The 72,089-nt window shown below is 39.5% G+C and overlaps 2 protein-coding genes across 4 annotated transcripts; one reads left to right on the forward strand and one right to left on the reverse strand.

Moving 5' to 3' along the window:
- The first annotated feature begins 31,817 nt into the window (after positions 1-31,817).
- LOC104226339 (zinc finger CCCH domain-containing protein 32-like) lies at positions 31,818-36,983 on the forward strand. Of its 2 annotated transcripts, XM_009778311.2 has the most exons (7): positions 31,818-32,169; positions 32,299-32,441; positions 33,535-33,597; positions 33,749-33,868; positions 33,949-34,236; positions 34,319-34,636; positions 36,531-36,983. In XM_009778311.2, exons 1-7 carry the CDS (start codon positions 32,076-32,078, stop codon positions 36,807-36,809), a joined length of 1,305 nt encoding a protein of 434 aa, XP_009776613.1. In that variant the 5' UTR covers positions 31,818-32,075; the 3' UTR covers positions 36,810-36,983. The 2 variants fall into 2 exon arrangements, with proteins under 2 accessions (XP_009776613.1, XP_009776617.1); XM_009778315.2 differs by lacking the exon at positions 33,949-34,236 and having other exon boundaries at positions 31,819-32,169.
- A 638-nt stretch (positions 36,984-37,621) lies between these two features.
- Positions 37,622-42,463, reverse strand: LOC104226326 (BTB/POZ domain-containing protein At1g03010-like). Of its 2 annotated transcripts, none has more exons than XM_009778295.2 (4): positions 42,056-42,463; positions 40,408-40,474; positions 38,791-39,987; positions 37,622-38,341 (listed from the first exon to the last, which is right to left on the reverse strand). In XM_009778295.2, exons 1-4 carry the CDS (start codon positions 42,145-42,147, stop codon positions 37,808-37,810), a joined length of 1,890 nt encoding a protein of 629 aa, XP_009776597.1. In that variant the 5' UTR covers positions 42,148-42,463; the 3' UTR covers positions 37,622-37,807. The 2 variants fall into 2 exon arrangements, with proteins under 2 accessions (XP_009776597.1, XP_009776604.1); XM_009778302.2 differs by lacking the exon at positions 42,056-42,463 and adding an exon at positions 40,601-40,937.
- Positions 42,464-72,089: the final 29,626 nt, after the last annotated feature.

The raw sequence follows: 72,089 nt of genomic DNA on the forward strand, positions 1-72,089 counted from the left end.
ATCATTTGTCCATGAGTCTCAGAAAATACGTAAGTTGATAAAGTTTATTTCATGATATTAATCAAAGGCATAATGGTCTTATGACACTCCGGAAGATTTTATTGACGTATTTCTCATGCATTGCATTCATTGACCCATGACCAAATGGCATTGTATACACGTATATATGCATATATATGTATATGGGATATGAGAAACGATTATGGCATTATATATGCACCACCACCTGATCAGCTAGTATATGTTGATGATTTTGCCCACAGTGGCCGAGATGATATGATGGGATGCCCTCAGAGGCTTGATGATGTTATAAACACATGTAACTATGCACGACATGAAATTCATACGCATATGCATGACACTATGAGTATTTCATGATTTACAGAGTTATTCAAACTTACATGTAGAGTCTTTCACTCCATGTTTCTCTCATGTCTATTATTTACTGATTTTCATTCCTTACATACTCGGTACATTATTTGTACTGATGTCCCTTTTGCCTGGGGACGCTGTGTTTCATGCCCGCAGGTCCCGATAGACAGGTTGAGAGTCCTTCGAGTAGGCTATCAGCTCAACGGAAGATGTTGGTGCGCTTCATTTGCTCTGGAGTTGCTTATTTGGTTAGTATGATTTAGACATGTATTGATTGGTAAGTCGAGGACCTATCCCAGCCTTATGACGTTTATGTACACTTAGAGGCTTGTAGACATATGTCATGTATATGAAAGATTTTATGGCCTTGACGGTCTATATTCAGTGTACGAGTGATCATTTTGGTCTTATAGGTCAGTATGTCATATGTAAAAGTTTATTGCCTCATACTTTACTCCAGCTCATTTACCTATGATAGAATGATACAAAAGATACATTACGTTGGTACTCGGTTGAGTAAGGTACCGAGTGCCCGTCGTGGCCTATCGGTTTGGGTCGTGACACATATCATTGACCCTTTTGATAAAGTCTCTAAAAAATTTCAATAGAACGGATTTGATCTCAACGTCTTCTAAGTCATTCCCCTTTATTGTGCATGTGTAACAAGTAACGTGCTCATTAGGGTCAGTGGTCCCATTATATTTGGGTATTTCTAGCATACAGAATTTTTTCAGGTTAGGCTTCGGAGCCGCACTTTGAGGGAAAGGCTTCTGCACAAACTTCTTCGAATCCAAATCCTTTAGAATCGGGGGTGCCTCCGGTATTTAGTCAATCCGTGAGTTGTACGTTTCTACCTTTTTGTCATTAGCCTAAATTTTCTTTTCTCCTAATTCAATACATCTAGTGAGCTCCTCGATCATCATCACAATGGCGGGGCCAGTTCCTGATCCATTGTTGTTCGATTTCTCCGATACAGGTTCGACCCTATTAATAACTTCTTGTGATGTATCGAGCTCAATTCTGCTTGGTGCTCGATTCTAATTTTGGAGTTGTGCTATCGCAGCTTGCTGAGTTTGCAACATTTCAAATAACATTCGAAGGATAATCCCGCCTTCTTCACCGCTCTATGCGTTCTGATCGGATGCTCGGGCATCTCTGCGGATGCTATTTTTAGCGTCGATGCTCAAATTCCCATTAATGGAAATATGAGAACTAACATTGACTGGGTCTACGGTCGGTGGTCCATCGGGGTTGACTGGAGGTACTATGTTTCCCGCGGCGACTATGTTCTAGTTCTCGTTCTGGTGTCTATGTGAGTAGGTGTGTCACGACCCTAAACCAGACACAGTCGTGATGGCGCCTATCGTGAAACTAGGCCATCCGACACAAACCCCCAAACCAGCTAAATAGTTATAATAAATCATTTAAAGTCATTAATAAGCTAAAAATCCCAAAATATAGAGTAGGATAGAACAGTGCGGAAACAAACACAGCCCGACATAGGGGTATCACCAGTCATGAGCATCTAAAATTTGTCTAAGATTATGAAAAGACAATATAGTCTGATACAAAGCTAGTACAAAGTGAAATAAAGATAGGAAGGAAAAGCACTGGGCTGCGAACGCCGAGCAGCTACCTAGTCAACTCCTAACAAGCCTGTTGGAAGGCAAATCAACACTTGCTAGCGTGACCCGAGACTCTCGGATCTACACACAGGGTGCAGAGAGTAATGTAAGTATGCCAACTCAGTAAGTAATAAAAGTAAAGGCAACTGAGCGATAAGAAAACACGTAAAATACAGCATAATGCTACAACAAAATAGTATGAGACCAGAACAATGCAGTAAAATAGTAGAACTCGTGAAACCATCTCAGTTCAGTAAAAACCTTTTTAAAACATCTTTCAGTAGTTCAAACGAGTGATGAAAATGGTGAGAAACGGATAGAAACATAAATCAGCCCCTCGGGCAAAAATACCAACAGAACCAGCCCCTCGGGCTACCTTACAATCACTCGTATCAGCCCCTCGGGCAATAACATGAAACAACAACGGCCCTTCGGGCAATATCATATCTCACACTGGGTACCCACACTCACTGGGGGTGTGCAAACTCCGGAGGGGCTCCTACAGCCCAAGCGCTATAAGAAGCCATCTCATGGCATAATCAAACTGGCCCTCAGCCTCATAACAAGCCACCTCGTGGAGTAACAAATCAGGCCTTCAGCCTCATAATCATGAATCAGTACAACACTGTTACGACGCGCAATCCGATCCCATAATATCCTCACAACACAAGCCCTCAGCCTCACTCAGTCAGAAATCTCTCAAGCCACTCGGGCAACAGTAAAACATGATGCTCAACCCAAAATATCATTTAAAATATCAAAACAGAGTAAATATGGTTGAGTTATGAAACCAGTAGAATACAGCATGACTGAGTACAAATATGAAGTCAAAATAGTGAGGAATAGTAGAAAAAATCCCCAAAGGGTCCAAAACAGTTGGCACGAGGCCCAAACATGGCATTCAACCCAAAACATGGTGATACTTTAAAAAACACACAATGATAGCAAATAGTTTTCAATCAAATACACGGTTTAACAGTCATACGGGACGGACTAAGTCATAATCTCCAACGGTGCACGACCTCACGCTCGTCATTTAGCGTATGTGTCACCTCAAAGTAGCACAACGATATGAAATCTGGGCTTTCATACCCTCAGGACAGCATTTACAATCATTACTTACCTCTATCCGGTTCAAACTCTAGCCTGCGATGGCTTTGCCCCTCGAATCGGCCACCAAATACTCCAAATCTATCCAAAAAAAGATTTATACCATCAAAATATGCTAAGGGAACAAAGCCCACTCGAAAATAACCAATTTACATAAAAAATCCCGAAATTGGCCAAACCCGACCCTCGGGTCCAAGTCTCGGATTTCGATAAAAATAAAAAAACTAGAATCTTTACACTATCACGAGTTCATACATATCAAGTACATCAAAATCCGACAACAAATGACCCCTCAAATCCTCAAATCAAAGTCTTAAATTCCAAGCCTTAACTCCCCAATTTTAGGCTTTAGATTCCACAAATTTCATGTTAAATTAGGCAGAAATCACAATAGGATCGAGTATTAAGTCCATAAATCTTACCTCCAAGTGTTTCCCTTTGATTCCCTCTTCAATCCTTCTCAAAAAGCTCCAAAATCGCTCAATAATGGTGAAACTTAGACCCAAAATCGCGGAAGTGGTCTTTTAAACATTATGCCCGGCACTTGAAATCCCTTCTTCGCGAATGCGGTCAACGCCTCACGTTCGCGAAGCACAAAATTCCGTTGACCACTAAATCCTTCATCGCGAGCGCGACACCCTGTACGCGAACGCGAAGCCTCAGCTCCTCAACCCATCGCGAACGCGACACCTAGCTCGCGAACGCGAAGCACAATTGGACCTGGACCCAGCTGCTCACCTTTACTCTACGCGAATGCGGAAAACCATCGCGAACGCGATGAACACTGACCCCAACCCTTCGCGAATGCGGGACCCCCATCGCAAACACAAAAGCCATACTTCCTGCCTCACATCCTAACCCTTCGCAAATGCGAGGGCCCACTCGCAAACGCGAAGACCAAATGTCTGCAACACCAACAACAGATTTCTACAACTTTTTCCAACATGAATTTATCCGTTCAACCACCCAAAACTCACCCGAGGCCATCAGAATCTCAACCAAACATGCCAACATATCCCATAACATCATTCAAACTTGTTCCAACTGTCAGAATGCTCAACACAACATCAAACACCAAATCATCATCGGATTCAATCCTAAGAATTCCAAAAACTTCCAAATTCCTCCTTCGATCAAAAAGTCTATCAAACCTTGTCCGAATGACCTGCAATTTTGTACACACGTCACAAATGACACAATGAATCTATCCAACTTCTAGAATTCCATTCCGACCCTTATATCAAAATCTCACATATCAACCGGAAAATGCCAAAATTCCAATTTCCAATTCAAGCCTAAATCTACTCCGGACCTCCAAAACACATTTCGATCATGCTCCTAAGTCTCAAATCACCTTCTGAAGCTATCCGAACCATCGAAATTCACATCCGAGCCCTTTTTACACAAGTCAACAACCGGTTGACTTTTCCAACCTAAGCTTACTCAAAAGAGACTAAGTGTCTCATTCCTTTTCAAAACCTCTTCGAACCCGAAATCATATAATACAGCTGAACAAGACAATAAGAAGCAAAAATGGGGGAAATGGAGCGGTAACTCATAAAACGATCGGCCGGGTCGTTACATCCTCCCCCTCTTAAACAAATGTTCGTCCTCGAACGAGTCAAGAAACATACTTGAAGCTTCAAATTGGTGAGGATATCTACTCCGCATCTCCCGCTCGGTCTCTCAGGTCGCCTCCTCCATGGGCCAACCTATCCACTGCACTTTTACTGAAGCTATATCCTTTGACCTCAACTTTCAAACCTGATGCTCCAAAATAGCTACTGGCTCCACATCATAAGTCAAATCATCATCCAACTGGACCGTGCTGAAATACAAAACATGAGACGGATCGCCAATATACTTTCGGAGCATAGAAACATGAAATATCAGATGCACACTTGACAAGCTGGGTGGCAAAGCAAGCTCATAAGTCACCTCCCCAATCCTCCGAAGTACCTCAAAAGGCCCAATAAACCGAGGACTCAATTTACCTTTCTTCCTAAATCTCATAACACCCTTCATGGGCGAAACCTTCAATAGAACCTTCTCACCAACCATGTAGGACACATCCCGAACCTTCCTGTCAGCATAACTCTTTTGTCTCGACTGCGCTGTACGAAGCCTCTCCTAAATCATTTTCACCTTGTCTAAAGTATCCTGCACCAAGTCTGTACCCAATAGCCTAGCCTCACCCGGCTCAAACCAACCGACCGGAGATCAATACTATCTCCCATACAAAGCCTCATATGGAGCCATCTGAATACTCAACTGATAACTTTTGTTATAAGCAAACTCTGTGAGCGGTAGGAACTGATCCCATGACCCTCCAAAATCAATGACACAAGCGCGCAACATGTCCTCCAATATCTGAATAGTGCGCTCGGGCTGCCCGTCCATCTAAGGGTGAAAAGTTGTGCTCAACTCAACCTGAGTACCTAACTCTCACTGTACAGACCTCCAAAACGGTGAAGTAAACTAAGTACCTCTATCTGAAATGATGGAAACTGGGACACCATGCAAATGAACAATCTCCCGGATATATATCTCTGCCAAGCGCTCTGAAGAATAGGTAGTACACATAGGAATGAAGTGCGCGGACTTGGTTAGCCAATCCACAATCACCCAAATAGCATCGAACTTCTTCAATGTTCGTGGGAGCCCAACTACAAAATCTACGGTGATCCGCTCCCACTTCCACTCTGGAATATCCATCTGCTGAAGTAAGCCACCCAGTCTCTGATGCTCATATTTCACCTGCTGACAATTGAGACACCGTCCTACAAATCCTACAATGTCCTTCTTCATTCTCCTCCACCAATAATAATGTCTCAGATCCCGATACATCTTCGCGACACTCGAATGAATAGAATACCGTGAGCTATGAGCCTCCTCTAGAATCAACTCCCGAAGCCCATCTATATTAGGCACGCATATCCGGCCCTACATACTCAATAACCCATCATCACCAATAGTCACATCTCTAGCATCGTCATGCTGAACTCTGTCCTTAAGGACAAGCAAATGAGGATCATCATACTGGCGCTCTTTGATAGGATCAAATAAGGAAGACCGAGAAATCACACAAGCCAATACCCGACTAGGCTCCGAAATATCTAACCTCACGACCGATTGGCCAAGGCCTGAACATCAACTGTAAGAGGTCTCTCCCCAAAAGGAATATATGCCAAACTCCCCATACTCACCGCCTTCCTACTCAAGGCATCGACCACCTCATTGGCCTTCCCCGGATGGTACAAGATAGTGATATTATAGTCCTTTAGCAGCTCCAACCATCTTCGCTGCCTCAAATTGAGATCCTTCTGCTTGAACAAGTGCTGGAAGCTACGATGATCATTAAACACCTCACAAGACACACCATACAAATAATGCCTCCAAATCTTCAATGCGTGAACAATGGCAGCCAACTCCAAATCATGAACATGGCAGTTCTTCTCATGGGGCTTCAAATGACGAGAAGCATAGGCAATAACTCTACCCTCCTGCATCAACACACACCCAATACCAACTCTCGAAGCATCACAATACACAGTATATGAGCCTGAAGCTGATGGCAAAACTAACACTAGAGTTGTGGTCAAGGCAGTTTTGAGCTTCTGAAAGCTCTCCTCACACTCATCCGACCACATAAATGGAGCACCCTTTTTAGTCAACTTGGTCAAGGGTGATGCTATAGACGAAAATCCCTGAACAAACCGACGGTAATAACCCGCCAAACCAAGAAAGCTGCAAATCTTTATGGCTGAAGACAGTCTGGGCCAACTCTGAACTGCCTATATCTTCTTTGGATCAACCTAAATACCCTCACTAGACACCACGTGCCCCAAGAATACCACTGAACTGATCCAAAATTCACACTTAGTGAACTTTGCATAAAGCTTCTCCTCCCTCAATCTTTGCAGCACAACTCTCAAATGATCCGTGTGCTCCTCCTGACTACGCGAGTATACCAAAATATAATCAATGAAAACTATGACAAATGAGTCGAGATAAGGCCAAAACACGTTGTTCATCAAATTCATGAACGTTACTGGGGCATTGGTCAGCCTAAAAGACATCACCAGGAACTCATAATGACCATATCGGGTCCTGAAAGCTATCTTAAGAATATCCGAGTCCCTGATCTTTAGTTTGTGATACCCTGAATGAAGATCAATCTTGGAGAACACTCTCGCTCCCTGAAGCTAGTCAAACAAATCATCGATACGAGGCAAAGGATACTTGTTCTTGATTGTTACTTTGTTCAACCGCCTATAACCAATGCACATCCTCATCGTGCCATCCTTCCTCTTCACAAATAGAATATGTGCACCCCAAGATGACACACTAGGCCAAATAAACCCTTTATCAAGGAGTTCGTGAATGTTACATCTCGCATTTTTGTACGTTAAAATTTTATTTTTAGTTAACCGACGTAGACTCGGGGATGGGATCATCGTGACATTAACGTACTTACACTATTTATAACAAGCGATAAATAAGTGTTATGAAGGATAACGGGGTACATGGATTAAAGAAAACGAGTTTCGTTAAAAGTGGTAATTTGGAATAAAATACGGGTCGAGCGATAATACCTGATAATTATGAACTAGTACCATGCAAGGTACTGTATGACCACGGTAGTATAATATATAAAGTATATATGAGGTATTTTAAAAATAAATAGAGTTTTTAGTAATTTGTGATAATTTTAAATTATACGGGTAATTGATTAATTACCGGGTAACAGGACATTACCCAGTTAACTAATAAGTGGATAAAAAAATTAATTAATATCCATCCCCCACCCCATGTGGCAAGAAGCCACAAAGTTGGAAATGACTAAGTAGTCACTTGCCAAAATGGCTATTATGTAATAATGATGTCATAACTTAAGTCTTGATAAGATTTTTAAATCTTATCCATAACCTTTACTAAGAATGCCTTGTAAATGCTTCAAAAACCAAGATCTGCCTTTGGCATTAAAAGCTAAGGAAGTTGAAGCAGAAACATTCTATTTTCAAACCCAAAAGCTTAGAAGCAATTTTGTCCAAAACTTCAACAAATCAAAGCAGATTTCGTTCCTCAATTACAAAGCACAGAAGCTTAATCCGATTTTTAGGTTCTAAGTTCAATCCACAAAGGTTTCCAATGGAATATTATACAGAGTTTTTCCTACTCCAGGTATGTTAATGCCATCCCTTCTTTGTTTTGGCATGATCCAAATTATACAGAAGAAACGAGCAAGCGCACAGTTTCCATAAATTACTCTATTCATAGAAATAGTAGGGGTGTCTATATTTTTGATTCCCCATAAAAATTATTATTATCTTCTGTTCATGGGTCTCAGAATAATACGCAGTTGGAAAAGTTTATCCAGAAGAAATATTGAGATTATTACGTATTTTTTATGCATTTCACTCATGTGCATTGACCTATGACCAGATGGCGCTATATAGGCGTATATATGTAAATATATGTATATGGGATATGGGAAAAGGTTACGGCGTTATATACGCACCACCACCTGATCAGCTGGTATATGTTGATGATGTTGCTCACAGTGGTCGAGACGATATGATGAGATGCCCTCAGTGGCTTGATGATATTATGTACACCCATACATATGCATGGCACAACATTTATACGCACGTGCATGACATTATAAACGTTTCAGAATTTACAAAGTTATTCAGATTTAAAGATGTGTTTCTGTATTCGATGTTTCATCTATGTCTTTTACGTACTAATTTTCATGCCTTACATACTCAGTACATTTTTCGTACTGACGCCCTATTTTACGGGGCCTGCGTTTCATGCCCGCAGGTGCAGGTAGGCAAGTTGATGGTCCCCCTCCTTAGGATCCCTGATCAGCGAGAGTTGGCGTACTCCACTTGATCTGGTGCTACTTTATTTTTGGTACGATACGTTTGTATATATATATATATATATATATATATATATATATATGTATGTATAGGGGTATGACGTGGCTCAGTCCAAATATATATATATATATGTATAGGGGTATGACATGGCTCAGTCCCATCTTTGTACAGCTATGTTTCCATTAGAGGTCTATAGACAGTATGTCTAGTTAGGTTGTATGTGGCCTTGTCAGCTTTCAGTTATTGGATGTATAGTTGTCTATTGCAATCTTGCCGGCTCGCCCATTGTATTCTACATGTATACGTACATATGCCTTGTTGGCAGATTTCCTTCATGTACATTATTCTCGTAACTCAGCAGATGTTATACAAGTTCATATCCTAGACGCATGCTTAGGGGTGTTTGACAAGTAAGACTCAGGCACCCGTCGCGGCTGATCGCAGCAAACTCAACCTCACATAACGGTAGGAAGAGCGGGCGCTAAGACTTTTACCCGAATAGTGGTATCGGGGTCAATTTCCACAGGGAGCTTGGAATGGAGTTGCGTATTTGTTCAGACTAGGAATGCGTGCTTGCTCCTCATTGTACTTCTAAAAGTTTTTGGGGGTTTTGTTTAATAACTACTATTATCAACTACAAATTTAGGCTATTTTATGCTAAAGGGGTATGTTCTAAGTTGTGATTAATATAGAGGAAGGCACTAGGGTCGTGGCATCACCTAGGTGGTTAACTAACGGGTAGAGACTACTAACAATAGATTGACAGAGTTGGGATCAATGTTATAACCATTGCACAACTATACCCACTCTCACACCTCTCGGTAGAGAGAAGAATTTTACCCAATTGACTCTCTTGAGACCAATTGGGTAGGACAATTAGACCAAGCAACTAGGGATCAAGTAGGGTGATTACTCTCTCGAGGTTTAACCCGTTAATTGGGACTACCATTTCTCATGGGTCCACCCCAATTCCTTGTTGGGTCAACTTTGGGATCATAGACTCTCTTTCTCAAGAAGATTCAAGACCTACTAAGCTAGAATCAATGTTTGCAACCATCAATCCTTAATTAAACCATAAAATTAACTCAAATAACAAACACCCAATATCAATCTATCATTAAAAAGCAACACCCATTAATTATCCACACTAGGGTTGAGCCACAACCCTAGCTAATGGATTTAGCTAGACATAATTAAAGAAGAAACTGAAGAAATAGAAGATTAAATAACCATATTAATTAATTACTAATGTTAAACTACAATAATCTATGATGAAACTAAGCTAAAAATTCCCAAGATAGGCCAAAACATAAGTCTCATGAGTGCAACAACAATCAGATGTACCAAAACTTTCCCTAAAAATGGTAAAATGTTCTATTTATAGTGGGCTGGAAAAACTGGACAAAAATGCCCCTGCAGGGTTAGTGCGAACTGCACAAAGTTGGCACGCGGCCGCACTGGGTTGCATGACCTCTGAATCTTGCTCTCTGAAGATGGTGATGCGGACCGCACAAAGATGGAATGCGGCCGGATGAAGACTGACGCGGACCGCACAAAGTTGTTGTGCGGCCGCATGAATAGTTTGGCAGCTTCTCTGAACTTCTTGGACGCGGACCGCATGACCATAGAGTGCGGCCGAATGGAGAGGGATGCAGGCCGCATGAAGTGGGACGCGGCCGCGTGGTTTTCTTTTGGAATATGTCACTCTCTGAACGTTTTTTGATGCGACCGCATAACAAGATTGTGCGGCCGCATGAGTGAGACACGAGCCACATGAAGTGGGACGCGGCCGCATGAGCTTGACTTGTAGTTTCACAGTCTCTGAACTCCTATGGTGCGGCTGCATGACATGATGGTGCGGTCCGCATGAAGTTCTGAATGTCCTTACTTTAATGATCTTTGACACTTGAGCAGGTTTCACTCCGATTTGAGCCAATCTTTGACGATTTGTCACTTTATAGCTCAAACCTGCAATCAAGCGCAATTTGTAAGCATTTTGGGACTATTTTGTAGCAAATTACACTCAAATCGCAGGCAGGTATGGGTATAAAACATGTTAAAATCCTACTTATCAACTCCCCCAAACTTAAACCTTTGCTTGTCCTCAAGCAAACAAAACAAAATCCACCCCTCAAAGGCAACATCCAAGCAATTTCAGCTTATCCTAAAGTAACCTCAACAAGCATCAATTGGTACTAACAATTGCCCTCAATACGAATGCATCATTAACACATTTAAACTTTGAAAACTTATGGATCGAGTGTGACACAAGAGCATCAAGAGTTGACACATTTCATCAAAGAACTTTTCTCAATTACTTTGGCCATTGTGGAACCCAAACTCACACATCCTCAACTCTCCCTAAGTGAACCTCACCTTTTAAAGTATTGACACACAAACCGAGGTTGATGGATTTTCACTCATCTCTCTCAAGGAAGAGGCCACAAGTCCGGCTCTAAGTACCATATGCTTGCCCCTTATGTAAGTATCCACTAATGTAGGTTCCCTTCAACTCAAAATCATGTAGGGCTTTTGTGGAGTCATTGTGAAGGCTTTTGGGTAAGGGTAGGACATATTTTTGTTCAAGTGGGTTCAATCTTCCCTTAAGCACTTCTTTTGATTCATTTTGGCACACTTTCTTGACTCATTTGAGTATTCACTTCTTTTTCAAGGGGTTAGAGAGACACATTGTCACCCTTTCTTATGCAATTCAACACATTTCTCCTTTTTCTACTTTTTCCACACCCTTTTTCACTTTTGTTTTCTTTGAATCCCCTTTTTGACCTTATTCAATTAGGTCTTTCTCTTTGTCTTATCTTTTTTTTTTCTTACCTTATTACCTTTCTTTTCTTTTTGCTTTTCTACCTTTTACCGCATTGTTTCCTTTCATGTCTCCACCCAAACTTAGATATTTGCCATCTACTCAAGGGAAGATTTGGGTGCTAAGAGAGGGTATCATTAAGAACGGGTATAGGCTTGTAACTTTGGTTCTTGAAAGAAGAAGGTTCAAGGCTCAAAAGGGTTAACTAGGGATCATTTCATTGGTAGGTCATGGAATTGTTCAATCTTAGCATTTTGGATCAAGGAGAGCCTACAATCACTTCTCAAGTCAAATTTCACCTAATATTTCGCCTCAACAAACATTCGGGGCAAGTTCTAGACCATCGGATTGGGACTTGGACTCGCAAATCGAATCTTCACCACACACTCTCAAGGATTGCTAAAGATATCGAGTCGAGGGATTCAAGCGTACAATGGTCCAATACGACCACATGATGACTGTTTGGTCAATACAAGAGTCTCAAGTCCACGACTTTCACCATCCTAAGCACAACATTATGTCTTTGACCATGGGATCAAATGCAAATGTGTTAGGCCCAAGTGAAGCTTTGCCTGAGGTACCTTTGACTGCAAAACTTGAAAATCAAAAAAAACGGACTCAAACCCTTAAGAAGGTTGTCACGCTATCTCTCATTGGGAAGAGTCACCCGGTTCGCACAACACTCTACCCTTGGAAAGAATCATGGCATTAAGAAAACCAAGGGCTTATTGCAAACGCCAACACAAAACAAAAAGGTTACGAGCCTGCTATGAAACTAAAAACGAAAAATTTTAACGAAAATAGAAAAACCGAATGAATATGTACAATAGGGGAGTAGAATATACAACTGGGGGGGGAATGAATATGTACATAAAGTAGAAAAGTAACTAGAATGAAAAGTTATGTACAAGCCAACTATCAACTAGCAACATAATCTAAGAGTCAAATAAATATGTACAGTCATCTCAAATGTATCAACCATCAAAATACAAAATAGTAGGGCACACCCACACGAATAAAAGCTGCCATTGTCCCCAACGCCAACTACCAAAATAAGCATATAAACAGAGAAAGGATATAGAGTAGCTCCTCAATCCTGATCCGTCGTCATGGGCTGATCAGTGGTCCCCTGGTCCTCTGTACTGGCGGGAACCTTAGACTGGTCCCCGGCCTGCTGCTGCTCTGCTGCTAGGACAGAGGCCGGGTCATGGACTGGCTGAACATCTGGTGGGGCACTGAAAGTGTCCTCCTGAACCTGTGCTACCTCTATCACAACACCCTCAGTGCTAGGAAGCTTCCTCTTCTTCCTTGGGTGCCTATGCTCCTCCTCTTGCTGTGGCTCCGGTACAGCTACTGCTGGTGGAGGTGCTGACTCATCAAAGAACAAGTCTAAAGGCAGCTGGTCTGCCTTTAGCTTGTCAACCTCAGCTCGGAGCTCCTTCACCTCTTCCTTAGAAGCCCGGGATTTTCTCATCTTCTTGTGTTCTCTGGCAAGCTCCTTTAGAGCTTTGCCCTGTGCATCAACTGCCTTTGTCAAGGCAGCCTGAGCAGCCAAAATCTTCTCCTGGTTGGCCAGGAGTGTCTTTAATGTCTCCTCAATGGACTGAGGAATCTCAACGGTGGCTGGAACAGACTGGGCCGCAACTGTGGTAGCCAAAGTGGACAACTTGGATGTCGAGACTGACATCCAGTTGTTCAAACTGGCCAATGTCTTTGCTAACTGCTGGGCCGTGAGGGGGTTGGATTTGGATGTGGGAACCACTGGGCCACTTGAAGAACTGGGACTAGCAGAGGAGGATGGGATGTCCGGAACAGTAGTGGCAGTAGGAGTAGGTGGCTCAATAGAAGCCTCTACCGCAACTGGCTCCTCAGACTGGCCAGTCGGGGTAGAGGTGGATGTTTTTCCCTTCTTATCCCCCTTCGGGTTATCCGACCCCTGAATATTAAACCATGAGAACGGGGACACCGGCCGGACTCCAATATCGAAAGGGTATTGTTTCACCTTTGCATCTTCAAAGTACATTGTTAGGGTGTTCGGGTAGGGGTAGTTTCTATCCATATCAATGCCAATGGATGTGATCACACTGTACATAACATTCCCCACATTGATGGGGAAACCTACCATGATGGATGCAATGAGAACCGCTCGGGCGATTGGAATGGTCTGGTCATGGGACGAAGAGTCCAACCTGTTGTTTACAAAAGTTAACCATCATCTCGCCTCAAAATTGAGGTCCTTTCGCAGTATTTTCTTCCCCACCTGAATCCACTCCGAAACAGTACCCGGCTGAGCTAAGAACTGTGCCACCCAAGGACAAGCTTCCTCTTTCAACGCTAACTTATCTCTGTACAGAGAGTCATCCTCGTCATTGAAACCCAAATACTCGTTCAATGCCTTCCCCGAGAACACTATCTTCTTATCTCGCACTTTGGTTGCAATTGACCCTTCTTTTGTATGGGCCACATTGCTGTAGAATTCCTTCACCATATGTTCATTTGCATCGACCAGCTCATCTTTAAAGAAATCCCACCCCACTCTAGTAATGTTCATGGACTCGCGGAAGGTAGGGTAACAAATCCCGGGTGACTACTCTTCTTTCTGGAATCACCTTCTTCTTGGGCCACACTTCCTGGAATTTATGAAAGGCCACCTCGCTGACAAATCTGTCCTACCATACAACTGGGTTTCTAGTTTATTCAATTCCCCCAACTCTAAGTACCCCACTGTGCGGGACCTTCTCATCACTCTTGTTTTTATCTTCTGCACCCTCCCCGGATTCTGAAGCTGCGGGGGAGGTAGAGTATTTGGCACTGCCTGCTTCTGAGCCCTCAGACGACTCAGGTTGTATAACAGTTGGAGCTTTAGCCGGGCCTGCGGGGGCTTTCCCCGAATCAATTGAGACATCCTGGGAGGGGAGGTACTCACTCCCCGACTGCTCCTCATCACACACCACCTGCTTTCTTGTTTTTAGTTTTGATTGGGGAGTGAGTTTCTTCAATTTTGCTTTACCTCCCCGGGAGGGGTCACCTCCTCGTCCAGGTTGTTTAGCTCCACGCCCTCGTTGTTTAACCATTTTCTGCACACAAATAATTCTAACATTGTTAGTTCAGGCAATTGCAGAGTTTCAGTACAGAGCAGAAACACAGATAGGGAACAAATGATAGCAGTGCGGACCGCACAAACGAGGCATGCAGACCGCACTAACCAAGTTAGGAAATGAACCCTCTCTGATTAGGAACTATGCGGACCGCATGAACAGGGGGTGCGGCCGCGTAGGGGCCAACGCGGTCCGCACAAACTGGTCATGCGGCCGCATTGGCCATACTATTAAAAACGGGTGCCCTATGAACCTCACCCACGCAGACCGCGCAAACATGGGATGCGGCCGCGTGGGTCATGGCGCGGACCGCACAAACTGGGCATGCGGCCGCGCTGGGATAATCAACCTTTAGGTTCAAGGTTTACGTGGACCGCGTAGCAGAATGATGCGGTCGCATAAAAGGCATGCGGACCGCATAATTAAGGGGTGCGGCCGCACTGGGCTTTAATTACAGGGGCAATTAGGGTTTTACAAAAAACTCAAATCTTTCACGTTTTAGCATCCTACTTTGTCCATACTCATTTATAACATGCCCATCATTTCAAAGAACAACAAGAACAATATAAAACTATCCTAATTATGAAACGACGAAGAATAAAAAAGTAAAACGAAGAAGTTATGACTAGGAGAACATGTATAAAGTTTAAATTAATACTAAGTAAAGACTAATGTGAGAGATATGTTACCAGGAAAGTGAAGAAATGCTCTTGATATTAACACTAAGAGGGGTCTCTGAATGTGAACAGTAACTTTTAGGGCTCAGGGGTTAATTTTGGCGAAAAGTTCTAATGAAGATCCTAATGGTCTATTTATAGGAAACACAGTAGGGCCCATCACTTACCGTCTAGTGCGGCCGCATAATTAGGGGGTGCGGGCTGCACTGGGACTTTACCATTTACCTGTAGCTGCAGTGAAGGCGCGCGGACCGCATGAGACGGGCTGCGGCCGCATGAGAACCACGTGGGCCGCACAAAGTGGGACGCGGCCGCGTGAACACAATTCAGAGACTTGGCAATATTTTCTTTGGCCGGTGCGGACCGCACAAAATGGGATTGCGGTCGCATGGTCACTGTTCAGAGACTGTGCACTTTTTGCACAGTTGTTTTGCACTGGTTCAATCACAATTCCTGCAACATCTCACAAACCATTAGCTCAAAAATCCTAATCTACAACAGAAATCAAAAAAGAAAGAAAAAAGACATGGGTTGCCTCCCAAGAAGTGCCTGATTTAACGCCGCGGCATGACGCATGTTACCATCAAAGTCACTTCAAATGAATGAGTGCCACCACGAGGGTGTCATCAAACTTTCCCAAGTAATGCTTGACACGATGCCCATTGACCCGGAAAACTTCACCATTTTTTGTTTTTGAGATCAATAGCTCCAAATGGGGTTACACCAACAACTTCAAATGGACCACTCCACTTAGACTTAGGCTTTCCCGGTAATAACCTCAACCGGGAGTTGAAAAAAAGAACCATGTCACCAACTTTGAATTCCTTCCCTCGAGCATACTTATCGTGAAGGTACTTCATCTTGTCCTTGTACAAGGACGCGCTGGAGTAGGTATGAAATCTAAACTCGTCTAGCTCATTGAGTTGCTCAACCCGGAGATTCGCAACGATATCCCATTCTAAGTTCAATTTTCTCAAGGCCCACATTGCCTTATGCTCCAATTCCACCGGAAGATGACAAGCTTTCCCAAACACCAACCGGTACGGAGACATACCAATCGGGGTCTTGTAAGCTGTCCGATAGGCCCAAAGAGCATCATCTAGTTTCTTCGACCAATCGGTCCTATTGGCATTGACAGTTTTGGACAAAATACTCTTGATCTCTCGGTTGGAAACCTCAACTTGTCCACTCGCTTGAGGATGATAAGGAGTGGTCACCTTGTGATTTACACCATACTTGGCAAGCAATGAATCAAAAGCCCGGTTGCAAAAATGAGAACCACCATCACTAATGATAGCACATGGAGTGCCAAACCTTGTGAAGATACTCTTTTTCAAGAACACCACCACACTTCGAGCTTCATTGTTGGGCAAAGCGACGACTTCGACCCATTTCGACACATAATCAACCACTACCAAGATATAGGTGTTCCCATAAGAACTCACGAATGGCCCCATAAAGTCGATACCCCACACATCAAAAAGGTCCACCTCTAGAATTGTGTTGAGAGGCATCTCATCCTTTTTAGAAATCCCACCGGCTCGTTGGCATTCATCACATCCCTTGACAAAATCACCGGCATCTTTAAATAAGGAGGCCAATAGAAACCGCAACTAAGCACCTTAGAAATCGTCCTCACCCCGCCATGATGGCCACCATAGGGAGAGGAATGACAAGCCTCCAAAATACTCAATTGTTCTTTTTCCGGGACACATCGGCGAATCACACCATCGATGCAAATCTTGAACAAATATGGCTCATCCCAATAATAATCCAAACTATCCCGCTTGAGCTTCGTCCTTTGGTTAGAAGGAGCTCATACGGGATTATACAGGTCATAAGATAATTTACCACATCGGCAAACCACGACATATCATGCATAGATACCGCAAGGAGTTGTTTATCCGGGAACGCATCATTGATTTCAAGGCCGTCAGAAGGCCTCCCCTCTTCCTCCAAGTAGGACAAGTGGTCTGCCACTTGATTTTCACTTCCTTTCCAGTCCACAATTTCTAGATCAAACTCTTGAAGAAGTAGCACCCATCTCATCAACCTTGCTTTTGAATCTTTCTTGGTCATCAAATACCTAAGGGCGGTATGATCGGTATGGATAATCACTTTGGCCCCCATAAGTTATGGTCGGAACTTTTCCATGGCAAACACAATAGCTAGCAACTCCTTCTCGGTGATTGTATAGTTTCTTTGAGCTTCATTCATTGTCTTGCTTGAGTAGTACACCGGATGGAATATCTTGTTGATCCTTTGGCCCAAGACTGCCCCTACCGCAACATCATTAGCGTCGCACATGAGCTCAAATGGCAAGCTCCAATTGGGTGCGGTAATGATAGGGGTAGTTGTCAACTTGTGTTTTAGAAGCTTGAACGCCTCCATGCATTTCTCATCAAAGACAAACTTGGCCTCCTTCTCTAATAACTTGCACAACGGGTTAACTACCTTAGAGAAATCTTTGATGAACCTTCGGTAGAAACCCGCGTGCCCCAAAAAGCTCTTCCCCCCTTTGACAGAAGTAGGGGGAGGTAACCTTGAAATGACTTCAATCTTGGCTTTGTCAACTTTAATACCGCTCTTCGAAATCTTATGACCCAATACAATACCCTCTTTTACCATAAAATGGCATTTTCCCCAATTGAGAACTAGGTTTGTATCTTCACATCGGGCCAACACACGATCCAAATTTGTCAAGCATTCTTCAAAGGAGTCCCCCACCATGCTAAAATCATCCATAAAGACCTCCAATATATCTTCCACCATGTTAGTGAAAATTGCCATCATACATCGTTGAAAGGTCACTGGGGCATTACACAATCCAAATGGCATCCTCGAAAATGCGAATGTGTCGTAGGGACAAGTAAAGGTTGTCTTTTCCTGATCTTCCGGGGCGATGAGAATCTGACTGTACCCCGAATACCCATCTAAAAAGCAATAGAACGACCGACCCGCAAGACGATCAAGCATTTGGTCAAGGAACGGCAACGGGAAATGATCATTTCGAGCCACCTTGTTAAGCTTTCTATAGTCCATACAAACTCTCCATCCCATCACCGTCCGAGTAGGAATCAACTCATTGTTAGCATTGGTTACCACAGTCATCCGGCCCTTCTTCGGTACGCATTGCACCGGAGAAGTCCATGAGCTGTCAGAAATAGTATACACCACACCGGCGTCAAGCCACTTGATAACTTCCTTCTTGACCACTTCTTGCATAGCTTTATTGAGTCACTTTTGGTGTTCAAGTGAGGGCCTCGCATCCTCCTACAATATGATCTTATGCATGCAAAAGGCGGGGCTTATACCCCGAATATCCGCCAATGTCCATCCGATCGCCCTCTTGCGCTTTTGTAGAACCGCCAAAGTGGCGTCAACCTGCACGTTAGTCAAGCGAGATGAAAGAATAACAGGCAAAGTGAAATTAGGGCCCAAGTATTCATACCTGAGGTGAGGAGGAAGTGGTTTCAACTCCAACACCGGCGGCTCCTCAATAGATGGCTTGGTTGGGGGAGTTTTGCGATTCTCAAGATCCAAGGATAACTTCCTAGGCTCATAAGAATACAAGCCCATACCATGCAAAGCGTTTACACATTCAACTCTCCCAGCATCATCATCAACATCCATGTTCAAGAGCACGGCTTCAAGTGAGTCCTCAACATTCACCATTGCTCTTGTGTCATCCACTATCACCTCCGTGATAATGTCAACAAACGAGCACACCTCGGTGCTATTCGGTTGCCTCATAGATTTGCACACATGGAACACCACTTTTTCATCACCAACTCGGAAGGTCAACTCTCCCACCTCGACATCTAGCAAAGCCTTCCCAGTAGCTAGGAAAGGTCTTCCAAGGATAATTGGCACCTCAAAATCCACCTCACAATCCAAAATAACGAAATCGGCTGGCAATATGAACTTATCAACATGAACAAGGACATCATCAATAATCCCCAAAGGCCGCTTCATTGACCGGTCTGCCATTTGAAGCCTCATAGAAGTTAGACGAGGTTGTCCGATTCCCAAGGTCTTGAAGACCGAATATGGCATTAAATTGATACTTGCCCCCAAGTCACAAAGGGCTTTTGCAAAGTCAGAACTTCCAATGGTACATGGGATAGTGAATGCACCGGGGTCCTCAAGTTTTGGAGCCATAGAATGCACAATTGCGCTCACTTGATGGGTCGTCTTGATTGTCTCACACTCCATTGATCTCTTTTTTGTAACCAACTCTTTCATGAACTTTGCGTACCCCGGCATTTGCTCGAGTGCCTCTACCAAAGGCACGTTGATAGTCAAACTCTTCATCATCTCAATGAATTTCTTAAATTGGTTGTCACCCTTTTGCTTGGCCAACCGTTGAGGATAGGGCGGGGGAGGTCGAGGTAAGGGTGTTTGGGCTTTGGGCACCGCCGGCTCGGGCATATCAATCACGTGTTCCCTAGACGGGTTCATGGCCTCTTGTGTTTCCTCCTCAACCTCATGAACATCAATCCGCACATCATCTCTTACACTTGGTTCAACTACATCTTCAACCACCAAAGGCATTTCATTATCTCGTAACTCATCTTCATCCACCATAACTTGGTTTCCTCTTGAGGCATGCACATCACCGCCTCTTCCACTTCGCGTTGTCATCGCCATCACATGATTATTGTGCCCACCCTTGGGGTTTACTACCGTATCACTTGGTAGAGCACCTTTTGGGAGAGTATTTAAAGACTGAGAGATTTGGTCTAATTGCACTTCCAAGTTCCGGATAGATGTGTTATCCGAAGCTAATTGGGCCTCGGAATCTTGATTCTTTTTCATCATTTGCTAGAACATGCTTTCAATTCTCCCCATCTCGCTTCCAGACGAACTCGGACCTTGAGAAGGAAAGGGGGTGGATTGTTCGGTTGTTGGTACATGGGGGCCTTTGAAAACCTTGCCCCCGGTTGCCTTGGTTCCCGTTATTGTTCCACCCTCCTTGATTGTTGTTGTTGCCCCAATTATTGTTACTACCATGCCAATTTCCTTGGTTGCCTTGATTACCCCAATTGTTGTTTTGGTTGTTGTTATTCCAATTACCTCCGCCTTGTTGTTGACTACCCCAATTACCTTGAAAACGCCATTGTTGATTTGAAGAGTTACCTCTATTCCCTTGATAGTTGTTGACATATTGGACTTCTTCGCTTTGATCATCATAGCACTCATTTGAATAACCACCACCATCATTGTTGTTGTCATATTGTTCACAATTACCTTGAGGTTGTTGTCCTCTTTGCCTTCTTTTCAACATAGAAACACCTTCCATTGCGTTGACTTGGCGCGGGTTTTGGACTTGTTGTAATTGAACCTTTGCCAATTGATTCATAGTTGTTGTAAGCTCGGCAATAGCTTGGCCATGATCGTGCAATTCCTTGTGCAAATGGATGACCGTGGGGTCACCTTGGGGCACGTTTGCTCGGCTTTGCCATGCCAAAGAGGTGTTGGCCATTTCATCCAGTACATCACATGTCTCTTGGTAAGAAAGTTTCATAAAGTTCCCTCCAGCCAATTGGTTCACGATGCATTGATTTGTGGTATTGATGCCTCGATAAAAGGTTTGTTGAATCATAGCCTCGGTCATATCATTATTAGGGCACTCTTTCACCATTGTTCCATATCTTTCTCATATCTCATGCAAAGGTTCCGTCGGCTCTTGCTTGAAAGCTAGAATTTCATCCCGAAGAGCTGCCATATGACTTGGAGAGAAGAACTTGGTAATAAATTTGTCCGCCAATTCATCCCATGTTGTAATAGAATGATTGGGGAGCCTTTCTAACCAATCCATTGCTTTACCCCGAAGAGAAAACGGGAAAAGCCTCAATCTCAACGCATCCTCGGACACGTTTGTCTGCTTGCTACCCCAACATGTATCCACGAACCCCTTCAAGTACTTGTAGGCATTTTGATCAGAGGCACCCATGAAATAACCTCTCTGCTCGAGCAAGGTCAGCATAACATTTGTGATTTGAAAGTTCCCCGCCCGGATGCGGGGAGGAACAATAGCACTAGCGTATCCTTGATTTGGTAAAACTCTGGGAGCCACTCTCGGTAGTGCCGGAGGAGGGTCTGAAACATTGTTGTTCTCATTTGCATTTATATTGACATGTCGGCCCCTCCGTGGAAGTTGAGGTAAGGCCTCATCTTGTTCTAGATCCTCTACCTCCTCCCCCGCTATCACATTGCCGAGAGGGTCATTTGCATTAAGAGCCATTGTACCTGATTGATCGACACAAACAAAATTAGTAATCAAGAAGGAAAGAGAAGCAAAACACAAAACTAGCTACACAAATAGTCAACACCATAAGCTCCCCGACAACGACGCCAAAAAGTGATCGCAGCAAACTCAACCTCACACAACGGTAGGAAGAGCGGGCGCTAAGACTTTTACCCGAATAGTGGTATCGGGGTCAATTTCCACAGGGAGCTTGGAATGGAGTTGCGTATTTGTTCAGACTAGGAATGCGTGCTTGCTCCTAATTGTACTTCTAAAAATTTTTGGGGTTTTTGTTTAATAACTACTATTATCAACTACAAATTTAGGCTATTTTATGCTAAGGGGGTATGTTCTAAGTTGTGATTAATATAGAGGAAGGCACTAGGGTCGTGGCATCTCGAAGGAGCACCACCATAACTACCAGATCCTCGTGGCCTCTTGGCCTCCCTCTCATCTCGCTCCTGGATACGAACTGACTCATTCTCGCGAGCAATGTCAAAAACCTCTTCAAAAGTAGCACCAGACACCCTCTCCCTGATCATGAGAATCTGAAGCTGATACGTGAGGGCATCAACAAACCTCCTGATCCTCTCTCTGTCTGTAGGAACCAACCAAACAGTATGACGAGTTAACTCCGAGAACCTTATCTTATACTGCGTCACAGTCATATCTCCCTGACGCAACTGCTCGAGTTGCCTGTGCAGCTCCTCTCTGCGAGACTATGGCACATACTTCTCTAAAAAGAGAACGGAGAACTACTACCAGGTAAGGGGTGATGCACCAACAGGCCTACGCCTCTCATAATCCTCCCACCAAGTGAAGGCAGCTCTAGAAAACTGAAAAGTAGTAAATGCAACCCCGTTGATCTCCAAAATATCCGTTGTACGAAGAATCCTCTGACACTTGTCCAAGAAATCCTGGCATCTTCGCCCTCTATACCACTGAAAGTCGGAGGCCGAAGTCTACCAAACCTCTCTAATATGCGATGCTCGTCCTCTGGCATAACAAGAGCTATATAGTCCTGAGCAGCTGTAACCGGCTGGGCTGGAGGTGCCCCCGGTGTCTGAAGTCCCTGCACGACATGCTCAGGTGTGCGAGCAGCGGGAGTCTGAGTACCTCCCCCGGCCTGAGAAGTAGTTACGGCTGTAGTAACTAAGACCGCCTGAGCTAGGCCAGGGCATACTGTTAGAATCTGGGCTAGGGCCTCCTGAAAACCTGGAATCAAAATAGTTATAGCTGGTGTCTGAGCTGGTGCTGCTGGAGCGTCCAAAACTGGGACCTGATCATAAACTGGGGCAGCTGGTGCATCTGCAGGTGCTGCCCTAGCTGCTGTGAGGGCTACGCCCCTGCCACTACCACGGCCTTGACTGGTAGCACGTGTCCTCACCATCTGTGAGAGAATATAATAACAGAAGTTTAGTACTCGGATCAACAGATTCGCACGACAAGAATTCAAGAATATGAAGTTTTCCTAAAGGTTCTGCAGCGTCCCGAGGATAAATACATACGTCTCCGTACCGATCTGTGAGACTCTACTAAACCTGCTCATGACTCGTGAGACCTATATAACCTAGGATCTAATACCAACTTATCACGATCCTAAACCGGACACGGTTGTGATGGCGCCTATCGCGAAACTAGGCCAGCAGACACAAAACGCCAAACAACTAAACAATTATAATAAATCATTTAAAGTCATTAATAAGCTAAAAATTCCAAAATATAGAGTAGGATAGAACAGTGCGGAAATAAACACAGCCCAACATCGGGGTGTCACCAGTCATGAGCATCTAAAATTTGTCTAAGAGTATGAAAAAAGAACATAGTCTGATACAAAGCTAGTATAAAGTGAAATAAAGATAGGAAGGAGAAGCACTGGGTTGCGAACGGCGAGCAGCTACCTAGTCAACTCCGAACAAGCCTGTTGGAAGGCAAATCAGTACTCGCTAGCGTGACCCGAGACTCCTGGATCTGCACACAGGGTGCAACGAGTAATGTGAGTACGCCAACTCAGTAAGTAATAAAAGTAAAGGCGGTTGAGCGATAAGAAAACACGTAAAACACAGCATAATGCTACAACAAAATAGTATGAGACCAGAACAATGCAGTAAAATAGTAAAACTCATGAAAATATCTCAGTTCAGTAAAAACTTTTTTAAAACATCTTTCAGTAGTTCAAACGAGTGATGAAAACGCTGAGAAAAGGATAGAAACATAAATCAGCCCCTCGGGCAAAAATACCAACAGAACCAGCCCCTCGTGCTACCTCATAATCACTCGTATCAACCCCTCAGGCAACAACATGAAATAACAACGGCCCATCGTGCAATATAAACATCTCACACTAGGTACTTGCGCTCACTAGGGGTGTATAGACTCCAGAGGGGCTCCTACAGCCCAAGCGCTATAAGAAGCCATCTCGTGGCATAATCAAACTAGCCTTCGACCTCATAACAAGCCACCTCGTGGTGTAACAAATCAGGCCCTCATCCTCATAAACACAAATCAGTACAACACTGTTGCGGCGCGCAACCCGATCCTATAATATCCTCACAACACAGGCCATTGGCCTCACTCAGTCAGAAATCTCTCAAGCCACTCGGGCAATAGTAAAACATGATGCTCAGCCCAAAATATCATTTAAAATATCAAAATAGAGTAAATATGGCTAAGTTATGAAACCAGTAGAATACAGCATGACTGAGTATAAATATGAAGTCAAAACAGTGAGGAATAGTAGTAAAAATCCCCTAAGGGTCCAAAACAGTTGGCATTCGGCCCAAATATGGCATTCGGCCCAAAACATGATGATACTTTCCAAAACACAATGATAGCAAACAGTTTTCAATCAAATACGCGGTTTAACAGTCATACGGGACGGACTAAGTCACAATCCCCAACGGTGCACGACCCCACGCTCGTCATCTAGCATGTGTGTCACCTCAAAGTAGCACAACGATGTGAAATACGGGGTTTCATACCCTCAAGACAACATTTACAATCATTACTTACCTCTATCCGGTCCAAACTCTAGCCCGCGATGCCTTTGCTCCTCGAATCAGCCTCCGGATGCTCCAAATCTATCCAAAAATAGATTTATACCATCAAAATATGTTAAGGGAACAAAGCCCACTCGAAAATAACCAATTTACATCAAAAATCCCGAAATTGGCCAAACCCGACCCCCGGGCCCACATTTCGAATTCCGATAAAAATTACAAAACTAGAATCCTTACACTCTCACGAGTTCATACATATCAAGTACATCAAAATCCGACCACAAATGACCCCTCAAATTCTCAAATCAAAGTCTCAAATTTCAATCCCTAACTCCCCAATTTTAGGCTTTAGATTCCACAAATTTCATGTTAAATTAGGTAGAAATTACAACATGATCGAGTATTAAGTCCATAAATCTTACCTCCAAGTGTTTCCCTTTGATTCCTTCTTCAATCCTTCTCAAAAAGCTCCAAAATCGCTCATAATGGTGAAACTTAGACCCAAAATCGCGGAAATGGTCTTTTAAACATTCTGCCCAGCACTTGAAATCCCTTCTTCGCGAACGCGGTCAATGCCTCGCGTTCGCGAAGCACAAAATTCCGTTGACCACTTAATCCTTCATCGCGAACGCGACACCTTTACGCGAACGCGAAGCCTCATCTCCTCAACCCATAGCGAATGCGACACCTAGCTCGCGAACGCGAAACACAATTGGACCTGAACCTAGCTGCTCACCTTTACTCTACGCGAACGCGGCAAAACCATCACGAACGCGATGAACACTCACCCCAACCCTTCGCGAACGCGAAGGCCAAACTTCCTGCCTCACACCCTAACCCTTCGCGAATGCGAGGGCCCACTTGGGAACGCGAAGACCAAATGTCTGCAACACCAATAACAGATTTTCTGCAACTTTTTCCAACATGAATTGATCCGTTCAACCACCCAAAACTCACCCGAGGCCTTCGGAACCTCAACAAAATATGTCAACATATTACATAACATCATTCAAACTTGTTCCAACCCTCGGAACGCTCAAAACAACATCAAACACCAAATCATCATCGGATTCAAGCCTAAGAATTCCAAAAATTTCTAAATTCCGCTTTCGATAAAAAAGTCTATCAAACCTCGTCCGAATGACCTGAAATTTTGCACACACGTCAAAAATGACACAACGGATCTACTCCAACTTTTGGAATTCCATTCCGACCCCTATATCAAAAACTCACCTATCAACCGGAAAATGCCAAAATTTCAATTTCGCCAATTCAAGCCTAAATCTACTCCGGACCTCCAAAACACATTCCGATCATGCTCTTAAGTCCCAAATCACCTCCCGAAGCTATCCGAACCATCAAAATTCACATCCGAGCCTTTTTTCACAGAAGTCAATATCCGGTTGACTTTTTCAACTTAAGCTTACTCAAAAGAGACTAAGTGTCTCATTCCTTTCCAAAACCTCTCCGAACCCGAACCAACCAACCCGATATCACATAATAAACTGAACAAGACAATAAGAAGCATAAATGAGAGAAACAGAGCGGTAACTCATGAAACGACCAGTCGGGTCATTACAGGGTGCTACTTGAGAGTTTTCCATGTTGATTCCTGAAATCAAAGATACTACGAGAACAAGCGTAAAGCAGTGTGTGTTATGAGGATTAATACCAGGCAATCACTATTATCCTTAGCCCCGCTGTGGGCACCAAGCTATTTACCCTAAAAATTAGATGACAATTAAACCTATAATGTGATTTTAAGGACACGTGATTTCACCTAATACTAATTGATAGATGTAAAGATTAGCAATAGAAATCAACGATAAGATAAGGAAAACTAGTGTTTGAACGGAGTTCAGCCCTCGAGTTTGAATACTCTCGAACTGACCAGTGCAAGAACAATTAAAAGTGTAATAATCTGATGAACAAGGATATATGCTAAAAAGTATTGTATTGCTTTGATATGCGTGAATGTAAGGTGGTTACAAAATAATTAAGACCCTCTTTATATAGTAGAGGAATCCTATCTATGGTACAATTCTAATTATGGAAGTAAATCCCATGATTAACTAATTAACCGCTTTTGATTTGATCAGTTCCAAGATTCCCGCTATGATTTTCGACCAGTTACGAATATCTCGCCTTTCTGTTATTATGTTATCTTTGATCTTGCCTGACATCCATCCCATTTGATTTCGATCATTACTGGCCTCGATATCGACAGGTGCTTCGAATCTCGAACTTGGTATGTCGCCTTCGTGCCTCGATCAAACCTATTACAGGATCGATCTTCGATCCTTTACTCTGGTCTCGGCAAATCAGTAAAATCGGGTGGGCCAGATTTTAACCGTATACAAGATTAAAAGACAAAACATATCAAAATGAATTTAAAGGCTTGAAAAAATCTCCAATCATTATTTCAAATGTTTGAGCAGGTAACGGAAATAATGAGATTATATGCCCTAGTAGTCCTAGCCATAAATGATGGATACCAGGTGTTATGTGTATCGACCTGTGCAGTGTTATAGCTAACGCGTTATGTATCCCGCCTTGGAAGTACGTTCACAAGAATAAAACTCAAAGGAATTGACGGGGGCCCGTACAAGTGGGTGGAGCATGTGGGTGTAATTAGGTGTAATTGTACAATTTGACATATTTGTCTGGCCAAGTAATTACTTGGTCAACATAAAATTGTATGTAATTGAGAGGGTATAATTACACTTTTTAATTCTCAAGGGGGTGTGAAAATTAGTGGCAATTACACTGTATTTTTACAAGGTAATGTAACATTTCTAAACTTTTTTTATTTTTATTTTTCAAATATATTAAGTACTACTCCCTCTGTTCACTTTTACGTGTCCACTATACTAAAAATACATTTTTACTTTTACTTGGCCTCTATACTAAATCAGGAGAAAGACAATTGTTTTTTCTATTTTACCCTTATCCATAAATTCTCATTCCCAAATTATTTTCTAAATTTTTTGAAAATGTTATTATTATTATGGGTAAAATTATAAAATACATACTTAATTTATTTTTTCTTAAAGGAAGTACAAAATTAAAAGTGGACAACTAAAAATGAACGGAGTTTTCCTTTTATAATTCTTTTTCTATTTCTCTTATTCTCAGTTTTTAACCTTCAAACATGTATGCTTATAGTGTGCTTCCATATAATTTTATAACTTCTTATATTTTGCTCTTTTTCTACTTCTCTTATTCTCAGTTTTTAACCTTCAAACATGTATGCTTATAGTGTGCTTCCATATAATTTTATAACTTCTTATATTTTGCTCTTTTTCTACTTCTCTTATCCAATTGTTAAACACAAATTTGTTTATTAGCTTTATTTGTTATTTGTTAGTATAAGATAATTATTCAGAAAAATTAACTTTTAAACTCATATTTATCTTTTTGTTATTTAAAAAGTGCAACAAATCATAAATTTTACATTTTGCTCATATGAGTTGGTAAAAGTTTTAAATTCATAATTAAAACTTTTATTAATTATTAAGTTGTGATATTATTTATTTGAAAATAGTTAATACACCCGATAGTTTTTCGATATTAGTTACCAATTTATTATTATTTAATATTTTTATTTCCTTGTATTTATTACGCGTTAATGAGTTGGTAAAAATTTAAATCATTATTAAAATTTATTTAAGTAATAGTATTATTTATTTCGAAGATACTTACTATTTTTAAGATATTATTTATCAATTGATAATTATTTAATATATTATTTAGTATATTTAAATATCTTAATCAAAAAATATTTATTTAACTAGGTAATTACACTTGTCCAATCAAACATGACAGTGATAATTACATTCTGGCAAACAAACATGTAATTACTAGGGTGTATACTTATAGGGTAGTAATTCCATTATCAAGTAATTAAACTTGCCTTTCCAAGTAACTACCCAAGTAGTAATATTTTCTAAATTTTCCTAGTATATTATTTTAAACATTTAAATATTATAAAAAATATTCATTTTCAGAATGAGCCAAACAACTAAGGAAACGGAAATTTTTTATTTTGTGTCTCATACAACTGACACTAGTTGTATAAGTTTTTTTTTTGTTTCACAGTTTTGTGAATCCAAAAATATAAGATTATGGTCCACAAATTTATGAGATAAAAAGGAACCTCACACAACTAACGTCAGTTGCACGAGGCACGCCATAAAACTTCTCAAGAAAGCGTGTTATTTTGGGATTGCAAACTATCTAAAAGGGATCAATAGTATGTGTATACAGTTGGTTGGACTGTACTATGTCCTTTCCTCTACAAAAAATGTGAAAAAATGCCCCTAACAACACTCCGTAATGACACTTTCGCCACTATCATTTAAAGCCTAACACTACGACCCAAACCATTATTCTTTTCTATTCATTATTCTTTTTATTATCAAAGCAAATAACCATATCAAATACAGGTAGCGAAAGAGATGAATCCGTTGTTAGGAATCATTAAATCCTATAAACGATTGTTTGGATATATCGTGAAAATTTTTTGGAAGACAAGAATCAAATAATTTTCTGTGGTGGAACAAAATATCTCTCATCTCCCCTTCGAATAGATTCTTTTTTCTTTCTTTCCAAAGGAATGTTGTGATGTTGTTTTGAAGGGTGCACTAATCCCTTGAATCCGGTACCAACGGGTATCAGCCCCCCAAACAACGTTCTCTTTCGAGCCAGCAAGGTACACTGGAGATAGTTAAAAGAGTGTGTGTGTTGGAGAGGGGGGAGGAGGATATGTGTATATCTAATTAGTTGACATTTTGTTTTTAAAATTTGTTAGAAAAAAAAAATTAGCTTTTGAAGAAAAGCATTTCCCCCACTATTTTATTAGTTTTGGTAAGTTTGGGCAATTTGTCACGCATGTGTAGGAATATTGTTGCTTATCATAGAGCATAGGAGCATGCATCAAAATAGTAGGTCAGTCACTCCTATAGTTGAAGCGTTGATTACCTTTTCTATTTTGGTATTAAGTGTTGAATCCTTTTATTTGCCTCTTGTGTTAATTATTACACCTTCAAAACAACTCACAATGTAATATTTTGTTGTTCAGTCCATTATTCACTTCACAACATGCCAACATCATTTTTCTTGAGAAGTCGTCTTGAGAAGACGTGAAGTTAGATCAAGGAAATTTCTTTGGGAATTAGTTCCTCGTATATTCAAAGTTATCTTATAATAACATCGTTTGTTTCGATATTTTATGACTTTTATAGTGAATGTGTATTATACACATATAACATCATTTTGTCATTTAAATATTTTTTGACTGTTATAGACAAATTATCCAAAATTATTAAATATAAAAAATAAAAAATTATTCACATTTAAAATCTCAAAAGATATGCATATTTCACTAATTAAATATTGAAGAAAGCTAATACTTTATTAGTAAATTCATAATTAAACATACAAAATTTTAAATTCGAAGATATATATTTTAAAGTTACTAGAGGAATAACTTCTTTCACGATTGACGGAAGAACTTTAAAATTATTGGTTGTTTCATAGATTATGTCCTTTTACTAGCGTTATAACGCTTGTATTAGCGAAGATTTGTATCTAAATTTTTAGCAAAAGGTATCTAGTAGCTTTCTCTTGAAGGCAATCTAAGAGTTTAACAGTTGGATTTTCTATCTAAATATTTTTTGGCATTTGTCTAGTAAAAAAGATATAACGTACTCCTTCTATTTCAAAAAGATTGACACTATTTCTTTATTAGTCTATTTAAAAAAGATTGGCACCTTTCAATATTTCCTTAATAGGAACCATTTATAGTCACACAAATGTTATGGTAAGCTTAAGACCACAAGTTTCAAAAAAATTATGTGGTATAGTTTATTTAAGACCACATATCTCAAAAATCTTTCCTTCTTTATTAAATTTTGTGCCAAATCAAACTATGACAACATTTTGAAACGAAGGGAGTACAAATTTTCAAATCTTATATATTATACATGATGGGAGCTTTGTTCAATGAAAAAAATGTTAAAGATTTTATATATATATTGTTGTTATAAGAAAGGTAATTTTAAAAAGAGGCATTCTACTATAAATATGTAAAAAATTATTATAAAGAGATAAAATATAATTAAAATTTTTTGATTTCGAAAAAATATAAGTTTTATAGTGATTGGTGGTTATATATATGAACGTGACAAGTAGCTGTAGGACATATTACTAGCTATATAGTACTCGCATTCTTTAATTTTCGTTGCTTAGGTAAGATAAACTATTTAACACGTGTATCAATTTAAAAAATAAATAAAGAAAGAAAGAGACAAGAATGTGAAGGACATGACAGTAATTTCGAATTCCAAGGTTAACAAGTGTCGGCTGCTATTTGTTTATTTTCAAGAAATTTGTTAGAGACAACAATTGCTAAAGGGTAAAGGGAAATACTTAGCATGAAGTATTTCTATTTTAATTTCTCATTATAATTAATCACTTGTTAAGAAAATGTTATTCTTAGATTATTAAGATATAAATTTAGAGTATCTTCGAATTTGTTTCTTCTGTTTTATTTTCTTGCACGAGAAATGTTATATTTTGTTGAGATAAGCATTCCTCATTAAAATAAGGAACAATAACGTTTTAATATTCTATTCCAAACAAAAAGGAAGAGAAGTGGTAAATGATTGCAGAATATAATAATAAGTTTAAATCAAATAAAACTGTCAAATCAAAGATCTTATTTTTTAATAAAAAGTTTTAACTTTTATAAATTATAGCGTGAGGTCAAGTAAAAGATAATTACATATAATAAATGAAATTAATAACTTAAAAAATAATTTAATAGCATAATATATAGTATTTATATTTATTTATTTAATAGGAAAGGTGTTAGTATTATACTTGATTTGTGCAACAAACCGGACATGCACACTGTACGGACATTGAAGTGTAGAGTGAGAAAACGCAACCTTAGTGACACCAAAAGTCTGTTTCTCTAAAACTCGTATCACATACAGATGGCACTCTTTCCTTGGTGTCGTACTCCATAGTAACCCCCTCTTTCTACCCCCAATCTTATTGCATTATACTCTGTAGTAAACATTAATGTCTGTACATATATACTCTTGTGATCAACCCTTTCCTTTCACTTCCCCAGAAGTGTCTCTCTTTTCTACTCTCCCCGATCTCCCAATCCCTTGTTTCTTCCTTTTTTTGGTTTTGATACTGTGAAAATTGAAGAAGAGACACAAATAATGGAGCTGTACGGACGGTCCACGGCAAGTAACGGGTCACAATCCGATCATCAGTCAGAATGGGTTCCGGTGGAGCAGGAAACGGGTCTTGATGGTGGTTTTTTTCAATTTTAAGAATTTACGCTTGTTATACTTTTTGATTTTTTTCACATGTCTACATTGTGTGTATGTGTTTTTTTCTAGGGTTTTTGACAATGCTAATGTGGTTTTTGGAATAATGTAGAATCAATGCAGAGGTTGGGGTTATGGGGCAGGGAAATTTACCCGGAAAGGCCTGGTGTACCCGACTGCTCGTACTATATGAGAACTGGGTCATGTGGATACGGCGCCAACTGCCGCTATAACCATCCTCGTGATCGCGCCTATGTAAGTTCCTTATAGTGCTTCGGTTGGGTCTCATGTTTAGCCAATTTTCACTTGCCTAACTAATTTTTATTTTAGAAAGCCCACTCTTCTAGTTTGCAGTTTGAGGAGATTTAATATCTGCAAAAAATCCAGCATTAATTTATGTAATGCTTGATTACTACTCCCTCCACCACTTTAATTGACTTTTTGGCTTTTTTTTTATAGTCCACAATATTTGATTTTTTCAGATATCAAGAAGAATTAACTTTTTTTTTTTAAAGTTGCCCTTGAAGTAAAGAGTCTTGGAGTATCTATTATATTTCCCATGATCAAACTAAAGATATAATAAAGGTTAATATGGTCAATTTTATTGTTAATTAATGTTAAAAGGATTCCTTAATATGTGTGAAAGCAGCCAAAAAATCAATTAAATTGGGCCGGAGGTAGTACTATTTTAGTTTTTATCATAAATAAAATATGTAATGCGGGAATTTACATTTTATTTTACACGGAATAGTATGTGGAATAAGAATGCGAGTATTAGTAATACGTAGATAAAAAACACTAAAATGATATAACTGACCCTTATAATGCGAGCACACTTTTTTTTTTGTTTAAAAAGTTAAACTTATATTTTAAGTTACATTATGTATGCTAAATTGTAATATATTAAACTAAACATTCAATAAGAGATAATTCTTGCGTTACAATTCTTGCATTATTAGTCTCTGCATTACTTGTCTCTAAACCACATGACCACTAAATCCTTTACCATTTCACCACATTCTTCGGTGGTTCATGTTAAGCTAATTGTTCTCCTTTCTTGTATATCTATTTGAGCCTATGTTATCAAGGCAAATGTTAGTCGCACAGATTCTATGAGTTTTTCATTTGGAAGTCATAGTCTAGAATGAGTTCTTTCTCAATCCTGAGGCGGATCCAAGATTTTAGTTAGCATGTGTGTAGATTGCACCCGCTCTTTCTTCACGAGAATGGATGGGGGTGGAATTGGGCTACTTCCATTTGCTTAAATGTTTTTCTGAATATGTTATATTTTTATGGACGGGCAAGTGTGAATGCCTACATTTATTTGGCTGAGTGATTTTGTATTCAGGGTGGTAAGATGCAGTTGGAACGAGTTGAGTTCCCAGAAAGATTGGGAGAGCCAATGTGCCAGGTACTCTGTTTTCAGTGCTCGAGAGAGTGGTGAAGTTTGATCATGTTGTTTCTTTTAAAGCTCCAAGTGTTAAGGTTTTCTGTTTTCCTGAATGTAGTATAGCATTTAATAATTTTGATTTCATTGCTGATTGCATAATGTTCATGCGCAGTACTATTTAAGAACAGGGACCTGTAAATTTGGTGCATCCTGCAAGTTCCACCACCCCAAGAACTTGGGTGGATCCTTGAGCAATATACCACTAAATACTCACGGATATCCAGTACGCCCGGTAATTGTTTCATGGTTTTACACGCCTATGCTTGTCTTAACTTTGTGCATTAGCCATCTAATTTTCAACAACTACAACAGGGGGAAATTGAATGCTCCTATTATTTGAAAACGGGGCATTGCAAATTTGGTATTACATGTAAATACCATCACCCTCAAACTGCTGGTATATCAGTGCCAGCACCTGCACGTCCATTTTATCCGACAGTGCAGTCTCTTCCTGCTCCTCCTGAGGAATATAACAGTGCATCAACTGGTCTTAGAGTAGCAAGGCCTCCACTTTTACCCGGTTCATATGTACCTAGTGCTTATGGTCCAGTGCTGCTTCATCCAGGAGTGGTTACCATTCAGAACTGGAGCCCTTACTCAGTAATACAAAGATCTTCCCTCTATCAACCTTCTACAATGATGTAATTTCTTTTCTAATGGGTGATTAATTTGCTCGTTGCAGGGACCAGTAAGTCCTGCACTCTCTCCCGGTGCTCAACCATCTGCTGGGGTGACATCTATCTATGGGATATCGCAGCTAGCGTCTTCTACACATGCCTTTGCAGGGACTTACTCCCCATTACACTCAGCTGCTAGCCCTTCGAGCAAAACACAGAAGGAAAAGAGTTTTCCAGAGAGACCTGGTCAACCCACATGTCAATACTACATGAAAACTGGCGATTGTAAATTTGGATCATCCTGTAGATATCACCATCCACCTGACTGGATTGCATCAAAGACAAATTGTGCTATCAGCCCCTTAGGCCTTCCTTTACGTCCGGTATGATAATGTTTCTTCTTTACGCCCTTTGTTTGATTTTACAAGACAATTTAGAATCTAATCTGGGTAAATAATTAAACTTTCCCTTTGAGATTCTTGCCTATTGCATGGTAATGTGTTATTGATAGTTAATGTATGCTGGATTTTGAGGTTCCTTATTGTGAGTTTGAGATAAAGTTAATGAAACAAGAAAGAGGGGAGAGAAGTAGAGGAAGAGGTTTTTTCATATGATCGTAGTCTTGCTTAAATTTGGTGCGCACATGTTATAAAGTTCTGACTAGTGAAGTTGCATTAGCTGTCTCCTGCCTTCATTTTGGTTATTGCAGGTTCATGATTATGTCTTTATTGTTAAAATTCAAAAGAATGAATCAAGAAGGTGTTTGGATTCTTCTGTATTTATTGAATTGCTTTAACATCCTCATCCTATATATTTCTTGAGGTGTGAATTTCTTTGAAGAGGAGGTTCTCCTAGTTTAGTTCCTCTTAACTGTTTAAAAGTCCGATGCAGTTCTACAGAGATTTTTGTAACCTTAGGGGTCGTTTGGTTACAATACGGCTTATGCTGGAATTAATTATGCTGAAATTAGTTATCGTGGTATTGTTTTTTATCCACTTTTTGGTATGTTGTATTAAAAATCGCATAATTTCTAAGAAGAAGGTATAAGTTATCCTGACACTAATTACCCCACCCCCTACAAGGTATAAGTTATCCCGGTACTAATTTTAATCCCGGGATAACTTATACCAGGGTTGCTAACCAAACAAAATATTAAGGTGGTATTAAATTTTTGTACCAGCACTATATCTACTTATACCTCATACCAAATGACCCCTTAGTGAAGGGGTTGTATAACTGCATTACAATATGTCAAGAGGTAAACCTCAAGTTTGCCATGAGATTATAAAGTTTGTTCATGACCTGAGCTTATTCCTTTGTAGGATCTCATCATTTATTTAACTATGTAGTCATACAAAATGTCTCCATTTAACATGAAAATTAATGGATGCGTACAATATGCTGTTCATCAATGAGGAAATTTGTGTTGTGCTTTATTGCTTAATCGTGTCAGCAATTGGCGGCAGACGTTCTGTGAGTCCAGTTTTGTCCTAGCCTTCTAAGATATAAAAAAAAGAACAAATACTCGAGCTAATTACTGTAACCGTGGTATAGTTACATCCATGGGGTGAATCCTAAGTTTGTCAATGTTGTTCTCTATTTAGTTAAATTTAGTTGACTTCACTATGCATTTGGATTTATAGTTCACCAAACTCTTTAAGAGATGAATTTCTGCCACTGTTTGGTCATAAAGAAAATGATGAACTTAGTTTTTTTTTTTTGCTTCCCTAACAATTTTGTTGCAGGCGTCAAAGCGTATACTGAATGTATGTGTGCTATTGCTTTCTCTGATGGTTACTGCTCTCAATCAGATGCTGTTATTAAGAGCTATGGGCCTGAATACTTTGTTTATTTGAACTGTAACTTTTTTTTGTGCATGGTAGGTAATAATAATTGCTAAGCTAAGGGAGGTAATGATCTCTTTTTTCCTTTCTACTGAGCATGCTTTTCCTAGTCATTTCCGAATCACTTGGAAGTATTTCTTGAGCTGGGAGGGTAGCATACTGTTTTATCAACTGTCATCGCTATAATTAGACGCGCATGGGACTGCTCAGACTGAACTACCTTTGCAGTTGAGTTTTCATGATGTCAAAACTTTTCCCTTTTTAGGGGAGACGGAGTCAGCTGAATGCTACTGTTTCTTTATCCATGTAAAAAGAGATGGTTTATACTCTGTCTTGTTTGTCTAGAAAATGTTCTTGGTTGACTGTCTCTGAAAGTATTTTCTTGTAAATCTTCATGTTTGAGTGTTCCACTGATGTATGTTTTATAAAGCAGGGGGTGCAGCCTTGTTCATTTTATCTACTGAAAGGATTCTGCAAGTTTGGTCGCGCTTGTAAATTTGATCATCCTATGGGAACAGTACAATATAGTTCATCAGCTTCTTCTCTTCCTGATCTGCCAATTGCTCCCTACATGCTGCGATCTTCCTTTGCTTTCGCTCCCACTTTGCTGCCGGAGTTACAGGCTGGATTTGTTTCAGGGTCAAAGGTGGATGCTGCCTCTTTATCTAGACCATCTTCTTCATTGAAAGTACAATTGGTAGAGTTAACCTAATACTTTCTTGGTCTGGTCCTCTGCTCTCCAATATGCAGTTAAGTCGGGGAACTGATATTGAATTTAAAGTAAACTCGAAGCACTATGTATTATTCTTCCCTTGCATTTTTGTCTGTATACTGTCAGTAGAGAGCTTAATGTTGCTCAAAGTGAGGAATTGAAGTGTGTTCTTCATCTCCGTTTCTCAATGTTTGGTATCAGTTCCCATTCGTTGAGATTGAAGGGGAAATCGATCTTATGAAGTAATAAGCCATATATGCAGTTCCTTTCTTTGAAATCGACTTAGAAATGGGCAGCATAAATGTTGCAGACAAGGGCTAGTCAATCTAATTGCTGCATAGAACATAATTGAGCAAACAAAATGGAAACACGGGTGCTTGTTTTAGCCCAAGTTAACAGAAGAAAAAAAGAAATACTTTTTGTGAAAGCAATGTTACACTATTGTCTGTTGAATCATATCAACGAGGAAGTGTCCAACGCCAGAGGAGAATAAGCGATAACATGATTAGCTAATATTATTCAAGTTTTTCTGATCGACGAGCATTGATGGGATGAGTAATGGGGTTTGGATTATTAGTTTCGTCGTAGGAGCCAAATGCAAGCAGCTGTATCATGCATAGCCTAGAGATGAATTCATCAAGAGTCACCAGGGCTGAAAATTTCACAAAAGTTCCTACACAGAGAGCCTAGGTGTGTTCGTTATGGCACAGGTGATACTGAGTAGCCATGCACACTAACAAGTTGCATGCAATATCAAATGAGTACAAGAAATATTGGGAAAGAGCAATTGTAAAATTTTCTCGATGATCGTGTAGTGCAAACTACATGAAGCTAAAAAAACTCACACTTGTTTATATACCTTTATAGTAAAAGTTTGAGTGAGTCTCTTCTTTCAAGGATACGATCAAAACGCAAAGCAATAACTTCACTCTCAACACATCCAAATTCAGCAATGTGAAACACTGTATACTCTTTCTTATTCACATTAGAGTAGAGCATCAAGAAACCGAATGGCGCCTTCTCTTCTGAAAAAGTAACCGGCTTTCTGAGTTAGCTTTCCCTCCTATTGGTTTTAAATCTTTTATTCGGAATAGTGCATTCAGCTTGCTTAATTTCTTTGTGAATGACTTGAATAACTTATTGGCAGGATGTGACTTTACTAGCTCCTGTTTCATGGAAACATGATCTTTCTCTAAATCTGTAAGCCTCATTCTCATTCTTGCAACCTCGAGCTTCAGTTCTCTATTTTCTCTCCTGACTGATGCGTAGTTATCTCTCGGAGAGATGCATCCGCTTCCTGCTCCGCTGCCTGAACGCTGGGGGAACTGATTATTCATTCCAAAGAATTGGTTATGTCCCCCGTTCATCGCATTTCTCAGCCTGATTTGTTCGAAGTATAGCACTTGGACCGCCATTTGCACAGGCAACCGTTCATTTTGTGCTGCATGACTGCAAGCTTCTTGTGATAGTTTCTGGCAATCAATAGTTTTACAGAGACGATAGCGTTCCGAGTCCTTAATGTTGGGATGAACCTGCCGTGAGAATGTCATGCATTGTATTAAAACACATTTGGCCGGTCAGCCAAAAATAATTACATCCGCTAGCTAAATATAAAAAGGGCAGTTAAGCTCCCGCTACGCGCAAGGTCTGGAAAAGGACCGGACCACAAGGGTCTAATGTACACAGCCTTGCCCTGCATTTCTGCAAGAGGTTGCTTCCACGGCTCGAACCCGTGATCTCCTGGTCACATGGCAGCAACTTTATGACTAACCAAATATACGAAAAGTATATACTAATTATGTATAAAACATGTATATTACATGTTAATATATAAAAAATATATATTTTGTCGGCTATTATTTATACGAAAAGTATAAAAAATAGTATATGTGTAGTTTCCATTGTTAGACTACTCATATGAGAAATACTAATTGTTTTGAACAGGTGAGTGAGATAATGTGGATGAGGTTAAGCAGCTTACCTTGAGGAAAATATCTACAGCTCGATATAATCCATCATAAACTAGACGCGCGTGGTCTGGAAGTAACTCAGCCAGTGCTATATACTTCGATGGCGTGAGGTTAGAATCGAGTGCAACTTCTGCTAGATAATTGTCCAATAACTTTGACACCTTAACAATTGAGCTATGTTTGGGAGATCCAGGACTATCAAAGTCGTAAACCATTTCGCTTTCATCTCTTAGTGTGTTGTCCTCTTCATCATCCTCATCCAAATTCAAGAAAAAGGAAAAGATCCTCAAAATAGAATCTATGTCGTAGAGAGGGCTGTGGTTGTTCCCATGTGGATTTGCAGGTATGAGAATATCTTCTAGAATTGCCTGATCTAGCTGCAGACCAATGCGCCTCTCTAGATCAGATCTGCAAGAAGTGGATGCTGATGCTGCTATTGCAGATTTTAACAAACTTGAAAGAAAAGCCATTGGGACTGTACTTTTCCTGGATTGTGTTGGTAGTAAGCTAGCTATTGTTTCGACGATAACCCTTTGCCTTTTCTGCAAATCCAAATCCAAGAAACTTCCTTTAACCAACTGAGGATCCTTGATGAAAAGTCCCTGAAGTGAATTTTTGGCATAATTTATCAAAATTCTGCTGATAATGTCTTGTTTAAGACCTTTTGACTTCACTACAGATACAACTCTCTGGAAAAAATCTAGATTTAGCACAGTCAATGATTTTCCCCACCAGTCTATTGGTGTCTCAGAATCAAGGCTTTGAACAGGTTTGGGTGGGAAGTTATGCTCCAGCTTTGACAAACCAGATGTTAGTTGCTCTTTACAAGCATTGTTTGCAATTGCATTGATTAATCGACTAACGAGATTGACTTCTTCAGATACCGGTAGTAGTGTTTCACAGCGATGAAGAACAGATATCGAGTTGGATATGTTTGTGAATACTGTATCTTTAAGGAATACTTCAGTACGAATTTCCAGGTTTTTCTCGGAGATGTCTTCGTTCATTTCCATGAACTTGGATGCACATCTTAGCATCGCCACGTTTGATATGGTAATCTCAACGTTCACGCCATAACAGAACTTAGCAGCAAGTTCAAATGCATCAGATCCGCCAGGAAGACCGGTAAGATTGAGTCTTGAAATCTTTGTATCCTTTGCCTCTAGCAGCAGCTTTCTAATTCTTCCGCTTCGGGAAACTAGAGGAAACTGCAAACAGTGTGATATTAGCAATCACATTAGAAATGTTTCCAAGGTATTCTTCCTTCATTTTTCTTAATTTTAACAGGAAGCACATAACTTAGTCTAAGATCCACTACATTGAAACAACTTCAGCTGTTGTTTCTGACCTTCAGACTGATGCTTAAGTTCTGTTTTTACATCTGCCTTTTTACTTTTCTTTTCCCTCCCTATTTTGACACCATGAAATAAATTCCGATGTGGACACGACTGTCCTAATATCAGTTGCCTACTTATAACAGCTAACTTATAAATCATTTTCAAGCTACATTAGACAGCCATTTCTTTGCAAAATTTATGCTTTTGATAGACTTGAGCATTCCAATTTTGAAAAGATTGGTAGATCAAAATACACGAGAAGACGAATGATCTAATACTTCATATTTGTACCTTGTGAAGAGCAAAACTGGCAGCTCCTACTTCTATTGTAAGATCACTAGAAACATCAGATATTGGCCTGCAATAGAATATATGGTCAATGATTAAAAGCCGGAAACAGGAAATGTGTCGAGAAAAAAACATATACTAATAAACTTCTCTGTTTATATTTTTAGCCTAAGTTTCAATACATGGTGCAACTTACATCTCAACACTGTAATGCTGGATATTGGAACCTTAAAGCTATCCAAATTCAAGCGGATGAAACCTTAACGGTTCGGGGAGCATATGTTATCGTGCTCTAGCGCTTGTACATACGGCCACAATTTACGACCAAAAGTATCATAGGACACTATGAGTGGAAAAGCTCAAAACAAATATCTTGAATGGATACAAAGATTATTCAATGTGTTTAGATCCAACATAGCAAGTGGTAGTCATATTCTGGTTTCTTTGAAATTTATTCCTGGTTGTGATTTATCTTGTGGTCTGTAGTAATCTAACAGATAATTGCAGGACTCATCTGTACTTGGTAGAGGGCCCTCATTAGATACATATGTTGAAAACTAGGGAAATAATATACTACCTCCGTTTCAATTTATGTGAACCTATTTCCTTTTTGGTCCGTGCCAAAAAGAATGACACCTTTACTTATTTGGAAACAATTTACCTTTATGCAATGATTTATAGCCACACAAAATATATGTGCCTCATTTTACACCACAGTTTAAAAGTTCTCTCTTTTCTTAAATTTCGTGCCCACTCAAATGGGTTCACATAAATTGAAACGGAGGGAGTAGCTGTCTACACCGTTCACACCACATGTTGAAACAAGAAACTTGAACACATTGGAATCAGGGCCACTATCATTTGTTGTAGGTGGTAAAAAGTCAAATATTTGATTTGTCATTTTCAATGATTGCAGCCCTAGAAACTGCTCATGTATACTCATACTCTGCTGTTTTCTTTTATTTACTTTAGGATCTGATAATAACTTTAGATTCTTAGATTTTAAGATAAGTTCCATCACAATCAATTTCTAAAGCTATAAGTATATTGCCATTTCCACTTAGTCAGCACCTGAACATGGTTTGTCATAAATGTTGGAAACTAAATTCTGTCCAATCACCTAACTCATAAATTCAGATACTTTGGTGGTTGAAGAGTTTAGTTTTTTCCTTGCATTAATTCTTCTATGATCCATTTAGTTGTTACCAGTAAACTTCTTCCTCTAAGTGGAACTTTTAGTGATAAATTGCAGAAACTCCCTTTTTATAATCTCATAGTATTAGTATCTGGGGGGGGGGGGGGGGAACCAAGTTAGCTAATTTTACTATGCCAAAAGAAAAGATGTATCCTTTGTCTAGGACTGAGCCTTTTATTAGAACTCAGCATAATTGACAATCACAAGTACCCAACTAACAAGAATTCATGCTATCATCTAGCTATACCAATATGGACTTTTCCACGTCTTAAGTGTTGTAGGAAATATTAATTGTAGAAATTGATACATCATCAAAATGGTCTGTGGAATATCCTTACAGTACTATCCATGTAAATTCTTTTAAGAAAATATGACACAAATGAAAAGCTGGGCATAAAATATTAGTAATGTGAAAGTAGCAGTTGTTTGGTGAGATAGAAGAGAGAGTAAATATACCATTCAGTAATATGTCTGGCACTGGAACTTGGACGAAAAGACCTTTTCCCAGATATGCTTGGCTTCAGTTCAGAAACAGTGACAACTCCCATCTTCTCTCAGCAGAATCTCAACTTCCCCAAAACCATTAACCACTCCCTAATAACAAACCACTATATATGCTTTTAACAGATATTCTTTTTAAGGACCCATAATTAGAGCTAATTAATACTCATAAATTAACCTCAACTTTATTTGCTGGCATGTTCTCGCTGTGTGTGAAGGGAGAGTAGCTAGAAAGGCAGTAAGCTGGAGTAAGAAAAGATCCACAAGAAACCATGCAGGAGGGTTAGAGTTAAAAACGTGAAATTGAAGTTATATACAATCATTTTATAGTACTATCACTTTTAACTTATTACCACAGGCGGATGGCACATATAATCAACGAAATTCAATCATTTCCACGTGTGAAAAGTCACTTTAATATTTTAAAAATTATATTAAATTTTGATCTCATATTTCAAAAGTGTAATGCTTTTCATTAGTGTGAAACTAAAGATTAAATGCATCAAATTAAAATTCTACATTTGCTTCTGAGTGTGAGAAATACTTTATTTCTCATGTTATGATATTAGGCTTGTTATGAAAAATTACTTGTTGTTGTAGGTTTTCTTTTTAATTTTTTTTCATAAGGAGGGGGACAAGGAAAAGAGGAAAGGAATGTTGTGGTCTATTGATGAAGTTTGAACTCTCCACCTTAACTGCGGAAGACATGAAGATCCTCAAGTGAGTTAGCTCTCAAATCTTATTACCATAGTCTTGTAGATTAATTTAATTTGATTGTGTAAAAATTTATATAATTTTTGTACAGAGCATAAAATTCTAAAGAAAAAAGAATAAAAGGGTTGAAATACTGACAATTTAGGGAGTGATTTTAATTTTCTTGTCTGGTAAAAAGTCAAGGATATGTTGCTACACTTGGTGCTACTTTTCGGTGAAAGGTGGGAAGAGTGACTTTTTTTAATTTTCACTATGTTTTGTTTTCTTAGAGATGGCTGGATTCCCGAATGTTTGCAATGCTTTTAGGGTTTGTAATCATGCCTAGTGAAAGCTACATCCCTTAAAAGATTAATCTTTTTAAAGACCAACTTAATTAATCATGTCTAAAGCTGATTAAAGTAGGGGAAAAAGCAAGATTAGTTGGCTTTCATTGTGCTTTTTATGGGCAGAACTACAGTCTATAGGGTAATTATAATATGCTGCATTTTACAAAAGAAACACCTAGTGATAACTGATAAGAAAGGGAAATCATAGAGGAAGAGACATGAAGACACCCATATGGCTACTATGGGAAAAAAATAATCGGAAATAGCTTAATTTATAATCGATAGCTAAAAAATAGTCACAGTTTCAAACAAAATCGAAATTTAGCCATTTTTTTATGTAAACATAAAATCTGAATAAAAACACTCTTAAAAATTCGGAAAAATTCCAGCATAATATGCTGGAGTTCGAAATTTTTCCATATGTGTGATGACCCAAAATGTCATCTCTTGTTTTAAAAGTCAAATCTGTGTTTCGAGGCTATAAAAACTTTCTTTTGTCTCACCTCGATTTGCGCGCACAGTCCGGGCGTATATCCGGAAAGCTCTTATGTGAAAATTTGAGGAAAATGCTAATTTTGCCTTTAAAATTGAATTTAAGTTAACTTCGGTCAATATTTTAGGTAAACGGACCCGAACCTGTGATTCGACAGTCTCGGAGGGTCCGTAGGAAAATATGGGACTTAGGCGTATGCTCGGAATTGAATTCCGAGGTCCTTAGCCCGAGAAATGAATTTTTGAAAGAAATTATTTAACTGAAAATATAAGAGTTTTTGGAAATTTAAAGATGTTTGAATTTGATGGTATCGGGCCCGTATTTTGGTTCCGAAGCCCGATACAAGTTTATTATGGTATTTAAGTTGTGCCTGTAAAATTTGGTAATAAACGAAATTCATATGACGTGAATCGGACTCTCGATTGTGAAATGGAAACTTTAAAAGTTCTTGAGATTTTTCTTTGATTTTGATGCTAAACTTGTAGTTCTAGGTGTTACTTTGGCGATTTAATCGCACGAGTAAGTACGTATGATATTTTTATACTTGTGTGCATGATTGGTTTGGAGCCCCAAGGGCTCAGGTGAGTTTCGGATAGGTTTCGGGGTGTTTTTGCTGCTTCTGGTGTGCAGGCATTTTATGCTTCGGGTCGCGAAGCCACTCCCGCGACCGCGAAGTGTACTTAGGGCTGAAGCTGGGTTTTGTTCATCGCGAACGCGTAGCCATGATCGCGAATGCGAAGCATTGGGGGGCTGCTTATCGCGAACGTGACCGGTGTCACGAGAATGCGTAGTGTAAAATGGAGGTGGGCTGGGAATCAGTCATTTCTTCTACGCGAACACGTACAATGGTCTGCGAACGTGAAGGCCAGGGGGCATACCCTTCGCGAACGCGTGGAGGAACTCGCGTAAGCCTGAGCAAGGTAGCTCTTCGCGAACGCGAAAAAGGCCTGCCCAGACTTTTTAAAACAGAATCAAAATGGGAATAAGCCATAATTTCATATCTCCTTCCATAGAATCCGACCTAGGGCGATTTTTGAAGAGAAATTTCAACACCCAGTCATAGGTATGTGTTCTTTAACTCATTTCTTTCATTTTCCATCAACACTCATTAGATTTCTAGGCCTAAATCTTGTTCTTTAAGGGTAGAAAATTAAGGATTTTAATAGAATTGGGATTTTACAAATTTGGGGGATTTAGACCTCGATTTGGGATCGAATTTCGAAACTAATTGCATATTTGGGCTCGTGTGTGAATGGGTGAACGAGTTTTGGTTCGAACCTCGAGTTCTGACCAAGCGAGCGGGGTCGGGTTTTGACTTTTTGGAAGAATGTTGGGAAATCTGTAATTCTTCATTTGAATTGATTTCTTTGGCTTCAATTAATATTAATAAGTTAATATTGGCTAGATACAAGTGAATTGGAAGTGGAATCTAAAGGGAAAGCGGTATTTGAGGCTTGAGTTTGGCCGTGGAATCCGAGGTAAGTATTTGGTCTAACATTAGCTTGAGGGAATAGGCGTTGTGTCTTATTTGCTATGTGTTAGTTTCGAGTACGACGTATAGGTGAGGTGACGAGTATTTATAAGTTAGTGTCAAGCATGCCCGTGAGTCTTATGTTAAGATTGTTGTGATTTTATTATATGTTGTTCAAGCTTAAATGGATGATTAGCACTGTGGAACAACATTAGCTTGAGATAATTCTTGGTAATTGACCATTTTCGAGTATTGGCTCAAATTGAGGTTTATTTTGTGAAGTAACTGTTGAAACTAAATTGGTTATAGATGATTCCCTTGTCGGGATGATTTGTTTCTATTATTGACTTCCTTGCTGGGACAGTATTATTTCTATTATTGTTTATATTGTTGATTCACTTGCCGGGATGTTATCATTTCATTTGTTTGGTTGAGAAAAAGTGTAAAGCATGAAGGGTGATGATGTGCATGAGATTGTGAGTAAGTGTTAATGCACGAAGGGTGGTGCCATGCCGATATTGTGAGTGTTAATGCACGAAGGGTGATGTCGTGCCATATTAATGAAATTAAAAGCACGAAGGGTGATGTCGTGCCATGATTATGAGAGAGTAAAAGTACGAAGGGTGATGTCGTGCCGTTTCTGTTGATTCTATGGTGAGGACAAGAGTAAAAGCACGAAGGGTGATGTCATGCACTTATTACTGTGTTATTATTTCCGTTGCTTCAAGTTTGATATTTACTTTGTCGCTTTACGTTATTATTGTCATAACCTGATATCCCTCTCAGCATGTTTCCCCTTTCCCCTTTCCCCTTCTTGTTCTATTTAATTATTGTTATTATTGCCTCTCGTATATGATTAAATTGCACAGGTTCATATGGTTGTTGCGTCCTAGCCTCGTCAATACTTCGCCGAGGTTAAGCTCGACACTTACCAGTACATGGGGTCGGTTATACTAATACTACACTCTGCACTCTTTTGTGCAGATCTCGGTACTGGACCCTACGGACCGTAGTTCGAGGTTGCTGCCTTCAGTCCAGTGGAGACCCGAGGTAGTCCTGCAGGCATCTGTAGGCCTTTGCATCCCCTTCTATCATATTTCCTCCTGTTTTATCTATTTATGAGATAGGTTTGTATTTTCTTGTTCAGACCACTCTTTGTAGTATTCGTAGACAGTCTGTGATATTGTGACACCAGTTCTGGGTGGAGTTGTATTATGGATTTCATAGTAGTATTCAGTTAAATTGTTAAATTCCGTTCTTCCCGCATTTTATTCTATTGTTTATGTTATGTTAACTTGTAAATTGTTAAAAGATAAAGTAAAAAGGTAAAATAATCAGTAATGTTGGCTCAGCGGATTCAATATTAGGCGCCATCATGATCCCGACGGTGGGAAATCTGGGTAGTGACAAGTTGGTATTAGAGCTCTAGGTTACTTAGGTCTCACAATTCACGGACAAGATTAGTAGAGTCTGAGAGATCGGTACGAAGACGTTTGCGTTTATCCCCCAGAGGCTACAGAGTTAGAAACAGTTTCACTTCTATTCTTTTCTGTCATGCGGTTTGATTTCTCAATGCTAATTGAACTTCTACTATGTTTTTTCACAGATGGCGGGAACACGTGCTTCTTCATCTGCTAATCAGCAACCCGAGCCCCCAATGGCAGCTCCTACGAGGGGTAGAGGACGAGGACGAGGCCGTGCTAGAGGCCGAGGCAGGGGCAGGGGCAGGGGTAGGGCTCAGCCCAGAGCAGCAACACCAGCGACGGAGCCTCAGGTAAAGTTTGAGGAGAAGGCTCTAGGCCAGAACGTTCTAGTAGGGCCAACTCAGGTCCTAGAGGGGTTCATCGCTACCCCGGTACTCCAGGATGCTCTGGTCCATCTAATGGGCCTTATGGAGAGTGTCGCCCAGGCAGGCTTACTTCCTGTAGCACCAGTCATCTCTTAGGCTGGGGGAGGAGCACAGACACCCGCTACTCGCACTTCAGAGCAGATGGCTCCCCAGTTTTAGACTCTAGCTGCTCACCCAATTGGGATAGTTTAGCCGGGTGTTGTAGCTCAGACCGGTGATGGAGAAGCTATGCTGTTGATGTTTTATGGAGGTTGGATAGGTCCACCAAGCTCTTCACCGCTACCTATGGTGGTACATCTTCAGAGGATCCCCAGGACTATTTGGATAGCTGTCACGAGGTTCTACGGAACATGGGGATAGTGGAGACCAATGGGGTCAATTTTGCTGCTTTTTGTCTATCAAGTTCCGCCAAGACTGGTTGGAGAGATTATTGTTTCGCTAGACCAGCTGGGTCACCGGCTTTGACTTGGGACCAGTTCTCTCAGCTATTTCTGTAGAAGTTTCTTCCTCTTACTCAGAGGGAGGACTATCAGATGTAGTTTGAGTGTCTCCAGCAGGGTTCTATGACCATCACTCAGTACAAGACCAAATTTATTTCCTTATCCCGTCATGCTCTTATTATACTTCCCATCGAGAGAGAGAGAGAGAGGGTGGGGAGGTTTATTGAGGGACTAGCTTAGCCTATCAGATTGCAGATGGCTAAGGAGACAGGGAGTGAGATTTCTTTTCAGGATGTAGCCAATGTGGCCAGACGAGTTAAGATGATTCTATTATAGGGGAGTGGTCAGGGTCTAACAAGAGGCCCCGTCATTCTGGCAGGTTCAGTAGTGCCTCATATAGAGGTAGGGATCCTTTTGGTAGGGGCCATCCTCCCAGGCCGTTTCATTCAGCACTTCAGGCTTCTCATGGTGCTCCAGGTGGTCGTGGTTCTCATATGCAGTATTCAGATCAGCTACCCTATAGTGCATCACCAGCTTCTATCAATGCACCTCCGCTCTAGAGTTTTCAGGGTGGTTACTCAGGCCGTCAGGGTCAGTTCAGGGTCAGCAGTCCCAACAGCCGATGACTTGTTATACTTGTGGCAATCCGAGGCACATTGCTAGGTTTTGCCCTCGAGCTTCAAGTAGTTCTCAACACCAAGGTTCTTGTGCTATGGTTCCAGTATCGGGTGTTCCACTGCCCGCTCAGCCACCTAGAGGTGGGGGTCGAGGTGTTAGAGGTGGAGTTCAGGCCGTTAGAGGTGGAGGTCAAGCAGCTAGATGTGGAGGCCAGCCAGTAGGAGGTCGTCCTCGGGATGTAGTTCAGAGTGGTGGGGCCCAACCCCGATGTTATGCTATTCCAGCCAGACTTGAGGCTGAGGCCTCCGATATAGTTATCACAGGTACAATTTCAGCTTGTAGTAGGGATGCTTTAGTTATATTTGATCCAGGGTCCACCTATTCATATGTATCATCTTATTTTGCCCCTTATCTGGTTGTGCCCCATGATTCTTTGAGTGCTCCTGTATATGTGTCTACACAGGTGGGTGATTTTATTGTGGTAGATCGAGTCTATCGTTCGTATGTGGTTATTATTGGGGGTCTTGAGACTAGCGTAAATCTCCTACTTCTCGATATGGTGGATTTCGATGATATTTTGGGATGGATTGGTTATCCCCTTATCATGCTATATTGGACTGTCATGCCAAGACCGTAACCTTAGCATTGCCGGGGTTGCCTCGTTTGGAGTGGAAAGGGACTCCTGGTCATTCTACCAGCAGGGTTGTCTTATATATGAAGGCTCGGCGTATGGTTGATAAGGGATTTTTGGCCTATTTGACGTATGTTCGTGATTCTAGTATGAGGTCCCTTCTATGGATTCTGTACCCGTTTCCGTGAGTTTCCAGAGGTATTTCCTGCAGACCTGTCGGTTATGCCACCCGATAGGGATATTGATTTTTGCATTGATTTTGCTCTAGGCACTCAGCACATTTCTATTTTGCCATATCATATGGCCCCGCCAGAGTTGAAAGAATTGAAAGAACAGTTGCAGGACTTGTTTGATAAAGGCTTTATTAGACCTAGTGTCTCGCCTTGGGGTGCGCCGGTATTGTTTGTTAAGAAGAAGGATGGATCGATGAGGATGTGCATAGATTATCGGCAGTTGAACAAAGTCACCATCAAGAACAAGTATCCATTGTCGGGGATTGATGATTTGTTTGATCGGCTTCAGGGTGCCAAGGTATTTTCGAAGATTGATTTGAGGTCTGGCTACCATCGGTTGAGGATTAGGGCATTCGATGTCCCTAAGACAGCTTTGACTATGGCGCCGATGTTGGTATTGCCCACAGGTTCAGGGCCATATACACTATATTGTGATGCATCTCGTATTGGACTTGGTGCGGTGTTGATGTAGAATGGTAAGGTTATTGCATATGTTTCGCGACAGTTGAAGATTCACAAGAAGAATTATCCAGTTCATGATTTGGAGCTAGCAACCATTGTTCACGCGCTGAAGATTTGGAGGCATTAGTTATATTGGCGTGTCATGTGAGGTTTTCACATATCACAAGAGTTTGTAGTATTTGTTCAAGCAAAAGGATCTAAATTTGAGGCAGAGGAGGTTGTTGGAGCTATTGAAAGACTATGATATCACCATCTTGTATCGTCCGGGAAAGGCCAATATAGTGGCCGATACTTCGAGTAGAAAGTCAGCAGTATGGGCAGTCTTGCGTATATTTCGGTCGGTGAGAGACCGCTTGCTTTGGATGTTCAGGCTTTAGCTAATCAGTTCGTGAGGTTAGATATTTCTGAGCCCAGCATGTGATAGCTTGTACAGTCGCTCGTTCTTCATTATTTGAGCATATCAGAGATCGACAATATGATGATCCTCATTTGCTTGTCGTTAGAGACACAATGCGACACAGAGGTGCCAAGCAGGTTACAATTGGAGATGATGGAGTTTTGAGGATGCATGGTCGTATTTGTGTGCCTAATGTGGATGGACTTTATGAGTTGATTCTAGAGGAGGCCTATAGCTCCCGGTACTATATTCATCCGGGTGCCGCTAAGATGTATCAGGACTTGAGGCAGCATTATGGGCAGAGAAGGATGAAGAAGGATATTGTGGCATATGTAGCTCTGTGTTTGAATTGCCAGCAGGTAAAGTACGAGCATCAGAGACCTGGTGGTTTGCTTCAGAAGATTGAGATTCCTAAGTGGAAGTGGGAGCGTATCACTATAGACTTCGTTGTTGGACTACCACGGACTCAGAGGAAGTTCGACACAGTATGGGTTATTGTGGATAGGCTGACCAAGTCAGCGCATTTCATTCCAGTGGCAGTTTCTTATTCTTCTTAGCGGTTGGCAGAGATTTATATCTGGGAGATCGTTCGCCTTTATGGTGTGCCCATGTCTATCATTTCTGACCAAGGTACACAGTTTACCTCGCATTTATGGAGGGTAGTAGAGTGTGAGTTGGGTACGCGGGTCGGGTTGAGCATAACGTTTCATCCTCAGATGGACGGGCAATCCGAGCATACTATTCAGATTTTGGAGGATATGCTCCGAGCATGTGTTATTGACTTTGGAGGTTCTTCGGATCAGTTCTTACTATTAGCAGAGTTTGCCTACAACAACAGTTACCAGTCGAGTATCTAGATGGCTCCATATGAAGCATTATATGGTAGGCAGTGTCAGTCGCCGGTTGGGTGGTGTGAGCCTGGAGAGGCTCAGTTGTTGGGTACAGATTTAGTTCAGGATGCCTTAGAGAAGGTTAGGATCATTCAAGATAGGCTTCGTACATCTCAGTCTAGGCAGAAGAGTTTTGTCGGCCGTAAGGTTTATGATGTGGCATTCATGGTCGAAGAGCGAGTGTTGCTTTGGGTATCGCCCATGAAGGGCATGACGAGATTTGGGAAGAAGTGCAAGCTAAGCCCTAGGTTCATCGGGCCTTTTGAGATCCTTGATAGAGTGGGAGAGGTGGTTTACAGACTTGTGTTGCCGCCGAGTTTATCATCTATGCATCCAGTGTTTCATGTGTCCATTCTTCAGAAGTATCACAACGATCCATCCCACGTGTTAGACTTCAGCACTGTCCAGTTGGACAAGGACTTGACCTATGAGGAGCAGCCGATAGCTATTCTAGACCGGCATGTTCGTCAGTTGAGATCGAAGAGTTATCCTTCAGTTCGTGTTCAGTGGAGAGGTCAACCTGTCAAGGCAGCTACCTGGGAGTCCGAGTCCGATATGCGAAGCCGATATCCCCATCTTTTCCCCGACTCAGGTACTTTTCTATGTCCGTTCGAGGATGAACGATTTTTTTAGAGGTGCAAAATGTGATGACCCAAAAGGTCATCTCTTGTTTTAAAAGTCAAATCTATGTTCCGAGGCCTTAAAAACCTCCTTTTGTCTTACCTCGATTTATGTGTGCAGTCCGGGCGTATATCCAGAAAGCCCTTATGTGAAAATTTGAGGAAAATGCTAATTTTGCCTTAAAATTAAATTTAAGTTGACTTCGGTCAACATTTTGGGTAAACGGATCTGGACCCATAATTCAACGGCCCCGGAGGTTCCGTAGGAAAATATGGGACTTGGGCGCATGCCCGGAATTGAATTCCGAGGTCTCTAGCCCGAGAAATGAATTTTTGAAAGAAATTGTTTAACTAAAAATATATGAGTCTTTGGAAATTTAAAGATGTTTGAATTTGATGGTATCAGACCTGCGTTTTAGTTCCGTAGCCTAGTACAGGTTTAATATGGTATTTAAGTTGTGCCTGTAAAATTTGGTAAGAAACGGAATTCATATGACGTAAATCGCACCCTCGGTTGTGAAATGGAAACTTTAAAAGTTCTTGAGATTTTTCTTTGATTTTGATGCTAAACTTGAAGTTCTAGGTGTTATTGTGACAATTTGATTGCACTAGTAAGTCCGTATGATATTTTTAGACTTGTGTGCATGTTTGGTTTGGAGCCCCGAGGGCTCGAGTGAGTTTCGGATAGGTTCCGGGATGTGTTGGACTTAAGAACTTCTATTGTTTTGCTGCTTCTGTTGTGCAGGCATTTTATGCTTCGCGGTCGCGAAGCCACTCTCCCGATCGTGAAGTGTACTTAGGGCTGAGGCTAGGTTTTGTTCATCGAGAACGCGTAGCCATGGTCGCGAACGCGAATCATTGGGGGCTGCTCATCGCGAACGCGACCGGTGTCACGCGAACGCGTAGTGTAAAATGGAGGTGGGCGGGGAATCAGTCATTTCTTCTATGAGAACGCGTACAATGGTCCGCGAATGCAAAGGCCGGGGGCATACCCTTCGCAAACGCGTGGAGGAACTCGCGATCGCGTAATACTGAGCAAGGCAGCTCTTCGCAAATGTGCCAGGCCCTTCGCGAACACGAAGAAGGTCTGCCCAGTCTTTTTAAAATAGAATTAAAATGGGAATAGGCAATAATTTCATATCTCCTTCCATAGAATCCGACCTAGGGTGATTTTTGAAGAGAAATTTCAACACCCAATCATAGGTATGTGTTCTTGAACTCATTTATTTCATTTTCCATCAACACCCATTAGATTTCTATGACTAAATCTTGTTCATTAAGGGTAGAAATTAGGGATTTTACAAATTTGGTGGATTTAGACCTCGATTTAGGGTCGGATTCCGAAACTAATTGCATATTTGGGCTCGTGGTTGAACGGATTTTGGTTCGAACCTAGAGTTTTGACCAAGCGGTCCTGGGGTCGGGTTTTGACTTTTTGGAAGAATGTTGGGAAATCTGTAATTCTTCATTTGAATTGGTTTCTTTGACTTCAATTATTGTTAATAAGTTAATATTGGATAGATACAAGTGAATTCGAAGTGGAATCTAAAGGGAAAGCGGTATTTGAGGCTTGAGTTTGGCCGTGGAATCCGAGGTAAGTGTTTGGTCTAACCTTAGCTTGAGGGAATAGGCGTTGTGTCTTATTTTCTATGTGTTAGTGTCGAGTACGACGTATAAGTGAGGTGACGAGTATCTATACGTTGGTGTCAAGCATGCCCGCGAGTCTTATGTTAAGATTGTTGTGATTTTATTATGTATTTTTTATGCTTAAATGGATGATTAGTATTGTAAAACAAGACTTATGATAAATTCTTGGTAATTGACCATTTTCGAGTATTGGCTCAAATTGAGGTTTATTTTGTGAAGTAAATGTTGAAACTAAATTGGTTATAGCTGATTCCCTTGCCGGGATAATATTGTTTCCATTGTTGATTCCCTTGCCGGGATGATATTGCTTCTATTATTATTTATATTATTGATTCCCTTGCCGTGATGTTATCATTTCATTTGTTTGGGTGAGAAAGAGTGTAAAACACAAAGGATGATGTCGTGCATGAGATTGTGAGTGAGTGTTAATGCACGAAGGGTAGTGTCGTGCCGATATTGTGAGTGTTAATGCACAAAGGGTGATGCCGTGCCATATTAATGAAATTAAAAGCACGAAAGGTGATGTCGTGCCGTGATTATGAGAGAGTAAAAGTTCGAAGGGTGATGTCGTACTGTTTCTATTGATTCTATGGTGAGGACGAGAGTAAAATCACGAAGGGTGATGCCGTGCACTTGTTACTGTGTTATTATTTCCGTTGCTTCAAGTTTGATATTTACTTTGTCGCCTTACGTGTCATATGTCATGGGCTGCTTTCCAGACACGCCCCATGACCCCTTGGCCGCGCCCCATGGAGGCCTAGCAAGCCTCACAATGCCTAGCGCCATGGTCGGCCCCGTGGTCTTGACTGCGCCAAGTGACAAGTGCACATGCGCCTCGTCGCCCCACCGATGCCTCTCGCCAGCGCCCAGTGGCTGGCCAATGACAACAGCGCCGCGCGCCCTGACAATGTCGCGCGCGCAAATCCTGATGCCTCGCCAGCGCCTAGCTACAGGCCCATTCCAGCAGCGCCTCGCACACAGACCCTGATGCCAAGCACCAGCGCCCAGCCTCAGGCCAACACAGCAAGTGTCGCGCGCGCCCACAGCACCGCGCGCGCCCACAGCACCGCGCGCGCAGACCCTGACCCGCAAGACAAAGTTGATGCCATCGAACTTGGTTTTACATTGTAATAACCTAAGTCCTTTTCATTGTAATTATAGGCTAGTTTACATCATTTTCATTCAGTGTGCTTCTACAGCTTTATTAGGATTAGTCATGTAACTTTGGTTTATTTTTTTTAAGTATTATTAGGGGGATCAAACAATCAAACATTTTCAAGCAAGCAATTTTCTGTACTGGTGTCTCTCCTCCTTGACACCGCATCTTTTGTAATCAGCATTTCATTCATCAATAAAACCATCATCATCATTCAAAACTCAATTCTCTCTCAGCTTCCGCAATTGCTCGTGACATTGGTTTTCCCGCACGATAATGACAATCTAGTCTAGCGTGCGAAGGGGACCTCATTGGCGGACAACAACCGCACTGACATCGGTTACTTAGCCTTACGTTGTCCTTCCAAAGAACATCAGAAAGGCGTTGCGTAACACATAACATGATATCCCCCTTAGCATGTTTTCCCTTTCCCCGTCTTGTTCTGTTTAATTCTGTTATTATTGCCTCTCGTGTATGATTAAATTGCACAGGTTTATATGGTTGTTGTGTCCTAGCCTTGTCACTACTTCGCCGATGTTAGGCTCGACACTTACCAGTACATGAGGTCGGTTGTACTGATACTACACTCTACACTCTCTTGTGCATATCTCGGTACTGGACCCTACGGACCGTAGTTCGAGGTTGCTGCCTTCAGTCCAGTGGAGACCCGAGGTAGTCCTGCAGGCGTCCACATGCCTTGGCGTCCCCTTCTATCATATTTCCTTGTATTTTATCTATTTTTGAGACATATTTGTATTTTCTTGTTCAGACCACTGTTTGTAGTATTCGTAGACAGTCCGTGACATTGTGACACCGGTTCTGGGTGGAGTTGTATTATGGATTTCGTAGTAGTATTCAGTTAAATTGTTAAATTTCGTTCTTCCACATTTTATTTTGATGTTTATGTTATGTTAACTTGTAAATTGCTAAAAGATAAAGTAAAAAGGTAAAATAATCAGTAATGTTGGCTTGCCTAGCGGGTTCAATGTTAGGCGCCATCAAGGTCCCGACGGTGAAAAATTCGGGTTGTTACAATATGAGCTTCCAACATAATATGCTTAAATTTCATAATGTGTTGGAGTTCCAACATAATATGCTGGAAGTTTATACGTAGTAGCTCTAAAATCCAGCATATTATGCTGGATTTTTTCATGTTTCAGCTAGTATTTTTATCTAGATTCTATCTCCGCACAAAATACTGACTATTTTTCAACGACTTTGCAAACACTAGCTATTATTCAATTACTAGTCCAAAAACTGACTATCACATACTATTTTCACGGCTATTATTATATGTACTAGTAAATTTGCCCGCGCTTTGCACGGTTGTTAAAAACTTTATTCGACATACAAAATAATCTCTATACTAATATTCGAATATGTTAAAGATTCGTACAGTTTTTGAACCCAATAAATTAAATATCAGATTTTAATCCATCTTTTATCTAACAAATTAGTTTTAAAACCTCTTTCTAATTTTCCATCACTTAAGTGTTTCTAGTCTTCTAGACCTCCCCAATATAAAGATAATAACAACACAGAATGAAAAAAAAAAATTAAAAAAAGAAGGTAAAATTAAATATATCCACAAATAAACAAAATCAAATTCTACAAATATTTTCTCTAATTTTTTCCCTCCCATTTCAATTACATTTTCCTTTTTCTTCTATTTATTTTCTATGTTTCTTTTTCCTTTCTTACATTCTTACCCGTTCATTTTTCCAAACAAAAAAAGAAGAAGGAAAAGACAAAACTCCTTTTTTCAAAAACAACAGATTAAACTTCAAGTTCTTAATCCATTTTTCATTTGACAATTTATGACTCTTTTTCTGGTTTTCCACACTGGCACACTCGAGTTTTTAATCTTTTAGACCTACCCAAGACAAAATAATAAAACATAATGAAAGAAATTAAAAGAAGAAGGGTTAAATCAAATTTGTGGCACAAATCAACGGAATCATATTTTACAAATATTTTCTCTAGTTGTTTCCTTTCCTTTTCCATTTCAGTGAATTCCTTCCCTTTTCCATTTCAGTTACCTTTTTCTTCTATTTCCTTTTTCTTTTTCTTTTTCCTTTATTACTCCTTACACATTTATTTAGAAATAAAGAAATACAAAACTCATCTTTCTTCTTCTCTAATTTCTCAAAATAAAGATAGCAAGTAACCAAAGAACCTCAATGCATAATAATGATAGGTAACCAATGAGATTCAAAGGCATAATAATGATATGTAACTAAGAGACACAAAGCATTATTGATGTGATTTTTTAAAATAAAACTGCAAAAAAAAAATGGAAGGGCAAATAAATAAATAAATATGAATCCTTTTTATGAAGGTTACTGAAAGACATAGAAAGCATTAGTCGTTATTCTCATTTCGTATGAGAAGAGTACTCTCATCTCTTTAATTCTCTCTTATTACCTAAACACCAAGAGAGAAAATCAAATGCATAAAATAGTAAGCACATAAAAAATTAAAAGGGGAATATATACAAAAAACGTTGCCTGCAATTTTAAAATAAATAAGGAAAGTCAACATCCCACTCAACACAAACAAAAAAGAAAAAAACTGAGAATGAACTATCAGAAGTCCCAATCTCCTTTGAAATCAGAAGGAAAAAGAAGTTAACTGAATTAAGATAAAAAACCAAAATAGCCTGTAATAGATAAAAAATCAATTAAAATGGACCAAATAGAGTAATAGAATGGACTTCAAAGAAGATAAGGAAGTAAAACTAAAATAGCCGATATAAGTTTTCAATCATCTATAATATATATATATATATATATATATATATATATATATATATATATATATATAACAAAAAACTTTTAACTATTACATCTCATAAATTGACCTATTATTCTTTCTCAAAAGCTATTTATTTTATCAATATCATAGTACATTATTAATTTACCATGACAAAAACAAAAACAAAAAACAACAGAATTTTAGTCATAGCTTTAGTGTAATTTTTCTTTCCCACCTCATAACCATTGACATAGTGACATAGAGATAACCGACCATTGTAAACATAATATATCAAGTTGATCCTTTACGTATTTTTGCTCCTCTTGCATATATTTATCCAAGAGCAATAGAGTATCTTAGTTTTATACATTTGCACAAAAATTATCCTAATTTTATACATATACGTATTAGAAACTACCTAGAACACTTGCACCATTTCACACCTTCTCTTTTTTGTTTATGCACTTCCTTCTCCTTAGAGGTTGCGCCCGTTCTTCCCAAAGACATTATGAGGAGACAAATAACAACAACAACCCAGTATAATCCCACTTAGTGAGGTCTGGGGAGGGTAGTGTGTACGCAGACCTTACCCCTACCCTAGGGAGATAAATAGGGAGATAATATATTATGAGGAGATAATATAGAAAAGAAAACTACTCAAAGCCTTTGAAAAAATTAAAAAATAACGTTAGTAGTTATTCAATTGAGGTGAATGAAAATATATATAGTTATGAAACAATAAAATCTCTAGATGTGAAATGAAAAGGCAAATTAGGATTTCATAACAAATGATACCTCCAGCACACCTTCATGAATCTGCGCTTCCTCTTTTCCAAGTTATTACGTTTCTTCTCATAAGCTTATTTCTATTTATTCTCATAAAAATTTACTGTTTAGACTATATAGTGTTTAGATGGAAGATTAAAGGTTTCAAAAGCAACATTCAAACGTTAAATTTTTTTGTAACTTCAACAGTTACAATGACTTTTTGATTTAGTGCTTAATGGGCTATTAAATATAGTGAGTGAGGCTTTATTAAAAAAACAAATATATAGAATGAATGAGATGAATATTGAAAAAATTGCCAAAAAAGGAGAAAAAAGATAAATGGCAATCCTAGTCAAAGAGGTGTGCCAAGTCATCTTTTTCATTCCCTCATTTATATATATATATATATATATATATATATATATATAGATTTGGAGGGAGGTGAATAAATGTGCAGACTTTCTAGCAAATGAAGGTCACAAACATAATGAAAAAACTACTCCCTCCGTTTCAATTTATGTGAATCTATCTGACTGGGCATAAAGTTTAAGAAAATAGAGAAGACTTTTAAACTTGTGGTGTAAAATAAGGTACATATATTTTGTACGGCTATAAATCATTGCATAAAGGTAAATTGTTTCTAAATAGGAAAATGAGTTATTCTTTTTGATACGGACTAAAAAGGAAATAAGTTCACATAAATTAAAACGGAGAGAGTAATAGTCTAGAAAGGTTTGCTCAAGGAAATGAAATTTCTTCTCTCGGCCGATTTAAGTCACGAAGTTTGTGAAAGATTTTTTAAGTAATTTATTATCTTTTTCAATGTAACCAAAAAACAAAATAGACATAAATCCCCTATTTTTCATTAATTTTTTGCTCGTTATGGATTTAGACATCGGTAACTTTACTTGAAACAAAGTTACAAACATTTAGAACTACCTAAAATTATTAAATGAGTTGTAAGCAATCGTAATAAAAAAATCATGTGACTTCGTAAAAAGTAATGTTGTTATTGTTCTGGTGATGGATAAAATATTATTTTTAGCATTTTAAAACTATTGTTCATTATTCACCAAGAAATTGGAAAAAACAACTTCTTTTTCCTTTCTGACTACTGGGCCATTGGATACGTGCACGCGTCATTGTGTAATCTGTCCGTCCTAAATGCTATTATTACTACTCGAAAAGTTGAACAATATTTCACTACTATATTTTCTAGAATTAATAGCGTTTTCATGTAAATTTTAAAGTTTGTAAATTTTCTTTCAATAAATTAAGAACCTGATTCCAGATTCACACAACAAAGTAGATATTTTGACCTGTACGTTCTAAATTTCATCATTATATTTGAGATGAAAGTGTAATATTTAGTGGAAATGCACTGCTGGGATCAATCATGGCATGGCCCATTTGAGTGTTTACTCCAAAATGAAAATGCTATGGGGGCAATGATATATGATGACTCCATCAATACCACACTCTTAACAAATTTTTTTTTCATTGTAAAAAGTATTTATACAATAAACTCATTTGAAAAGAGTTACATAATCCTTGTATAATTACTTTGATCCTGAAAGTCGCCTACTATAACAAGTTGAACTATATTTAAAAAAATTTATACACGATGGATATAACTTAATTTCATTTTTTAAATTTGGTGCTGGCAAAGGCTAGCTGTAGTTTACCTGGTTGGGATCATATGATCAGATCTGCAAATAGTATAGGTTTAGGTAATTGCACAGCTGCCCTTTTTCTTTTCTAGACTTGTTTCTTTTACTATAAAATTATATTAAGGTTGTCTAGGACCACATTGCAGGCTTTCCTCAAACAAGGAAGCAAATCAAAAGATTATTCCTCAAGTTTCTTTGAAAAAAATATATGTTATAGCAGCTTTTATGAATCATGACATATTTACTCTGCCATTATTAGACCAAATTGGAGCTCAGATCTCTAGTTTTGCATTAACAATGTCCATCAGTCCATGTACATAGGAATCTCTTTCATCTTTTATGGTTTAACGTTAATATTCAAGTTTTTTTTTTTTTTTTGTTGAGAAAACAGGAAATATATATATTAATAACTAAGGAGCGTTCAGTACAGGGTTATCACAAGATGTGTCGCGAAGGACACACTGGTTCCCTAAGCTTGCTAACAATTGATAAGCTTCAAAAGATAATAGTTTTTCATGAGTAGTAGTTTCAAATTAACTTTCCACCAAATCTATTACATCACTAGGGGGTTCATCAAAAACTTTTTTACTGATCTTCTGGGCATTACTTCTTCCAGCTGCTCCAAAAACTTGATTGTCCATTACTAGGAACTTCTTTGCTAGTTGATGAGCAGTCCTATTCCCCTGCCTGAAGGTGTACTGTAGGGTAACCTTCTGCTGGTGCATTAACCACCTGCAATCATTAACAACCTTGTTAAATAAATTATTACCTTCATGTATTGTCTGGATTACCTCTGAACAGTTCATCTCTATTTCAAGTAGGAAAAGTTTCCACTCATTTGTTGTCCTGAGACCTTCTCGTAGGGCTTTCAATTCTGTTGCTAGTGAGCCTTTTGTATGAGTTGATTTTGTAAAACCAATCACCCAATTACCATTGGCATTTCTGAAGACACCACCTAAGCCACAATTTTGGTTATAGCTATTGAAACTGGCATCAACATTTAGTTTGAACCAACCCCTTGGAGGTTTGTGCCAATTGATTTTTATAAGTAATTTGGAAGGGTGTATAGAGATTTTTTCCGTGAGTAATTTAAATTCTATAGCCCTCTGCATGATAAGAGAACCATTAATCGGGTTGGTAGAGTTATTATTGTTATTATTATTTCTATTAATCCAAATGTGCCAAATGATAAAAGGAAAATAAGAGTTCCAGTTTAGAAAAGCGTTATTAAGAGGATAGTTAAGGTCTTTTATTTGGATAAGCCAGTGTTTACCATTTTGGTTATTGTGGTGGTGCCATTGAAGGCAAGCCCAAAATTGGTTGACGACTTTGCATTCTAGGAAGATATGCTTTATGGATTTTTCATTAGGACTTTTACATATGGGATAGAAAGGGTCAATGTTTAGCCCAATCTGTGAAAGGTATTTTTTGCAAGGAATTCGATCATGTAGGCATTGCCATAGGAAATATTTTATTTTATTGGGACAGTCTAGTTTCCAAATCCACTCAAAATCTAAGTCAATGTTTTTAGTTCATTCCAGAGGCATATAACATGACCTATTAGTGAACACCCCCTTATTGGTGAAGGACCAAATGGGTAAATCATTTGCGGGACCATTGAGACGAATTTTAATTTTAGTGATATTTGCTAGTAGTCCCGGAGGAAGAGGAAAGGATATGCTGTCCAAATTCCAGTTGCAACCATCAAAGATATCTCTGATTTTTGTTAATGTATCCCTAGGGGAGGGGGGCTATTACATTTTTTCTTAAGTTACCAAAATTGGGGATACAATTTGTCTCCCAGATGTTAAGATTAGATTGAAGGTGGGGACCAAATAATACCCTTGGAGCAAATTTCCAAACCTTTACAAATACTTTTCCAAACGAAGGAAGATCTATTCATTGTGGAACTAGTACAATAGTAAGAGATGATAAGCTTGGCCCAAAGGACTAAGGAATTAGTAAGAAGTCTCCAACTTAGGTTAGCTAGAGTACACAGATTTTTGTTAAGAGCATTGTGGATGTCTAAGCCACTATTGGGATTAGGTTGGCAAAGGGTAGACCGGTTGACTAGGTGAATTTTCCTTTTTTCTGTTGAGCTACCCCATATGAAGTCCCTTTGGACTTTGTCAATCTCTTTTAGGGTTTTCTTGGGAAGAATGGTGTGTTGCATGTAGTGGTTTGGAATGGAATTTAGGCACAATGTTGCAAGGGTTGTTCTTCCTGCCAAATTAAAGAATTTTATTTTCCATGAGGCAAGTTTTGTTCTCATCTTATCGATTAGGAATTGATAGTCCCTAGGTTTTGGGCTATGGTTTAAGATAGGAAACCCTAGGTAGGTGCCAAAATTAGTACTTTTTTTTAATTTCTAACATAGTGGTAATATCTCTGATAAGAGTATGGTTACAATTTTTGGAGAAGAGTAATTTTGATTTTATAATGTTGATACATTGACCTGATAGAGAACAAAATTGGTCAAGACCATTTTTAATGGCTTGACATGATTTATCATTTGCTCTAGCCATTAGGGTAAGATCATCTTCAAATAATAAATGAGAGATTTTTGGACATCTATGTCCTAAGGATATAGGTTCCCAATTCTTAATGTCCACTTGATGCTCTATGTATCTAGTGAACATTTCTAGGCAGAGGATAAAGATATAGGGGGAAATAAGGTCCCCTTGTCTAATTCTCCTACTTGGCTCAAAATAATTTGTAAGGGATCCGTTGACTAAAATTGCTATATTACTAGTAGAGATGCAGCTCAGTAATAATTTGGAAAATTTGGGTGGGAATTTAAAGTAGTCAAGGGTGTGGCGAACGAAAGACTATTCTAAACGATCAAAAGCCTTTCCTAAGTCAATTTTAAGAATCATGTGGCCTTGCTTACCTTTTAATTTATTAAATTTAGAAACCAGCTCCTGAATGATGATGACATTATCAGACGTTCTTCTATTTTTCATGAAACTAGCCTGATATGGACTGATCAAGTGATCTAGGAATGGTTTAAGACGGTTGGTAAGAATCTTAGTGATTAGTTTGTAAATAGTGTTGCATAAACAAATAGGTCTGAAATTTTTAATGTTGTTGGCATTGTGGATTTTGGGAATGAGGCAGAGAAACGTTTTGTTAATTTCAGGAGGGATTTCCTGATTGTTGAAGATGTTATGAAAAAGATTGCAAACTGATTGACCTATGTGATGCCAATATTTTTGGAAGAAAAAGGGATGCAAACCATCTGGACCTGGAGATTTAAAGGGTTTGAACGAGAAAATAGCCCTTTTAATTTTAGAGTCTAGAAGGGGGGTATCTAGATTGTCTAGGTTAATTTTGTTACAACTAAAATAGGGATTTAGGGGGTTAGCCCATCTAGAATGTGAGTGAGAAGAAGTAAAATTAGAGGTAAAATAATTTTGAACATGAGACATAATTTGACTATGATCATTTATCCAATTACTAGCATCATCTTTGAAGAAATTAATTTTGTTTCTTCTTTTCCTATTGGTAGCTGAGACATGGAAGAATTTTGTATTTGTGTCTCCATCATTAAGCCTCCGGATTCTGGACCTAAGTTTCCAATAATCTTCCTCAATTTTTAGAATATCATTGAACTCATTTTTAAGGTCTAATTCTAAATTGCGAAGGAAAGTGCTGGTAGTATAGCTTTTGGAGGTTTGGATACCTTGGAGTCTAGCTAGCAATTTCCTCTTCCTTCCCATAATATTACCAAAGGTGTTGTCTTTCCAGGATTTTAATTTTTCCACAAAATTAAGGCTGGCTTTGAAGTAATCACTATAATTCCAATTATTTTTTACTATTGTTTGGAAATCCGGATGTTTACACCAAAAGGTTTCTAGTCTAAAAGAAATTTTGTGGAGAGATCTATTTCTTGGGATCAATTCTATAATAATAGGGTTGTGGTCGGAGTGGGTTCTAGGCAAGTGGATTATAGAGCTTTTAGGAAAGAGTTCAATCCACTCCTCATTTCCAAAAACTTTATCTAGTCTTTCTAATATAAGACCTTTCTTATTATGCATGTTGTGTTTTCCAAGTGTATTTGCTTCCTTTAAAGCCTAGATCAAACAAGTTACACTTATTGATTTTTGACCATATAAATCTAGCTCTACTATCCTTGATAGGTTTGCCACCAAATTTTTCACTAGCGGCTAGAATATCATTAAAATTACCTCCTACTAGCCAAGGTCCTTTATAAGAGTTGCTAATATTTTCTAGATATTCCCACATAATATTTCTATTATAAACACAAGTACTAGCATGTATAGAAGTAAAAAGTCAAGGTTTACGTATGGGAAGTACCTCTATGGTTGCATGAATCTCTTGATTCCTACGTACTGCATTTTGAACGTTGATTACTTCATCCTTCTACATCATTACCATGCCTCATGATTGACCCTCTGAGGGAACTTCAATCATCTCAGTGAACCCGAATTTATTAAGCATGGCTGCATGGTTACCTATTCTTGTTTCCAACAGTGTCACCATGCAGGGCCTATGTGTATCAATCATTTTCCTGAAATTTTCATTATTCCCTCCCCTTATATTTCATATTATAAAATTTGTAGGATGATTCATTGATATATTAACTTCAGGGTTGACCATCTCTCCATTCTCCCTTACCCCTCCCATTAGGACAGGGTTTCTTCTCATCGAAGGTACTAGGATCATCTCCTTGTTGCCCACTGTTGGGTCGTATGGTGGACGGATGTCCATCCATCGAGCACTTGTATAGGGATAACGGGTGTGAGCATGTGATTTTTGCCTCATATAAATTACTCCAAAAGAATTCCCAAAATTAGGTCTTTTCTTTAACTAGGTGTTATTTTTAGGAATTATTGTGTGATTTTCCTGATTGTTCGCATATATTTGTGTGCATGTTTAATTTTGTTAATGCATTAAAAATACAAAAATATAGCATTTTCATTTGAGATTTGATTTTTACATTTTTTGGAATTAATTAATAATTAGATGTTTTACAAAAATGAAAATTCAAAAAAATATAACATATTTTTGTGATTTAGTCAAATTGTGTGATTTTCTTTTAATTTGGCATTTAATTATTTGTTATAATTATTAGTTAGAGTTAATTAGTATTTTTAAGTTAATTTGGTGTTTTATAAATTAAATTTAAGAACTTTTTAAATTTTTGAAAGAAAAAGAAGAAAAGAAAAGAAAAAGAGTTAATAAAAGAGAGGAAATAAAATTTGGGCCAAAATTAAATTAAATCCCAAGCCCAAATCAATTAACCCAGCCAAAAACCAGCCCAGACCCGTCCCAACCCGGTCCGCCCTTACCAGAATCAAACGACGTCGTTTGGACACGCTTTGATCAGGGCCGTCAATTTTATTTGATCGAATGGCCCAAAGCTTTGCCCATCACCCGTATCCGACCCATTTCATCTGAAACCGATCCGGTCTTCAGCTCACTCAAACGACGTCGCTTCATTTAGTCAGATGATCCAAGCCGTTGATCTCGTTTGATCGAACGGCCTGGATCCAATTCCACCCTAGTATATATACATCCAAACAAACCCCGCCCCCTCAGAACCCCCCCCCCTATCTCGTCTATCATCTCCCTCACCTCAAACCCTAGATACCAGTCGCCACCATTCCCCACCGCCTTCCGGTGGCAGCGCCGGCTCCGTTCCCCTCCAAAATCACACCCCAGAACCACCCCAACCCCCTCTTTCCAAATCCATGATTCGTTTCCCTCGAATCTTGCCCGAACCTCTCAAATTTTAGATCTAAGGTTCAAATCCCAAAACCTCCGAACCCTAGCCGACTCCAATCCCTCCCAAATTAACACCACAAAACCGCCTTGACCCCCTCATACCTAATCCATCACCAGTTTCCCTCGAATACCCTTGAAGCCCCTCGAATCTGGATTGGAAAGAAGAAAAAAAACGAACCCCAAATCCCAAAAATCCAAATCGTTAGATGCTTGAAGATTTGAGATCGAAATCGACCTTAGTTGTGTGTTCTCAGTCGAGAACACTCGATTAAGGTCTATTCCGGCCACAAATTCGAAGAAAACCAAAGGCCTAATTAGAGACAGTGTTCAGATATTTGGAGGTAGATTTCCTGATTTTGATTTTTTCTATTTTTCTCATTATTATCTTCTTCTCCTCCTTTCTGTTATTAGAATATTTATTTGGTCAGTATTGTTCTATGTTTTTAGTTAATAGATTGTTTTTGATTTTGTTTGGTGTTGTTTTGTTTCTTAGTAGTTTAAACTCACAGTAGTTCTTGAATTGATTCCTGTTAATTTTATTGAAATTATTTCATTTTAAGAACTATTAAGCAGTCTGTTGGGAAAGTTTGTTTGTATAAAGATTGAATAACCTAAAATGATATGAATTGAGTTCAGCCTGGCACATGAATTTCAAGTTTAAAAACAGAAACTTTAAGATAATAGTGTGAATTATTTAAGTGTTCACCTACTTAAGAAGTTTCTAGTGGATAGTAGGGTAGTATTTGCACTAATAGATTAAATAATTAAGTGGATAATTGAATGGACAATGGAGTGGAGGATTAAAGAAATGAAAAAGTTGACTGGTAGTGGAGAGAACACTAACTTAATGCCTATTTCAAGGGCTGTTGAGGAGAGATAAAAAAAGAAAAAAAGGGAAGAAGAGACTGAAAACAGAAGATAGAGCTTCAGATATAGATAGAGGGGGGATTCGAAGAGAGATGTAAGAAGAGAGATACACAGAAATAGATAAAAAAAATCAAAAACGATTGCAAAATTTCAGAAAATACACTGTTTCATTGAGTCATTTGGTATTTTCTGAAGTTTTCCTCTAGTATGGAAGCAATTTCTAGTTAGCTGATAATAAAAAGGGTTTAAGTCGAGTCGGGTTTGGGGTCTGCTGATTTACTAAGATTGAAATTAGGGTCTGACTATCGTATCACATCCCTTGGCTTCAAAATTAGTCTGCTGGTTCATTTTCTGGTGTTGAATACTACTGCTGCTGTTGGTTACTGCTGATACCTCATTTTTCTACTTCCTTCTTTCATTTCCAGGTACACGTCTCAAAACTACCTTGATGTAGCTGTTGAAATAGAAATGAGATCAGCATGTTCATGTTCTCTATGTGTTGTACACTGATGGCTAGATAAATGTTAGTTAGTATGCATATTGTTTGATGCAAATCAAATTTGATGTGTAATAATATGGACTTTGAACGATATTGGACTGTTAAATTTGAATTAGAATTTGTTCATTCTGAATAGTAGTTTTAGTGTAGTGTATCTTGAATTCATGTGATAATTACTCATTACAGCTTAAAATTGGCTTTGAATCAGAATGTAGATCATGATAATGTTAAAATCGGGCCTAATAATTGATTTAGTAAGTGCAGCACTTTAGTTTTGACACCAGTGATTTGAGTTTAAGATCAGGGAATAGGCACTTAAATTGGTGAAGTGTGTTTGATAGCTCAACTTAGTCGTTAATCACTCCATTGCCTTCGGAATATGGTGGTAATACATAGTTAGGCATAACCCAAGCTTGAAATTGGAATCAAAATGATCAGTGCTTGCTAATTTGAGTAGGTGTACCTTGTTCTTACTTGTTACAAATTATAAAGTGCACATGGAATAGCTTGAAGCAAATTCAGTAGTATTCATTTTAATTGAATTAAGTTTGCTTGGTACAAAGATCAAGGCCCAGCGGCCTGTTTCCAACAGTTTTGAGTTTCAGCTCCTCTGACGCGGGCCCAGGTCTAGTTTTAATTCCCTTCACATTGGGACCTGGGCCAAGGTCTGCGACTGGCCAATTTTGGGGTACAAACCTTGATGTAATTTCTCTTTGTTGGGCTTATCCTGGAGTCCAATGGCTAGACTGTGGTGCAGAATTATCATTTGGTCTAGTAACAAATTAATTAGGACTTTTTCTTTTATTATTAGAAACAAATAAAAATAGAAAATCATAGTTGCTTTTAGGTTTGACTTTTAAATAATAAACTGAGATGAGCCTCGCTAAATAAAATGCCTAAATCGCGGGGCCCTCAATAAATGTCTGTATTAAATTACTTAGAATTCGGGATAGGCCGTTTAGCGAATTTCATGTCCCCCAAAGATAATAACACGTTAGTTGTAAGCACGTGATTTTTGCTTTACGAGCAATCGCTCCAAAAGAAAATAAAAATAGTAACAAATGGTTTCGCTGTACAATTGTTCGAGTTTTTCGTGACATGTGTTGTTAGTCATTTGTGGATCTGTCCATTTTTGCATTTAATCATTAACAAACAAAAATACAAAATATGTATGTTAGGATGATTAAACCATAATTCGGTCAGTAAAAGAAAATTCAAAAAAAATATATATATATATATGTGTGCATCGTTCGTTCTAGGCTTTTTAGTTAACTTACTTAAATAATTTTTGTGATAATTGTGTTAAAATGTTGCATTGTTGTTTTTAATTTCGTTATTTTTATTATTTATTATTTTTATTTTTTGTTTTAAAAGAAAAAATGAAATTAGAAAACAAAGAGTGAAGGAAATCGGTTTGGGCCAAAAGAAGTGAAACAAAAACAGGCCCAAAACCGGCATTCAAATCCGGTCCAGGTCCAGGCCTGCCCAAACACCTCCTGAAACGACACCGTTTCAGGCCAATCCATCTCAGCCGTTCCAATCAATCCAATCCAACGGTCCAGGATCATTTTCAGCAACCCGTGTTCAAACCCGACCCAATAACCAATCCGATCCAATCCCCCACTTAAACCAAACGACCTCGTTTAATTACCAAACGACCCCGTCCCATTTCTCAACATCAGATCTAAGCCGTTGAGATCATCTGATCTAACGGCTCAGATCCGATCAACCTCACCATATATAAACCTTCCCTTACACCCCACGCCCCCTATCCGAACCCCACCCCTCACTCGTCTCCTTCCCTGAACCCTGAAACCCCCAAACCCTAGCAGCCGCCCTAGTCTCCTTCGCCATTAAAGCCGGCGGCACGAACGCCGGTGACCACCCCCTGAACACCCTAAGACCCCCTCACTCCCCTGAACACGAATCCACTAACCACGAACCTCGAATCATCTCCTATCGTCTCGAATCTGGATTTGAAGATTCGAGACAAAACTCGATCTACACCAAACCTCACCATCTTTGTATCAGCCACTCCCCTGACCTTCCTCGTGACCAAACCAAGCTTGGTTTGGTCCGAATCTACCCACAACTCCTTAAAAATCAGATCTGGAAATCCAGACCTTAGAACACATGCACCTGGGGAATCCAGCTGGTCTTGAAAGGGGTTTTGAGGTTCAATGGATCTTAACCAAGGTGTTCTCATGTGAGAACACCCTGGTTAAAATTTGTTCGGCCTCAAATGGGCAGAGTTGAGTCGGATTTGGGTCTGTTTGATTTAAACATTTTTCGGTAAGTTTTCTTTCCCTTTTCGTTTATATTAATTGCTGATTAAGTCATTAGCATTGCTGTGTGGTAATTGTTTTTTTATTTTTTGATAGTTTCTTAATTTCTTTCCTCTCAGTAAAGACCTTTTATTTGGTCAATTGTTTCTGTGTATGATTTAAATGTATCATATGATGAGCATGTCCGATTAGTATAGTCGTCGCATGAATAACTTATATAGGCCCCAGTAATTGAGCACAAAATTGTCTGATGCCCTTTAGGTCCCTGAACGTATTGTTTATATGAGCGACTGATTATTACCTGCTATAATTAGTATAGTCGACTCGATAAATGTCGTTGATTAGTTTCTATAACTAATGAATCAAACGAGCTAATAATGTCGCATGACTAATTGAACGTTGCCACTAACTGAATGCCCCAGCATTGTTAAAATGGTTTGTTTGCATTGTAAAAATGATTGAAAAGGTTCAGCCCAGGCAGCCTTGAATTTGAACTTTCATCAGTTCAAAACTGCCCTGATGCTGCAATAGGCAGGGCAGTAATAATCAAGGTTAAGCAGGGGTATTCTGGGGTGTCAAAAGGACATAAAGATTAATTTAAATGAAGCTGACAAGTAGGGTACTAATTAAGATTAAACTAATACTAATGGGGAATAAGACACAAGGGTATGGGGCTTAAAATGAATACTAAAATAAGCCCATAACCCTGGATTAAAGAATAAACCAGGCGTGGGGAGCAAATGGCTGGCATCAAGAGATGCTCAAGCATGGGTTTAACAGGGTATGGGCAGGCTGCAAGTTGCAGCATGAGGGCAGCCTAGCTGCACCGAGTCATTTGGCTTATAAATAGGCCATTTGAGAACTTAAAAAGTGCTGGACTTTTGGTCTTCAGAAAAAGAGAAAACAAAGTGGAAATTTTTTAGTCTTAGGACTGGAGTTTTAATCTGAAGAGAGGTCTAGTGAGTCAAAAGAAAAACTGAAAAATATAAGGTAGCTTCCAGTAAACATTGCAACCAACCACTGTCTGAAAGTTGTATAAGAGTGCATTTTGGTCAAGCTGTCTTGGCCAAGTTCTGTTGTTTGCATTGACTGAGCTATTTCTGGTTGTTGAATTGGTAGTGTTGCTGTACTGAATACTCTGTTGTTGCTTCATCATTCTCTCCTGGGTTCATTGGTTTGTTACTCGACTATTTGCTGGTTCTTGTTGGTTCTGGGAAACATTGTTGTTTGTCTGTGGACTGTGGACACCACTGGGATTGTCCATTTGTCGTCCGACTCTTTGCTGAGCTTCATCATTATTGGCTGGTTGTTTGTTGCTGTGTTGTTGCTGTGAATCTGCTGATTGCTGTTGTTTGCTGTGTGCTACTCAGCTTATCCCTTTCCTTCTTCTTCTGTTCCTCTATACCAGGTACACACCTAAGACACTGTCAGATGTAGCTGGAAATTTGAGCATGAATGTAAAGGAAAGACCTGAAGAATGTTTTTTTATAGATATAGATTGTTACATTAAATATTCATGCAATGTGTAATAGTTTTACATTTTTGTTCTGGGTACTAGAGGTAGTCTTCATGCCTATAAATGTCAATGTATGGTAGTTGAATGCTAGAATGTGCATATAGGTTGGTGATGAGAGTATGCCCAAGGCAGTAGTTTGTATCTCATATTTAGTTCAAAAGTGTAGTATAAGCCTGTAATGTATGCCAAGCATGAAATTCGTACACTAACTAAGTTCTTTCCTTTCCAATAAATTGCTATATATGACTCTTAAAACCATGTTTTAAGATCAGGAACACAAATTCAGGGCCTCAACCTCACAAAGGTCGAGTTCAGGCCAAAACAGGCCAAGCCGGCCTGCTTCGAACAAGCAGTGGCCCAGGTCTGGCCAATCACGCTTGGGCTGGATTTGGGCCCGTGATTATTTGTTCGGACAGCCTCGTTTCTGATTTTAGGCGTTTCTGAATGTTGTTACAAACAACTTGCAAGCATGTAATTAATTAGGACTATCTACTGTTTTCAATTGATAAGGACAAACGCGATAAGAAACGTAGTTGCTCTAGGATATCCTTTTAAAATAAGAACGAGATGAGCCTCGATGAAAATAAACAAAACGTGCAGATGCGGGGCCCTTGTTTAAATGTATATTATCGAAGCATTTAGGTTCCAGGACGGGTTGTTTAGCAAATCTCACAACCCTCCTAAAATAACAATACGTTAGACTCTTTAGGACGCGCCTTAATAAATCTTACCTTCTTAAACTCGGGTGCGCATTTATGTGACCCAAATCCAATTCTCAACGGAGTCGAAATGTGTTTCTAATCACGGGTACATTGATTGTGACGTGGTTCGAGATGCATGTCCATGACGTTGCAAATTCATTAAAAAATAAAGAACGAGATGAGCCTCGCCAAATAAAAATACAAATTGCGGGGCCCTCAGTAAATATTTGCTTTAAAAAAATTATTTGGATTTCGGGATGGACCGTTTAATAAAATTCCACGGTCTTACCCAAAATAAATACGCTAGTCGCTTTAGGCGCGTCTTTAATAATTTAATTTCCTTAAACTCGGGTGCGCATTGATGTGACCCAAATCCCAATCTCAACGGAGTCAAAGTGTGTCGACGACCACGGGTACATTGATTGTAACGCCGGTTCGAGATACATTTTCACAACGTTGCAATTCCTGATAAAAACAGTAAAATGATAAAAGCGGTTAAAAGTTAAATTTTGCACATAAGTTCACACTTGTATAAAATCAGATAATCAAGCCGAATATGATAGTTAAGCGACCGTGCTAGAACCACGGAACTCGGGAATGCCTAACACCTTCTCCCGGGTTAACAGAATTCCTTATCCGGATTTCTGGTACGCAGACTGTAATATAGAGTCATTATTTTCCTCGATTCGGGATTAAAATTGGTGACTTGGGACACCCTAAATCTCCCAAGTGGCGACTCTGAAATTAATAAACCATCCCCGTTTCGATTGTCCTTTAATTGGAAAAACTCCCCTACGCCCCTCGGGTGCGGAAAAAGGAGGTGTGACATTAGTCACTTTAGGTGCGCTTTTAATAAGTTACTTTCTTAAACTCGGGTGTGCATTTCATGTGACCCAAATCAAATCCCAAAATGTTGAATAAAATGTGTTCAGGATTGTGGGTGCATTTCATGTGACGCAATCCAAAGACACGTTTAAACAACGTTCAACTTTCTCTAAAAATAATTGAATAAAAGCGGTTGAAAGCTAAATTTGGCACATAGGTTCAACATGTATTAAAATCAGATAAATAAGCTAAATATGACAGTTGAGCGACCGTTCTAGAACCACGGAATCCGGGAATGCCTAACATATTCTCCCGGGTTAACAGAATTCCCTACTCGGATTTCTGGTTCGCGGACTGTTAACAGAGTCATATTTTCCTCGGTTAGGGATTCAATCGGTGACTTGGGACA

This window comes from Nicotiana sylvestris, chromosome 9, assembly GCF_000393655.2.
Source record: "Nicotiana sylvestris chromosome 9, ASM39365v2, whole genome shotgun sequence".
Lineage (NCBI taxonomy): Eukaryota > Viridiplantae > Streptophyta > Magnoliopsida > Solanales > Solanaceae > Nicotiana > Nicotiana sylvestris.

Excerpts from the sequence above, each read along its gene's own strand:
- LOC104226339 (XM_009778311.2), top strand. The coding sequence starts at position 32,076 with ATGGAGCTGTACGGACGGTCCACGGCAAGTAACGGGTCACAATCCGAT. Across the intron at positions 32,442-33,534 it reads ATCCTCGTGATCGCGCCTAT|GGTGGTAAGATGCAGTTGGA; the intron begins GTAAGTTCCTTA and ends TTTTGTATTCAG. Across the intron at positions 33,869-33,948 it reads ACGGATATCCAGTACGCCCG|GGGGAAATTGAATGCTCCTA; the intron begins GTAATTGTTTCA and ends CAACTACAACAG.
- LOC104226326 (XM_009778295.2), bottom strand. The coding sequence starts at position 42,147 with ATGGGAGTTGTCACTGTTTCTGAACTGAAGCCAAGCATATCTGGGAAA. Across the intron at positions 40,475-42,055 it reads GCCAGACATATTACTGAATG|GCCAATATCTGATGTTTCTA; the intron begins GTATATTTACTC and ends ATTCTATTGCAG. Across the intron at positions 38,342-38,790 it reads CTGTAGATATTTTCCTCAAG|GTTCATCCCAACATTAAGGA; the intron begins GTAAGCTGCTTA and ends TTCTCACGGCAG.